The 57,077-nt window shown below is 49.6% G+C and overlaps 4 protein-coding genes and 1 pseudogene across 13 annotated transcripts in view; 2 read left to right on the top strand and 3 right to left on the bottom strand.

Moving 5' to 3' along the window:
- TFE3 (transcription factor binding to IGHM enhancer 3) overlaps nt 1-5,093 on the bottom strand; it is a 15,531-nt gene extending 10,438 nt beyond the window's left edge. The window contains exons 1-5 of one of the 3 annotated variants that reach the window (XM_067724116.1): nt 4,756-5,093; nt 2,367-2,480; nt 1,089-1,392; nt 180-425; nt 1-101 (exon numbers count right to left, since the gene is read on the bottom strand). The exon at nt 1-101 is cut by the window's left edge and continues 4 nt beyond it. In XM_067724116.1, the coding sequence (XP_067580217.1) occupies nt 1-101; nt 180-425; nt 1,089-1,392; nt 2,367-2,480; nt 4,756-4,871 (881 nt within the window). In that variant the 5' untranslated portion in view covers nt 4,872-5,093. Of the gene's footprint in view, nt 426-1,088; nt 1,393-2,366; nt 2,481-4,755 lie in introns of all 3 variants that reach the window. The other 2 variants (XM_067724114.1, XM_067724113.1) reach the window with 2 other exon arrangements.
- A 15,707-nt stretch (nt 5,094-20,800) lies between these two features.
- On the top strand, nt 20,801-31,202 carry CCDC120 (coiled-coil domain containing 120). The gene is made up of 10 exons (XM_067724021.1): nt 20,801-21,535; nt 24,325-24,415; nt 24,558-24,691; nt 25,357-25,497; nt 25,852-26,155; nt 26,502-26,564; nt 26,865-27,039; nt 27,171-27,269; nt 28,605-29,519; nt 30,020-31,202. The coding sequence occupies exons 1-10, from the start codon at nt 21,353-21,355 to the stop codon at nt 30,132-30,134; spliced, it is 2,220 nt and encodes a 739-aa protein (XP_067580122.1). The 5' UTR covers nt 20,801-21,352; the 3' UTR covers nt 30,135-31,202.
- Nucleotides 31,203-31,611: 409 nt separating this feature from the next.
- PRAF2 (PRA1 domain family member 2) lies at nt 31,612-34,764 on the bottom strand. The gene is made up of 3 exons (XM_067724031.1): nt 34,266-34,764; nt 32,899-33,116; nt 31,612-32,466 (listed from the first exon to the last, which is right to left on the bottom strand). Exons 1-3 carry the CDS (start codon nt 34,442-34,444, stop codon nt 32,327-32,329), a joined length of 537 nt encoding a protein of 178 aa, XP_067580132.1. The 5' UTR covers nt 34,445-34,764; the 3' UTR covers nt 31,612-32,326.
- Nucleotides 34,765-34,916: 152 nt separating this feature from the next.
- On the bottom strand, nt 34,917-40,170 carry WDR45 (WD repeat domain 45). 8 transcript variants are annotated; one of them, XM_067724022.1, is made up of 11 exons: nt 40,038-40,170; nt 38,522-38,593; nt 38,319-38,393; nt 38,125-38,229; nt 37,154-37,262; nt 36,936-37,030; nt 36,359-36,438; nt 36,038-36,246; nt 35,859-35,960; nt 35,630-35,775; nt 34,917-35,383 (listed from the first exon to the last, which is right to left on the bottom strand). In XM_067724022.1, exons 2-11 carry the CDS (start codon nt 38,574-38,576, stop codon nt 35,274-35,276), a joined length of 1,086 nt encoding a protein of 361 aa, XP_067580123.1. In that variant the 5' UTR covers nt 38,577-38,593; nt 40,038-40,170; the 3' UTR covers nt 34,917-35,273. The 8 variants fall into 8 exon arrangements, with proteins under 8 accessions (XP_067580123.1, XP_067580127.1, XP_067580125.1 ...); XM_067724026.1 differs by having other exon boundaries at nt 37,154-37,259; XM_067724024.1 differs by having other exon boundaries at nt 38,522-38,714; nt 40,038-40,169.
- A 13,577-nt stretch (nt 40,171-53,747) lies between these two features.
- Nucleotides 53,748-54,165, top strand: LOC137217636 (cytochrome c oxidase subunit NDUFA4 pseudogene; annotated as a pseudogene).
- The last annotated feature ends 2,912 nt before the right edge of the window (nt 54,166-57,077 follow it).

The following is a 57,077-nucleotide window of genomic DNA, read 5'->3' as shown; positions in this document are numbered from 1 at the left end:
CTGGGGAGCTGCAGCCCCGTGGTGCCTCCAGGCAGATAGCTGAGCATCTCATCGTTGTAACTGGACTCCAGGCTGATGATCTCATCGATGACATCATCAATCTGGGAGAAGAAATATGGAAGAGCCTTAGAAGAAGCTGGGGCAGGGGGAGCATGGGAGGGTCGTCTGCAGCCACTCACCTCCTTCTCTGAGCTAGACCCGATGGTAAGCAGTGCCATGGGGCTGTTGGGAGCACTGCCAGTGGGGCCAGTAGCATGGGCAGCCTCAGGGGCGGGAAGTGGCTGGGCACTAGCAGCCCCCGGTGGTGGGGTGAGGGCCTGGGACGCCAGCTTGGGCCCAAGTGTGGTGGACAGGTACTGCTTCACCTGCTGCCGGCGCGCCTGCTGCAGGTGGTAGCGCGTCGGGTTCTCCAGATGGGTCTGTACCTGTGGAATGTGGGGGAGACAGGATGGGAGGGAACAAGGTAGAACAGGGCTCAGAGGGGTGACTCTGAGCACCAGCTTGCCCCACAGAAGTCATCTGTTCCTAGGCTCAAGATGGCAAACCAGGCCCAGAATCTGAGAACCCTCTCCCACCCCCAAATACTGATTAAAGTCTCCCCTAGGACCCAAACTCCCTTTCTCAGAGATCCTTCACAGCCCTCAAGATCTACCCATGGGTGGCAGAATCCTTCACAGTTTCTGGAGCACCCTGTCACAGTCCCCAAGAGGCCCCCCGCAAAGCTGGTGACCCCACCTAACAGACATGGGAACTATACATGGCTTCCCAAGACACTCCAATGACCAAAGAATTCCTAATGCATAACCATATGTGAAGTGCTTCCTACAAAGCCACTTCACAGACTCCAGGGCCCACTCAGGGCACTCATGAGCCTCCATGATCCACCAAGACATCCTATGGCCCCCAAGAACCCCTCACAACTCCACAAGAACGCCTTGGAAACCCTAAACACAATGGGATACTAGCACAGCCCCCTTTTAACAGTACCTGAGACCTTCCTTAGAGCCCCTAGGACCTCGTCCCAAAGCCACCAGGACCAATCCTCAGTCACCAGGAGCCCCTCCCAGGGCCTCTGGATGTCACCTTACCTTGAGCACCTCCCTGGGCACCTGAGCAGGGGGAGGACGACCCAATGTGTGGCCCCCAGCAGAGACGCCGACCACAGAGATGGCAGGAGAGGCAGGTGCAGGACTAGGGAAGGGAGAGGCTGCAGCCTGTTCCCGACGCTCACGCCTCTCCTGCTCCTGGGCCTGGGCCCGCATTAGCTGCTGCCGCAGCAAGACCCGCGATGAAGAAGATGACGACATGGCAGGGGTCCTGGAGCCCCCTGCAGAAGATGATGCAGAGAGTGTAGCTGGGGTGGCTGGTGTGGCCTGCAGTGATATTGGGAGGCTGTGGAACGGGAAATACGGGGCCACAGGTAAGCTAAAAGTCTCGGCCCAAGCCTAAGGAGTCACAGTGCGATGGAGCAGACATTCGAACCTGGCCTGTTCTCTGCCTTCAGAAGCCACAATGTGGAGGGGAGATAAAGGAACCAGACCTGGTCACGACCCTCAGGGGTCACAGTCTGGTGGGGGAACTTTAGCCTGCAGTCCTTATGGTGAAGCCTGGATTTGGGCCTGTTCGTATATCAAGCGGAGATACCATTGTTCAGCTCTGCGAGCTATTTACAGGAGAGCAGAAGGAAACAGAATTGAGGTTGTGGGAGTAGATACAAACACAGAGGGCTCATTAAGCTCAATTTGGGGCTGGAGATGCTCCCTGAGCTCCTGGGGGTGGGCATCAATCTATATGGGCAACCGCAGGTCCTTCTTCCTCCCCTGCCTGGGCCTCTGGTCCCAGGAGCTAGTCAGTCTCGAAAATCTCAGAGATTTCACAATCCTCCCTTCCTGCCCCTCTTCCAGGTCCCCTCCCCTCTCTTAGAGCCCAGGCCCATGACTCAGCACATTTAGACTTTCAAGCTTGGGGGAAAGAAGAGACCAGCAGGGGTTCTTCAAGGGCTGGGAGTGGGTGAATTTGTTGAGTTGGGGGGGGGGTGACCAGGGGTTATGGGAATGGCTCCGCCTACTTGGGGGCTGGGCTTGAGCAGGCCACGCCCTGTGTCTGGGAACTCCAGGCACGCTGCAATTTTTATCTATGAATGGATGTGCAGGTGGGGGAGGAAGCAGGGGAGATTTTGTCTGAGATACTAGAATCCTAGCTTGGCCTCCTGCTTTCCACATGCTCTTTCTGGCTCTTAATTTTACTATCTGGAAAATTCAGGCTGGTGAGAGAATGGGTTGGGCTGGCACTGAGGGCCTCTGCCCATCAAGAGGGGATGGAGGGGCCTGAGGAATTGGGAGGGGAGTCAGAGAGAAGAGACATACCTTGAGCGTAGAGATAGGGGCTGGCTTTTGAGCTCGTAGAAGCTGTCAGGATCAAGGACGTTTTCTAATTCGATGTCAGCAACAATCCCGGATTCCGGAAGCAAAGAGTTCAGGCTGAGGGTGGGGGGAAGGCAGGGTGATGGTCAGTGATTGTATGGAGACGTCATTCCCCTGAGAGAGACAGAGACAGAGACAGAAGAGAAAAGAAGAGAAGAGAAGCATACACCAGGAGAGAGGAGAATAGAGTGTATCCCTCACATTCAGCCACTTTGCTGAAACCACCACCATGAATTCCCATGTCTTCTCCCCTCTCCACTCTCTTTTGCTCCGTGTTACCCATAGTTCCTTAAGATTAAAAATAATAAGCTTGAACCCCAGATCCTCGATCTAACAATCACCTGGGTGTACAACCTGGGTTTCAGGAGAATAGAAACGAAGAGTTGAGGAATGACAATTCACTTTGTGGGATTCCTGACTTTGCATTCAGAGTTCTCCCAGCCCCCACACCCCCCATTGTTTTCCTGGCTGCTGAATGTGAGACCACATAGGTCCACAGGCATACTGCACGGTAGGGGCTTCCCTTGGCAGAACAGTCCATTGTAACACAAACTGAATGCATCACAAAGAGAACTGGGGTAGCTGATTCACTTTACTGAAGGATCCACTACTTCCCAAAAAAGCTCCCGGCCACCAACCCTGCCCCAGCCAGAGTTTGTGGGATGTGAACACGCATCCAAAAACAAGATGGAAATAACAAAGGCTCCCCTCAGTCCAACAATCTGGATTGACAAGAGGGAGAATTTGGGTGGATGATCTGCTTTATAGGAACATTCTTTTCTTGGTCAGAGGAGCTTGCCCAGCACTCTCCAGTTTTTTCGACAGATCAAAACACAAACACACCTCCAATACCAACACCCACTGACACACAAACTAAGAAGCCATGTACACCAGTCCCTTTCAACTATCGCCACTACTGTGATGATCTAGGTTGCTATAAAGGCATCAGGAGATGGTAAATTCATATATTCAAAGGCTCCTGCTCAACCCTCCATGCTGGCTGCAAGACCCTAGTGTGTAGGGGACATTAACATGCAGGCAGATAGATATGCATCCTTGAATTTAGTCAAAGATTTATAATCCTGAGATTGTCGTTGACTTGCCCCTCCCCAAGAATCTGTCTTCCTCCCTTTCCTCACTCACAGACGGGGCCCTAAAACCACCCCAGGAAGTCGGGAAGAGGAAGCTGGGGAGCCGCTGAGCTCAGCACAATCCCAGGCAGAAAGTAGGCGAAGCCCCCTCCCATGCTCACACTTCCATTGCACAGAAGTTGGAAGAGGTGGGCACTGAAATGAGCAGGGTATGGACAGAGAAGGCTGGGGCTTCCAGGCCCACTGATGGAAGTGAGGCTAAGAGGTCAGAGAGGACCCACCCAGGCAGGGATGGTGCAATTGGTGCTCATTCCAGCTCTAGGGTCAGATTCAAGATTGCCTCCAGGGCCTGAGAGACAGACTGGGAAGGTGAGATAAAAAAAAAAAAAACCTCTGTGTCTGTGTGTGTGTAGGGGGTGAAAAGAGCTGGCTGAGAGGCTAGGGCAGGTGGCAACAAGAACAAGACCCTCCTGTGGGTTCCCAAATAAGGTCTGAGGCCTTCTCTGGGCTAAGAGGTAGCACCATCTCCATTGCCTGTCTGTCTGACTAGTTTCCCATTCAAGCCCCTATGGGGTGTGGGAAGAGGGCTTTTCCACTACCCAGCTGGATGGGTGGGCAGGCGAAGGGATTATTCTGATCAAGTCTTGATGAATGTTGCTTTTCTTGTTCACTCACACACACTCACAAGGCTGGTCCCACGCAGTATATCCGAGATACCCCCAAATCCCTCCAGAGTCATTTTATCCCCAAACACAGCCTCCAGCAACCAGCCACTGGGAGTCACCAAGCTCCCAAGACAGCACCTCTATCTCCCAGGACGTCTTCTCTGAGGGAAAAAGTCCCTTAAAAATCAGTGCCTCACCTACAGAGTGCCCCCTCAAATTCATTCCCCTCATATCTGACTCAAAGACCCCAAATTCAGCCTCTAGTCAGAGTCTCAGTCCCTGAAGTTCAGCTACCCTAGACTAGTTTTTGGACACAACAGAATCAGCCCCTCGAGACCGAGTCAAGGGCCCCCGCCAAATCTGAACTAGGCCTCCCTTACTGCACTTCCACGACTCCTTTAAGCCTCAGTCCAAGCAAGCCACCGCCAGATTCCTTAGGTGCCCCCCCAAGTCAGGCGCTCAGACGTCCTCCAAGACTAGGCCGGGGCCTCCAATCACAGTCCTGGGCCCCCGCTGCCCCCAGATAAGGCCCCCGGGAACCCCAGTTAGCACTACCGGTCCCAGGCGGTCCCGCACCTGAGCAGCTGGGCCGAGTCGGCCGGCCTGCGCTCCTCCAACAGCACGAACACGGCTCGAGGGCCCTCCGCGCTGGCCTCTACGCCGTCCCGAGCTGGCTCGGCCGCATGAGACATGACGCCCGGCCCCGGGCGAGCCCTGCCAGGCCGGTCGGGCCTCGGCCCGGTCCCCCTAACAAAATAAGAGTCCCCCTCCCCCGCTCGCCACCGCCTCCTCCGCTAAGCCATGGATCGAGCTCTGCGCGGGCGGGCGGGCGGCGTCGGGGAGATGGGATGGGCTGTGAGTCATCTCCCGCCCAGAACGGACCAAACCACCCCCCCAACCTAACCCCGGACGACCGCCCTCCTCCCCCTCGTCCTCTTCCCCCTCCTCCCTGGGCTGGGGAAACTCCACAGGAAGTGACCGCACTGAGGATAGACAGCTCGCTGGGCCACGCCCTCCGGGTGAGGCGGCCAATCGTTGAGGGGTGGCTCAAGGGCCCGCCCTAAGCTACGCCTCCGAAGCCGAGAGAGAACTAGATTCCGCAGGCCCTTATTCCGAGAAGGGGGCACCGAGGCCACGCCCTCAGAGACTGAGGCAAATCAATGAGAGGTAATTAGATTGAACCACGCCTCCTCTTCTCAAATTATCCCTCCGCAAGATATTAAGCCGCTCCTTGGGTTCTCTGCGCCTGCGTACTGATGGCCAGTCTGCGCGCGGAGGGTCTCCAGGACACGCTTCTAGCTTCGGAAACGCGCCCTCTATAGGCCAATATTCATAGTATCCACTCTCTAAACCGCGCTCCAACTTTGATCTAGCGGTGCCTCCTCAGCCAAAGCCATGGCCTTGAGGCCTAGGCAGCTACATTCCCGGAAGGTGCGCGCCAGAAACCCCACCCTTTTGGTACCTACAGTCCAGCCGCCCAGCTGGTTTTCCTGGAAGCGGTCCGCCTACTCTATGTCATTTAGAGCGGTTGTTGTACTAGGTCGTTGCGCTGCACTGTAGGTGCTTAGTGAATCCTTGGCAGATGGATGAATGAGTGGAAGGATGGAAATTAGATCTGGCCCCTTCTGTGGTTGACTTCTGGAATTATAAAGACCAAGGTTTGAATATGGGCAAGGGACTTACCCTCTCTGAGCCTCAGCTTTACTGGTCTGTCAAATGGGGGTCATAATACCTGTTTGACAGGGTTGTTACGAGGATTGGAGGTTATTTTTGAATAGTGCTAGCAGGTTGTTTGACATACAATAATCTCTCCAAAAATTGATTCACTCATTTGTGCACTGATTTAACATTTATTGAGCTCCTCTGTGTGCTAGATACATGCAAGCCGGCTTGCACACAGCAGAGGGTCCCACCCATACGTTCAGATGCACAGTCAGCTCACAAAATACCCAGACCTACAACCTTCCCTTTATCCCTCCCAACATCCCGAGATCATGCCCATCAGTTGGACCACTGGGAACTTCGCTGAGCGCCCATTTGCCTTGCACCTTCCTGTATTGGCACCCTTATTTCCCAAGTTGGCTTGGTAAACACGCACATCCCCACACGCTCACACACAAACATTACCCACATAATAAAGACAATTCTTCCCAAAATTAATCTTTAAAAAAACAATACATTACCAATAAAATTTGCAAAATGAAACTTGTAGACCTGATGTTAAAATTCCTACGGTGCCTTAAATACACAAGAATATCTAATTTTATAAAAGAAAAAGAAAGAGGAGGGCGTCATCTTACCAGATTCAAAATATCTGACAAAGCTCTAGTTATTAAAACATTGTGGGACTTCCCTGGAGATCCAGTGGTTAGGACTCCACGCTTCCACTGCAGGGGGAGCGGGTGGATCCCTGGTCGGGGAACTAAGATCCCGTGTGCTGAGCAGCCAAAAATAATAAAATAAAATAAAATAAGCACAGGGAAATACAAACATAAAAAGAAACATCATGATATGGGAGTAGGAATAGAAAACTAGATCAATGGTACAGAAAAAAAAATCCAAAAATCGACCTAGGTATTGTGGGAATTCATAAATGACAAAAGTGATATTTCAAGTCACTGGGAGAGAGATGAACTATTTACTAAAGTAGTTTGGGGAGAAATGACTGTCTTTTGGGGGGAGGGATTAGATCCCTAATTTACTCAATTCAGAAAAGTTAATTCCAGATTGGCTAAAGACCTAACCATTAAAAAAGAACCTATAAAAAATATCAGAACAGGGCTTCCCTGGTGGCGCAGTGGTTGAGAGTCCGCCTGCTGATGCAGGGGACACGGGTTCGTGCCCCGGTCCGGGAAGATCTCACATGCCGCGGAGCGGCTGGGCCCGTGAGCCATCGCCGCTGAGCCTGCACGTCCAGAGCCTGTGCTCCGCAACGGGAGAGACCACAACAGTGAGAGGCCCGCGTACCTCAAAAAAAAAAAAATATATATATATATATATATATATCAGAACAAAATATGTTTGGAGACTATGTTTAAGTCTTTGGCAAAAAAGTAGGCCTTCTTAAACAGGATACAAAAAGCAAAAGCTATAAAGAAAAGTAACAATAAGCAACATTTACCGGTCATTCTTGGCATTTTATCTGTATTCATTCATTTTAATCCTCAAAACAGACCTCTGAGGAGGGTTCCATTTATTTTCCCAACCTACAGATTAGGAAACCAAGGTACAGCAAAGTTAAGTCACTTGCCCTAGGTCACACCAGTTTATAAAACCTGGGATTGGAACCCAGGCACACTTTTTAAAAAAAATTTTTTTTGTATTTTTCTTAGTTTGAATGAGGCTGCCATCTTCTTCTTCTTCTTCTTTTTTTTGTGGTACACGGGCCTCTCACTGTTGTGGCCTCTCCCGTTGCAGAGCACAGGCTCCGGACACGCAAGCCCAGCGGCCATGGCTCACGGGCCCAGCCGCTCCGCGGCATGTGGGATCTTCCCTGACCGGGGCACGAACCCGCCTCCCCTGCATCGGCAGGCAGACTCTCAACAACGGCGCCACCAGGGAAGCCCGAGGCTGCCATCTTTTTTTTCCATTTATTTATTTATTTTATTTATTTATTTTTGGCTGCATTGGGTCTTCATTGCTGCGTGCTCTCTGTCTCTGTCTCTGTCTCTCTCTGGAAGCTGGGGTTTCATTGCAACGCAACTGAGGAGCGGGGTGAATGGGAGATATGTAGGGAGAAGAGAGGGCAGTTGGATGGTGAAATTGGGGATGTTTATAGAGAGATATGAGGGGTGATTGAGGGTGGTTTGGGGTGAGGTTGGGGTCTATTACAGGACAGTTGGCACACAACTAAAGGACCACCACGTCTTCAAGAGGAATGGGGCTGTTAGAGGACCGTTTAAGAGTGCAGGTGGCAGCTTTTGGAGGGTAAATTGGGAATACTCTCTGGGGGGTTGGAAGATGGTTTGAGATGCAGTTGGAGGGACTATGGAAGGTTAGTGTGTAGTCTTTTGTAGTTTAAGGAGTTGTTAATAGAACTGTTAACTGTCATAGGATAGTGTGGTAGCCTAATGCCCCCCTCAAAAGATATCCATGTCCTAATCCCTGGAACCTGTAAATGTTACCTTATACGTCAAAAAAAAATGGTTTACACATGTGATTAAATTAAGGATTTTCAGATAGAGAGATTATCCTGGATTATCTGAATGGAACCTAATTGTAACCCCTAATTGTAAGCCCTTATAAGAAGAAAGAAGAGAGACAGATTTGACAAACCATAAAGGAGAAGGCATTGTGACCACAGAAGCAGAGATTGTAGTGATATGGCCACAAGCCAAGGAATGCCAGCAGCCGCCAGAAGCTGGAAGAGGCAACAGATTCTCCCCTAGAGCCTCCAGGGAGAGTATGGCCCTGCTGACTCCTTGATTTTGCCCAGTGGAATTGATTTTGGACTTCTGGCCCCCAGAACCATGAAAGAATAGATTTCTTTTTTTTTTTTTTAATTTTTGGCCGTGCCACGCAGCATGTGGGATCTTAGTTCCCCGGCCAGGGATCAAATGCACTCCCCCTGCATTGAAAGTGTGGAGTCTTAACCACTGGACCGCCAGGGAAGTCCCATAGATTTCTTATATTTTTAATCCACCAAATTTGTGGTAATTAGTTACAGCAGCCACAGGAAACTAATATAGATTTTGGTACCTGGATATGTGATGCTGCTGTGTCTTAGTCTGCTTGGGCTGTCATAACAGAATACCACAGACTGTAGTATTAAACAACAGAAATTTATTTTCTCACAGTTCTGGAGGCTAGAAGTCCAAGATCAAGGTGCCATCTGAGTTGATTTCTGATGAGAACCGTCTTCCTGACTTGCAGATGACTGATATTTGCTGTGTCCTCACGTGGTCTTTCCTTTGTGCATGTGCACTCCTGGTGTCTCTTCCTCTTCTCATAATGACACCATTCCTATTGGATAAGGGCTCCACCCTTATGACCCCATTCAACCTTAATCATCTGCTTAAAAACCCTATTTCCAAATACAATCATTTGGGGGGTTAGGGCTTCAACAAATGAATTGGGGGGGTTGAACACAATTAATTCCATAACGCGTTGCAACAAATACCTAAAAGAATTGAAGTGGCTTTGGAATTGGATAGTGGGTAGAGGCTGGAAGAATTTTGAGGCACATGATAGAAAAAGCCTAGATTGCCTTGAATAGACTGCTAGGAAAAATATGAATGTTAAAAGCACTGCTGGTGAAGGCTCAGAAGGAAATGAGGAGCACAGTAGAGAAAGCATACATTGTCTCAGAGAATACGTATATCATCATAAACAGAATATTGGTAGAAATATTAATGTTACAGGTGCTGCTGTTAACAGGGCTCAAGGAAATGAACATGTTATTGGAAACTGGAGAAAAGAAAATCCTTATTATATAAGGCAGAAAACTTAGCTGAATTGTGTCCTACAGTTGTGTGGAAAGCAGAACTTGTAAGTGATGGACTTGAATATTTAGCTGAGGAGATTTCCAACGAAAATGTTGAGGTACTGCCTGGTTTCTTCTTGCTGCTTATAGTAAAATGTGAAAGGAAAGAGATAAATTGAGGGAAGAACTGTTAAGCAAAATGGAGCCAGGATTTGATAATTTGGAAAATTCTCAGGCTGTCCAGATTGTAAAAGACATAAAATTTAGGAGATTCACTGTCAGGAAAGTATGCTCTGGAGAGAAAGCCAAGGGTGTGGCTGGACAGCCTTTTGCTAGTACTAAAGAGATTTTGTGTGTGACTCATGGATCCTCTCAACCATCTCAGTAGAAGTCAGGAATAGAGATGGGATTATCCATGAAAAATTTGAGGAGGACCCTCTTGTCTAATGATGTGAATCCTTGTGCCTTCCATGGGAGATCCAAAAGATTTTTCAGAATGTTATACTGATGGAAACACTGCCTGATTGGCTTGAAAAAAAAAAGAGATAGGATGAAATTAAGGAAGGATTTTGGACTCCCAAAATTTTACTGGAAGGATACAGGCTAAAACTACTCAGCAGCAAACATGTGCTACCCTTCAAGGGAAAGAAAGAATGACTCTGAGGACACAGCCTTGAGCCCAGAGGTAGAGCATCAAGCCACAGAGGATTTATTATTCCCAGGCCTTGAAACTGAATGAAACTTGCCCTGCTGGATTTCACCATTTCCTGGGACCAGTGACACTTTTTTTCCTGCCGTTTTCTCCCTTTTGGAATAGGAATGTCTATGACTCTCATCATATGCCTGTCCCACCACTGTGTTTTGGGAACAGATAACTTGTTTTCTAGTTCCACAAGTCCAGACCTGGAGAGTAATTTTACCTCAGGGTGGATCATACCCAGAGGCTCACTCGTGCCTGATTTAGATTATTTAGATGATGAGATTTGAAACTTCTGAGCTGATGATATTAAAGTCAGATTTTGAACTTGAGTTGATGCTGTAATGGGTTGAAATTTTGGAGTATTGGGATAAGGTACATGTGTTTTTCACATAGAGTGGATGTGCATCTTTGGAGGCCAAATGGTGTACTGTTGTAGGCTGAATGATGCCACCACCAAAGATATGCACATCCTGATTCCTGGAACCTTTGAATGTAACTTAGATGGAAGAAAGAGAAGAAAAGAAAAAGAAAAGGGACTTTGCAGTTTGTAGATGTGATTAAGGTAAGAATTTTGAGATGGGGAGATTATCTTGGATTATCCAGGTGACTCTAATCGTAACCATAGTGTCCTCGTAAGAGGGAGGCGGAGGCAGATTTGACAGAAAAGAAGGCAATGTGACAATCAAGCAGAGATTGAAGTGATGTGGCCACAAGCCAAAGAATGCTGATAGCCACCAAAAGAGGAAGAGGCAACAAGCAGATTCTCTCCTAGAGCCTCTGAAGGGAGCATGGCCTGGCTGACACCTTGATTTTGGTCTTTTGGCCCCCAGAACTGAGAGAATAAATTTCTTATGTTGTTTTAAAATTTTTCTTATGTTTTAAACCACCAAATTTGTGGTAATTCATCACAGCAGCCACAGGAAGCTAATATAGATGGCTTAGGGGTAGATTTGGGGTTGTTGGAGGGACTTAGGGGTATGCTTGGAGGTGATTGAGGGCAGTTTGAGGGTATAATTGGGGCATTTGAAAGTGTTTGGGTGCAGTTGGAGCCATCAAAGGGAAGACCGACGTGGGGTTGTGGGAGTCACCAGAGGGTGGTTTGGAGGTATGGTTCTTGAAGGGTGGTTTGGGTGGTACGATTGGAGAAAACTGGAAGATGTTTTGTGGATATAGTTGCCCTTAGAATCCATGGGGAGATTGGTTCCAGGACACCCCCATGTGTGAATACCAAAATCCAAGGATGTGCAAGTCCCTTATATAAAATAGCATACTACAGTTAGTTCTCCCTATCCCTGGATGTGGGACCAGTGGATATGGAGGCCAACTGTAATTTAAGACAGCTATAGCTGTCATTGAAGAGTGGTTTGGAGGTATAGTTTGGGGCTGTAGCTGTGGGACCAAGGGAAGGTAGTTAAGGGGTATTTAGAGGCAGAGTTGGGGGCTCTCGGAAGGGAAATTGGGGGGGCGAGGTTTGTAATTGTTGGAGAGTAGCTTGGGATTAGAGTTGGGTATCACTGAAAGGGCACTTTGGGGATATTCTTGGGATTTAGAGGGCAGTTTGAGGGTAAAGTAGGGTCAGTTGGAAGGTTTGGGGATGAGGGTGAGGACCTGGTTGGGTAGTTTAGTGAGGAAGTTTGAGGAACAATAGTGTGGTTTGGGGATATAGTTGAAGGTTGGTGGGTACAGTCTGGGATGCAGTTTAGCGGCCTGTTTTGAGGTCTGGATGTCAGAGGGATTTTATGCGTTATAGTTGAGGAGCTATTAGTGGGTGATTGGGGGGCAGTGAAAGATCATTGGAATACTATTCTCAGCAATAAAAGGAACAAACTGCTGATACATGCTACAACATGACTGAACCTCAAAAACATTATGCTAAGTGAAAGAAGCCAAACACCAAAAATCCACATATTGGATTTAAAAGGCAAATCTATAGAGACAGAAAGTAGATTAGCAGTTGCCTGGGAGTGGGAATGGGAACAGAGATTTTTTGTTTCTTTTTTTAACATCTTTATTGGGGTATAATTGCTTTACAATGGTGTGTTAGTTTCTGCTTTATAACAAAGTGAATCAGTTATACATTTACATATGTTCCCATATGTCTTCCCTCTTGCGTCTCCCTCCCTCCCACCCTCCCTATCCCACCCCTCCAGGCTGTCACAAAGCACCGAGCCAATATCCCTGTGCCATGTGGCTGCTTCCCACTAGCTATCTACCTTACTACGTTTGTTAGTGTGTATATGTCCATGACTCTCTCTCGCCCTGTCACAGCTCACCCTTCCCCCGCCCCATATCCTCAAGTCCGTTCTCCAGTAGGTCTGCGTCTTTATTCCCGTCTTACCCCTAGGTTCTTCATGACATTTTTTTTTCTTAAATTCCATATATATGTGTTAGCATACGGTATTTGTCTTTTTCTTTCTGACTTACTTCACTCTGTATGACAGACTCTAGGTCTATCCACCTCATTACAAATAGCTCAATTTCGTTTCTTTTTATGGCTGAGTAATATTCCATTGTATATATGTGCCACATCTTCTTTATCCATTCATCCGATGATGGGTACCTAGGTTGTTTCCATCTCCGGGCTATTGTAAATAGAGCTGCAATGAACATTTTGGTACATGACTCTTTTTGAATTTTGGTTTTCTCAGGGTATATGCCCAGTAGTGGGATTGCTGGGTCATATGGTAGTTCTCTTTGTAGTTTTTTAAGGAACCTCCATACTGTTCTCCATAGTGGCTGAACCAATTCACATTCCCACCAGCAGTGCAAGAGTGTTCCCTTTTCTCCACACCCTCTCCAGCATTTATTGTTTCTAGATTTTTTGATGATGGCCATTCTGACCGGTGTGAGATGATATCTCATTGTAGTTTTGATTTGCATTTCTCTAATGATTAATGATGTTGAGCATTCTTTCATGTGTTTGTTGGCAGTCTGTATATCTTCTTTGGAGAAATGTCTATTTAGGTCTTCTGCCCATTTTTGGATTGGGTTGTTTGTTTTTTTGTTATTGAGCTGCATGAGCTGCTTATAAATTTTGGAGATTAATCCTTTGTCAGTTGCTTCATTTGCAAATATTTTCTCCCATTCGGAGGGTTGTCTTTTGGTCTTGTTTATGGTTTCATTTGCTGTGCAAAAGCTTTGAAGTTTCATTAGGTCCCATTTGTTTATTTTTGTTTTTATTTCCATTACTCTAGGAGGTGGGTCAGAAAGGATCTTGCTGTGATTTATGTCATAGAGTGTTCTGCCTATGTTTTCCTCTAAGAGTTTGGTAGTTTCTGGCCTTACATTTAGGTCTTTAATCCATTTTGAGCTTATTTTTGTGTATGGTGTTAGGGAGTGATCTAATCTCATACTTTTACATGTACCTGTCCAGTTTTCCCAGCACCACTTATTGAAGAGGCTGTCCTTTCTCCACTGTACATTCCTGCCACCTTTATCAAAGATAAGGTGTCCATATGTGCGTGGGTTTATCTCTGGGCTTTCTATCCTGTTCCATTGATCTGTCTTTCTGTTTTTGTGCTAGTACCATACTGTCTTGATTACTGTAGCTTTGTAGTATAGTCTGAAGTCAGGGAGCCTGATTCCTCCAGCTCCTTTTTTCGTTCTCAAGATTGCTTTGGCTATTCGCGTTCTTTTGTGTTTCCATACAAATTGCGAAATTTTTTGTTCTAGTTCTGTGAAAAATGCCAGTGGTAGTTTGATAGGGATTGCATTGAATCTATAGATTGCTTTGGATAGTAGAGTCATTTTCACAGTGTTGATTCTTCCAATCCAAGAACATGGTATATCTCTCCATCTATTTGTATCATCTTTAATTTCTTTCATCAGTGTCATAATTTTCTGCATACAGGTCTTTTGTCTCCTTAGGTAGTTTTATTCCTAGATATTTTATTCTTTTTGTTGCAATGGTAAATGGGAGTGTTTTCTTGATTTCACTTTCAGATTTTTCATCCTTAGTGTATAGGAATGCCAGAGATTTCTGTGCATTAATTTTGTATCCTGCTACTTTACCAAATTCATTGATTAGCTCTAGTAGTTTTCTGGTAGCATCTTTAGGATTCTCTATGTATAGTATCATGTCATCTGCAAACAGTGACAGCTTTACTTCTTCTTTTCCGATTTGGATTCCTTTTATTTCCTTTTCTTCTCTGATTGCTGTGGCTAAAACTTCCAAAACTATGTTGAATAACAGTGGCGAGAGTGGGCAACCTTGTCTTGTTCCTGATCTTAGTGGAAATGCTTTCAGTTTTTCACCATTGAGGATGATGTTGGCTATGGGCTTGTCATATATGGCCTTTATTATGTTGAGGAAAGGGGAACAGAGATTAAATGTATTTGGTGCCGCAACTAAGACCCGATGCAACCAAATTAATTAATTAATTAATTTAAAAAGGTATTTGGGGGCTTCCCTGGTGGCGCAGTGTTTGAGAGTCTGCCTGCCGATGCAGGGGACGCAGGTTCGTGCCCCGGTCCGGGAGGATCCCACATGCCGTGGAGCGGCTGGGCCCGTGAGCCATGGCTGCTGAGTCTGCGCGTCCGGAGCCTGTGCTCCGCAACGGGAGAGACCACAACAGTGAGAGGCCCGCGTACCACCAAAAACAACAACAAGGACAACAAAAACAAACAAACAAACAAACCAAAAACAAAAACAAAAAACAACAACAAAAAAGGTATTTGGGCATGAAGGATCTTATAGGGATAATGAAAATGCTCTAAAACTGGATTGTGGTGATGCTGCACACTTTGGTAACTTTACTAAAATAATTGAATTGAATTGCATGCTTAAAATGAGTGACATTTATGATACGCAAATTATACCTCAGTTAAGTTGTTTTAAGAAAAGATCATTGTCACAACAACGTGAATGTACTTAATGTCACTGAACTGTACACTTAAAAATGGTTAAAACGGTAAATTTTATGTTATAGATATTTTACCACAATAAAGAAAAATGTAATAACTGCAAAAAAAAAGATTGTTGGAGGATGCTTTGTAATATATTAGAGTCACTGAAGAATGAATTAGGGTGTGGATAAGAGTCATTGGAGGGCTTGAGGGACACATTTGGGGTCACTGGAGTATGATTTGGAGGTTCAGTTGGGTAACTACAGAAAGTTAGTGGTTATGGAGGTTTGTTGAGGACTGTTGGAGAGTCCCTCAACTTCGGGGTCGGAGTTTGGATCAGTGGAATGTGGTTTGGAGGTGGAGAGGGTGTTGGAGGGTAGTTTGAAGTGCGGCTGGGGGATCCACCTTGAGTAGTTGGGAGTACATGGGAGTTTTGCCAGGAGTGGGGTTGGTCAGTGGAAGGTTTGGTGGTGGTGGTGGTGGTGGGAGTTCATGGATCATGGTTTGGAGTTAGAGCACGTGACTGTTGGAATTGATCTGGCGTGCAGGTGGGGGCCACTCCAAAGGTAGTTGAGAATGTTTGGGGTGGTGTTGAGGGCTCTTTAGTGCCATTTGGGGATCAATAGAGTATGGTTAGGACGGTACATGGAGAGTGGTTTAGGGTCATGGAGGGTGTTTTGGGTGCATATTGGGGGTAGAGGGAGGGTGATTTGGAAGTGATCGTCGGAGGTTAACAGTTTCAGGGCTGATTGTAGATGGTTTGGGGGAACAACTTGGGGGTATTGGAGGGTAGCTTATTTGTACAGCTTGGGTGTCCAAGGAAGGCAGATTGGGGGTACTGCTTTGGGATCAATGGACAATAGTTTGGGGATACAATTTGGGAGATGATGGAGTGTGGTTTGGAGAGCATTTGGGGCACCGGAGGGTAGTTGGGGGAATTTAGAAGTGTGGTGGTGGCTGATAGAAGGCAGTCTGTGGGTAATTCTTGGGTGCTCATTGCGGGGTGAATTGGGGTGAGGGGCGCTAGTCTGATTACTGAGGGGGCGTGGCCTCGGTAGGGGACAGCTCCACGGCCCTCGAGAAAGCGTGTGCGCAAGCGCTCCGAACTGGTTCTCTCTTGGCGCTCCCAGGGCAGGGAAAAAAAAAAAAAAGAAAAGAAAAGAAAAAAAAAAACAAAAAAAGAAGACCCGAACTGGCGCCTGCGCACTTGGTCTCCGCCGCTGCTGTGGTCTCGCGCCCCGCCCCCTGTCTCTCCCCCCGCCACCCCGCCCCTCCAGGCTCGCGCTCAGCGGCGGAGGTGGCGGTGCCGCTGGGAGCGGACAGACCTGAGTTGAAGGTGGGGGGCCGGGGTCCACTGCCCTCGGCCGAGCGGCTGCTACCCTCCCACCCTCCCCGCGCCCCCCGTCTGGCCCCCAGGGTTAATAGTCGCACGGCCGAACGCGGCCCACAGGCAGGGCGCGGAAGGGTAGTAGGCACGAGCCCGGGAACGAGCTGGGGGCAGCGAGGGAGGGGCGCTCCCACCACTCTTTCAGGCCTGCACCGACCCCGCCTACGCCGCGGGGCGAGGACCCTCGGTGAGTAACGCCCGCTTGGGGTTGGAAGGGAGGAGACGGCGGGGTGAAGGCCCGGAAACGCTGACCTGCGATGTACCTGCTCGTGCACCCCCGACCTCTGACCCCGTGGTCTCCCCCTCGACCCCTGTCTTACCTGGCTACATCTTTTTTTAACCTCGAACCCCGGCCAGTCTTGGCCCCAGGAGCTCTGGTCTGACCCCTGACCTAACCATATTTTGGCCTGGTGTGATCCTCAACCCCTGTTTTGTACCTCTAAATCCAGTCCTGACCCCAAACCCCATCCAGTTATGTTCTCAGCATCCTTGACCTGACCCCAGATCCTTGCCTGACCCTGTTCCATCTCTGAAGCTCATCGTGCCTTGTCTTGATCTCCCCAGTTTCTGTCCTGATGCTTGACCTGCCTATTCTCTTGTCCAGTCCCTGAACGCCTTCCAGTCATGTCCTGTACCCCTAACCCCAGTCTGATCCAGGTCTGTCCCAATTCCTGACCTCTGACTTATGTACTTTCTCCCCACCCAGTACTATCCCCCGGGTCCCCCTCCTGTCTCCTGAACTCCATCCTGGCCCACCACCTTTAGACTGTCCCTCTTGCCTCCTGCCATGTCCCTGCCCCCAAACCTATGCTGTTTTCCCTTGTCTTCTCTTGGCCCATCACTGTCCTCATTCCTATTCTCATTCTGTCGTGGTCTTTTCCTGTTCCTTACCTCCACCCTGAACCTGCTCTTTTCCCTATCCTCTTCCTTGAACCGCTGTCTTGGCCTGTCCCCCATCATGTCTTCTGACTACCGTTTTATACTGATCCTGATCCCTGCCCTCCTCTTTTGTCCCCTACTATCCCCTACTTTTTCTCTGGCCTTTGTCCATCCTAGCCCCTGGCCAGTGTCCTGGATTCTTCTCTGTCTTATCTTTTGACCTCCATCCTACAACTCTGATTCTGTTTTGTCCCTTATACCCCTTCCTGTCCTGAGTCTTCATTCTGCCCCAACCCCAGGCCCCTGTTTTGCCCCTTCCCATGCCCCTCCACGCTGTTCAGATCTCCCTCCTTTGTAACACCCACTTTCCATCTCCTCTGAGCCCAGAAGGACAGGGGTTCCATTATACCCTGGCCATGAACTTGGAGGTTCCACTGTACCTATTATCTCTGAAATTCATCCCAAATGCTTCTTTTAGCATGAGCAAGAGCAAGCAGCCTTGTGGGCCCCGTGAGGCTGAGGGAGTTTTCACATGTGATTTCCCCCACCCAGTGATCTCACACAGAGCTTGCATTTCTCTCCCTGCCCCAGGAGGGCATGGAACTCTTCCTGTGCCCCCTACCCTCTCCAAGTGTGAAAGAACACCCTAAATTATTCAATGACTCTCTGGGAGTCTTTGAGGTCTGGGTCATGTTTCCAGCCTTGCTAGGTTGGGGGCTGCCCCATGTAGGGGTGGGGGACTCAGGGGTATGTGTGAGTCTTCTAGATCACGTTACCCCCGTCTCCTGGTCTTGATCCCAGGTGCAGTGATCCCTGCTTTTCTGGCCTGGAAAAAAGTCCATCCTAGGCCAGAGGCTTCAGGGCTTGGTAGGGGTAGGATGGGGGCAGGAGTTTATCCTCCTCCTGTCAGCAGTAAGCAGTACAAATCTTGATGCTGAGTCCATTCTACCTCTGTGGGCAGGTCTGTGTGTATTGGGGGGGCTCTGTTAGAATCAGGCTCATCCAGTAGTGACAATAACAACAACAAGAAAAATAAGAAGTTCTCTTACTGTCTGAATCACCTTGATTTTGAGGACAGACAGGGAGAATTTGAATAGTGAGGAAGTAACATGTCATTCAATTATGTTTTATTACCGTATTTCTCATAGAGAATAGTGAGAGTTTGAATAATGAAATATCAGACCTGTTTCATTTATCCAAAACAGGTATCCAAACCTATTAATAACAGCACATACATCCGTCACTGTCCCAGTATATTTGGTACACAAGTTCTGAGAGGGAGAGTTTGGATAGTTCAGACAGTGAAAGATATTAAGTTATCTGAAGTTATTTTGTTTTTGCATTTTGCAGAGTGAGAAATGTAGGGAGAATTCAGATAACGAGGGGTAATGGCTCTAACTCAGAAATGTATTCAAATCTATTCATTTTCCTGTGCTCCAGTGGCAAGAGTTGGGATAGTAAGGGTACCGCATTATATAAATGTATTTGGTTCCTCTATTTTGCCTGGTGAGTAAGGAAAGCTCAGAGAGTGAGGGATACCAGTCCTATCTCAAAAATGTATCCGAATCCATTCAGTTCCTGTATTTGGATAGTGAGAGTTCAGACAATTTTTCTGAATATATTTGGTTCCTGCATTTTTGATGTTGAGGAGGGAGAGGTTGGATAATGAGGGAAAACAGCTCTGTTTCAAATATGTCTGGTTTGGCAAGTAAGGAGGGTTCTATATCTGGGCGGCAAGTGGGGAGGGTTTCGAGGCTGAGGGATACCAGCTGTGTCTCAAAGTGTGTGTATGTGTGTGTGTGTGTGTGTGTGTGTGTTTGATTCCTGAGTTCGGACTGGGAGGAATACTTGTAATTATGTATGACATATTACATATACATATTGAGCACTTACCGTGGGCCAGGCACTGTCCTAAGCAATCTTTGAATGTCTTAGCTCCTGTCATGCTCCCAACCCCCCTGTGAGTTTTATACTGCTGTCAGCACCCCTATTTTACAGATGAAGACATTGAGGCACAGAGAAGTTGAGTGACTTGTCCAAGCAGTCACACAGCCGGGAAGTGGCAGAGCTGGGTTGAATCTCAGACCCACCACTTGCTAGCCCTATGGGAGGCCACAGGAGGCTCAGGTCCCCGCTGGGGTGGGGCTTAGAGGTGGTTGTCTTCCAGACTGTTAAAAGCTGTGGACCAGGGCAATGATGTGTGTGGTGACTCCGCCTTGCCTGGCCCAAGAGACCCAGTTACCTGCTCTTCCCTCCTTACTCTCGCCCCAGCCCACCTCTGCCTGAGTTTATTATTGTAGTTATTAACAGTTGTTAATGATGTGGTATGAGTTTTCTTGCACTTTGAAATGTCTTCTAAAGTTACTTTGGCCTCCATTGGCTCTGTTAGCACCGTTTCCAAATGCAGAAATCTAAGCCTTGAGACTCAGTCTGCATTGCTGGCCAGATACACTTGTCCCTCTCGGCTCTGATTTTTTTTTTGGCCGTGCCACACGGCTTGTAGGATCTTAGTCCCCCGACCAGGGATCGAACCCGTACCCCCTGCAGTGGAAGTGCAGAGTTCTAACCACTGGACCACCAGGGAATTCAGCTCTGATTTTATAAACATCCCCCTTCCCAGCCTCCTTGGTGTCCCATAAGAGGTGGGAGAGGCCATGGCTGAGAGGACACTCCCCACCAACACCCAGCTGCCCACCTTGTGGCTGCTGCCTCCATCAGCCCCAGGCAGTGAAGGGAGGGAGAAGGGGGGTGATGAAAGGGGCCTTTGGGTCCCGTGCCGGAAATCTCACACCCAGAAAGAAAGGTGGGCAGGGTGGCGGGAAGCCTCAGTAACACGTACACTGGGGTACACTGGGCATTGCTGATACAGAGCAAGTTCCTCTCCAGGCTTGGCCCACCTGCCAATTGGAGAGGGAGCTTTCCTCACTCTGCTCTATCACATCTTGGCGTGGGCTGCTGTCGGGGCCTGGGTTGGGCTTGGGCCCTGAGGTCACAGAGCAGATGGTCCCAAATGGAGCTCAAGATGTGTGGTGTGTGCCAGGGCAGGCCCGAAGCCCAGGTGGTGGTGTGGGGGAAACAGTACATCGCAGAGACTTAGAGCCCTCCATTTCCTTGACTCCTGACCAGAAATGCCCCAGGAGGTTGGGGGAGGAACTGGGGAGACCCAGCCTGGATGTGAAGAAGCATGAGCCCCGTTTCCCACTCATCCTCCCGTGCAGGAGTTGCCTCTGTCAACTTGCAACCCAGGACCCAGCCCCCTGAGTTCTGATTCTACCTGCTCTCATGACTCTGTGATCAGAATCGGGCCTCTTCACTTCTGCGAGCCCCAGATTTCATCTCTCCAAGTTGGCTATGAGGAGCTGGGTCTGTGCCATCCTCCCAGGTTTGTAGGGGTCAGGAGGGGTTAAACCACCAGTGTGTTTCTTCCATTTGCTAGGATGATTTCTTCTGAAGCTGCAGAAGGTGGTAGGGTCTTGAGACATGGTCTCTCCTTAGAAAAGTGGACCTTGTCTGTCCCAACTTGGGAAACTATTACCCCAGTGAGGGTGGGAATTGCCCTAAGACCTTCTCCCACCCCTGCCTTGCCCTGGGAGGAAAGGGTAGGGGTGTCAGGAACGTGGAGTGCTGCCAAGAGACGCACACCCGAGGTACCCCAAGTCCTCTCCTGTGCTTACAACTCCCCAGACCTCCATCCCTTGGCTCCCAGGTAGTACCCTAGGGTGGACAGGGTCTGATCTGGGTACTTGGACAGCACCAGAGGCAGTCGCCACTCCCACGACCTTTAGCCCTTCTTCCTCAGTCCTCTGTTAGGTGTATGGGGTGAGGGGGGAGGTCCAGGCTCTCTTCTTGGCCGTGCTGGACACCCTGAGGGGACTTGGCTCCAAGACAGCTCCTAAGGGTGGCCGGAGCCCTGGTGTCAGGCAGGCAAGGGTTAAAAGGTATGGGCCGGCCCAGTCCCTGGCCAGGTAGGCTGGGCCATTGCCTAGTGGGAGGCGGCCTAGGCATCCGCCACTGCGCTCACCCACTTATTGCCACTACCAGCCGGAGCAGGGCCTGGTCGATACAACTATTTTTTTTTGAGGTACCTGAGACCACTCCACAGCACCTCTCTGCTCTGGCATTGGTGAGCACCTGGGAACAATGGGCCCAGGGGCGAGGGGTGGGGGGGAGAAGGGTACAGGGTGTGCTGAAGTTCCCTGCGGGAGAGAGCCAGGTCTATGTGAGAGGCACAGCGAGGAAGGAGGGCCTGGCTAGAGGGGCGAAGCCTAAAATGTCCAATTTCCTTTCCTGGCATGAAGCTAATTCCTTGCCGGAAGTGGACGAGGGGAAGGGATGGGGGAGAAGAGAAGCCAGCGTCCCCCTTCTCTACTCCCCGCTACTTCCTCTCCCCCTTCCTCCCCTGCAGGGGTAGCCTCTGCCCTCCTTCAACCTGGGGCCTAGCCCTCTAGGAAAGCCCAGACTAGGCTGTTGAGAAACTACTTCCCAGCACCTGCCTGGTCCTCCACACTGTTCCCCTAGAGTGAGGGCAGTGGGGGAGGACCTCTGGGGCGGTGTGGGGAACAGTCCCAGACATTGGGAGTTTGTATTTGCTCCGAAGGTGGTGGGATGTGGAAATGGGGGTCCCACTGAGGTGTTGGGGTGCCATCCAGGTGAGGTGTCTTGCTTGTAAACAGTCATTACAGCCAGGAATTTCTTTCTCGGCTGTGGTGTCAGAAGGGCAGACCTGAAAAACCTGCTGGGCCCGCCTCTGGGTGTGGGGGGTGCCCTCTGCAGCTATCTTGCTGCAGCCCATCCTGGGACGGGACAGGGACACAGGGTCACCAGTGGGGAGACCCAGGGGCTGGTGTGGGGGTGTGTTGGGGAGGGGACTGCTGGGATTCCCCCTTCTCACCATCTTTGGGTGGGAACCAGGCAGTCCCAGGACCCCAGGCCAATATGCAGAGGGTAGGTGAGCAGAGGCAGAGGCTTGGGAGTGGGTGTGAGCATGTTGGGGGTGTGGAGCGTGGACCCTGCCCGATGACCCCATGACTCAGGCCCTAGCTATGTCCCCGAGGTCAGGCTGACAGGGTGGAGTCGGTGTTCCTGCCTGTACCCCATGTGGACTTCCAGGATGCCACGAGCTCCCAGGGAAAGAAGGCTCGAGACATCCCAGTATGGGATGTGGGACCAATCCTGGTGAACGGGCCCACTGGGGAGGAGTTGAGGTTCCTGTTGAGGTGGAGGAAGGTTTAGAGTTCCTCAAACCCAAATGGGGGCTGGGGAAGAAGGAACCCCAGGAGCTGAGGGGCAGAGGAGGCTAAGCTGGGACCTCAAGGAAAGCCTGCCATGCCGCCAATGTCAGACCTTGGAGGGGGGTGGTGAGGGCATGTGAGCACCTCTGCAGGGCACATGCTGCTGCCTGGATGTGCAAAAAGGCTTTAGGGACTGACCCCGCCCCTGATGTTGAGGACAAGGAGCCCCTGCTTTGTGGGAGGGGCACAGACCCCATGGGGTGGGTGGGAGCACTGCTGATAAGCTGGTGGCACCCTATTAGCAGCTTGGCCACACCCCCAATGCATAGATGGGGAAGGGGCTTGAACCCATCCCTCCGTGGCTGCCTGGGTCTTCACACCTGGCCACCATGTCATGACAAAGTGCGAGGCAGGTGGGGATGGGACCTCTCTGGCCTCATGAGGTCCTCCCAATCGCCTGCCACCGAGGTCAGGCCAGGTGGTGGGAGGTGATGTCACCTGGCTGCCCAGCTGGGGACTGAGCAGGCTGTGGGACAGAGGGAGCAAACTCCAGAGGAAGGGATGAGGGCAGGGCTGGCAGCCAGCCAAGGCCGGCTCCATGATCATCCAGGGTGTCTGGAGGCAGAGGAGGAGGCAGGAGGCAGTCAGCTTGTTATCTGCAGCTGTGGGCTCTGCCACTCCCAGTCCCAGCAGGCTGACTTCCCTGTGCCGGGTGCAGGACAGGCTGGCATGTGGGGAGGGGCTGGAGGGGTCCTGAGGCCAAGTGAATGCTCTCCCTGCCGCACCAGGGCCGCGGGATAGAGTTGGGACAAGTAGCGACCCACAGACCACAGTCATTCTTTTATTCACCCAGCAGACTCTCATTGAGCACTTGATGTGTGCACAGAAGTGTTCTGAGTGCCAGAGATACTGATACATTTTCTGTCCTCCTAAATATACAAGGGAGGCACAGTCTTGTTTGACAGCAGTTGTGAGGGGACAAAATGTGGGGGCCCACCTCTGGAAGTGACACTGAAGCCCCAGAATGTAAGAGAGAACCAGGGGCTGGAGTGGCGAGAGGTGAAAAGTGCACTCCGGACAGCAGTGGCAGCCTGCACAAAGGCCTGGAGGCCTGGTGGGCTGGGAGCTTATGAGGGATTGGTGGGGTTCAGCACCTCTAGTGAGGGGGAGTGTTGGACCGGAGGGGTGGGCCTGGCTGCATCTGTAGCCAAGGGCAGGTTATTTCATCTCTTTGTGTCTTACTCTCCTCATCTCTAAAATGGGGGTAATAATAATCACGGAACGGCCATCACAGGGTGGTTGTGAAGATTAAATGTGGCATAGAACGTAACTGTTCCAGGCACCCAGGTGCTTAATAAATGCCTACTGTTCTTGTAGTTGGTTGAATCTGTACCATTAATTCTCCCTTCCCAGGCAAGACTCCTGACTGTGGCCCATGGGCCTCTGAGGAGGCATTGTAAGTCCGCCCAGCTCCCCACTTGCTGTGCTCCCACTCAATGGGAAGGGAACAAAGGTACCAGGGCCTTGACATTGACACAGATTATGAGAGGGCAGGCCAAGCAGTTGGGCGGGGTCAGGGTACCCCTTATTCCCAGCTGGGGTGTGGGAACCTGGGTAGAGGGGGCAGTTGGCGGTGCACACCGGATGTGCTTCCTCAGTGGCTCCCGTGCATCACTGCTAGGCCTTGTCCAGCCATCAGCCACAGCCTCTTGACAACACCAGGATGGAAGTCAAAGGTCAGCTGATCAGCTCTCCCACCTTCAGTGCCTCAGGTTAGTATCTGGTTCCCCCTCCTGCTGCCTCCTCCCCTGCTCTGAGTCACCACCTGCCCACTGGGGAAGGGTTGGTCCCTGGCCCCACAGCTGCTGCAGGCTGCCCTGATTGCCCCCCGATCTTTGCTCCCTCTGTGTCCAGCTGCCCTGTTTGGAGAGGCTGCCCCCCAGGTGAAGTCAGAGCGTCTGAGGGGGCTGCTCGACCGTCAGCGGACCCTGCAGGAGGCCCTGAGCCTGAAACTTCAGGAGCTACGAAAAGTGTGTCTCCAGGAGGCGGTGAGGGCCGTACCCTAAGGGTGTCAGTGGGGGGTGAGGAGCAGGCACGAGGTAGGCAGACTGCGGTGGTGATGGCTGAGCCACTTGTCCGAGGTATAGATTCCCCAAAGCTCAGCTTGCATGTCTGAGAATCAATAAAATATGGTGATATTTTGCCACCATCCCCTATCAACAGTTTGAAATCCAAAAAACCTCAGAAACAAAACAAAACAAGTTATTTCCAAAACTTGGCAGTGAAACCTGACCTGAACTGACATGGGGTGATTTATAGTTTCGATTTACCCCCCTTGCTGTGAACGTCCACACCGTTTGCCAGAAATAATAATGCAGTTCAGAGCATGCAGCCCAGGCCCTGAATGGAATGTCATATAATATGCAGTGTACAGATGGTGTCACCTTTATAAAAACTATGAAATTCTGTATTCCAAAGCAGGTCTCCCTGCCTCCCGTGCCCACTGCCCTGGGGACTTGGGCCATTGAGGGGCTGAGAGTCTCTGCTGCACACCCACCTGGTGGAGAATTGGGAGGAGGAAGAGAAATAACAGGCATGGGTGCTGAGCAGGGCTGGGCTCCTAGTAGGACTTCTGTACCTTCGGGGGTCGTTACTGCTTTGCCACATCCCCCCAACTAACCCTTGGTAGTCTCTGACCCCTGCCCCCGCCCAGGAGCTGACTGGCCAGCTGCCCCCCGAGTGCCCACTGGAGCCTGGTGAACGGCCCCAGTTGGTCCGCCGGCGGCCGCCTGCAGCCCGCGCCTACCCTCCACCGCACCCCAATCCAGCACACCACTCCTTGTGCCCTGCCAAGGTGAGCAGATGGGCGTGCAGAGCAACATGGGGGTGGGACAGGAGCCCGGAGGAAGCCGAGAGCGGGTTGCAGCCAGGAGAAGGAGAGGCTAAGGTGAGGAGGGAAGGAGCTTGAGGGAGGTGGGTTCCAGGTCTGAGAGAGGATGCTGGTCCCTGTCAGGATAGGCCTCTCACCCCCAGGAAGATGAAGAGGCCCAGCCCTAATCCACACAGGCCCTGCCCCCAGGGGGAGAATAGGCCACCCCCAGGAGGGGCAGGCCCCGCCTGCAGCGTAGCTGGGCTCTGCCGCCACTTGGTCCTGGTGCTTGGCCATTTCCCTTTCCAACATTTGGTCCTGTCCCACCCTCTCGGGTAGGCCCCGCAGGAGCTGGCGCTCGAGGCCCTGGAGCGCGAAGTGTCAGTGCAGCAGCAGATTGCGGCAGCTGCCCACCGCCTGGCCTTGGCCCCTGAGCTCAGCGCCGAGCAGCGCCGACGTCGGCGCCAGGTCCAGGCAGATGCTTTGCGGAGGCTGCATGAGCTGGAGGAGCAGCTCGGGGACGTCCGGGCCCACCTGGGTCTCCCGGGGATCCCGCCGCCCCAGCCCCTGCCGCTATCCAGTGGGGCAGTTGTCGTTGCCCAGGGAGTCTGCCTGGGCACGCGCCTCGCTCAGCTCAGCCAAGGTGAGCCAGGCCCTGTCACCACACCGATGAAAGCGGGAAGGTGGGCATTGGCTAAGGGACATGGTAGAGGTGGAGTGGGTGAGCAGCCAGTGAAAAGTGGGAGGTAGGTAGAACTTAAGGGACCCTACGAGCAAGACGAATTGTGTAAACTGGCTCCTGGGCAAGGGTGGGGCCATTGGGAATAGGCATCAGGAAAGTGAGGGACCAAGCCTCTGGTGGTCTTGGATTTAGGTAAAGGTGGATGCTTGGGAAGTGTACGGGATGGGGAGGAGACGGCCCAGTGGTGTAAGGGGATGGCGCCCAGACCTTGCATTGATAGGCCGGGGTCTCCCCTTCTTATCTGTAGAGGACGTAGTCCTGCACTCGGAGAGCAGCTCCCTCTCAGAGTCTGGGGCCAGCCATGATAATGGTGAGGACCCCTGTCTCCCAAATCCGCCCATTTTTTGATGCTTAGCCCCCACCCTCCCTCTTCAGCTCCTCTTTAGCCATGACCCATCCTCCAATGGAGCCCCCATTTTCTTTGCTTCAGTCCCCCCACCCCACCCCATCAGCCCCGGTTCCTGCCTCATCCCTTAGCTCTTCCTCAGCCTGTCCTACCTGCTTAGCCCTCTGCCCCTCCCTACCTCCCTAGCCCCTGCCCTTTGCTTTGCCCACAACCCTTCAGGCACCCTCCCATTGGATTCTCCCCCACTTTCTCCCTTCCACTCAGAGGAGCCCCGTGGCTGCTTCCCTCTGGCTGAGCGCCCTTCACCACCGAAGGCCTGGGACCAGCTGCGGGCAGTATCTGGGGGCAGCCCTGAGCGGCGAACCCCGTGGAAACCACCCCCGTCAGATCTCTATGGGGATCTGAAGAGCCGGCGGAACTCCGTGGCCAGCCCCACCAGGTGAGGGTGAGCCCCTCCCCTCCTTCCCCAGGAGCCAGGAGTGGGAGCTGAGCCTGGGCTGGCAGGAGGGCCTGCTGCTAGGTACAGTCTCTAACCTGGACCCCCACCTATGCCTGCTCGTCTCTGTCTAGCCCCACACGCTCGCTGCCCAGGAGTGCCTCCAGTTTTGAGGGGCGAAGTGTGCCTGCCACCCCTGTCCTCACCCGGGGCGCTGGCCCCCAGCTCTGCAAGTAAGTGGACTCTGAGGGTGAGATTGAAGACCAGAGGAGGGAACCGGTAGTTCTAACTGGGCGTGTTGGGGAGAGCATTATCAAAGGGTGTGGGACATGAAAGACTGGGCTTTGAATCTATCAGTTTTATTCTGATCTTCTATGTAGGTTGTATGAAAATGCAAGAATTTTATTTTTGTTTCAGACCTTTTTTTCATAATGCACCCTATTGCATGATAAAGAAATATAGGTAAAATATCTTTTGGAATATGCCATATGTGTATAATCACATTATAAATAAAAATTTTTTAATTGACCAAAAAAAAAAAAAAGAGAGAAGAAAAGAAAGGCTGGGTTTTGAAAGGTGAATAGGAGTTGTCTTGGTGGAGAAGGGGGTGGGGATCTGGGGCAGAAGCACCAAAGTTTGAGAATGAGCTTTTCTGTACATTTTGGGCAAGTCATTTCCCTTCTCTGAATCTTTGTCTCCTCATTTGTGAAATGGGGATAATAATATCTGCCTGTGGAAGATACTGTAGGCATAAATGAGTTCTGGTTAACATGTACCACGTACCTACCATCTGCTAGGAATCAGTGCTTTACTTGGTATCAAACTCATTTAATTGTCACAACATCCCTGTGAGGTAGGTGCTATTATTATTCCCATTTTAGAGATGACGAAACTGAGACACAGAGAGGTTAAGTAACTTGCTAGTAAACTGAAGACCTGGTATTTGAACCCAGGCAAGTTTGACTCAAGAGTCCATACTTTTAACCATGGTACTCTACTACTTCTTAAACAAATACGCACTTACTAAGTGCCTACTTTTTCCGGGCTGTGAACAAAACAAAGTCCCCATTCTTGTGACACTTGCATTCTATGAATAGTGGCTGTTGGGATGATAGTTTTGGGTGGTTCATACACATGATGGGACAGAGGATTCAGGAAGGGTCTTGAATTCCTGGCCTAAGGTTTAGGACCTCATGTTAGAGGAGGCGGGGAGCCCTGAGAAGCACCTTAGCAGGGAATGAGGGGTCAGATGTGTTAGGAAGAGCCCTCCGCCCTCCCCTGCTAGTATTTCCTCTTGAGCCCTACACACACTTACATCTCCCTCGGAGCTAACAGTCCCAGGCAGCCCCGTACATTGTTAACCCCTCGGCTCCCCAGTCCGTGGCAGAACCTCTGCTGCTCTTTACAGGCCACTACCTCTCACCTTTATACACACAGCTGCTAATCCTGGGCCCATTTTGGAGGTGTGGAAGTGAAGGCTCAGAGAGAGGCAGGATAGGGAGGGCACTCATCCCATCTCCCTGATATTTCTGACCCTTCTCCCATCACCCCCACCTCTGCGCCCCCAGACCTGAAGGCCTCCATTCTCGCCAGTGGTCCGGCAGCCAGGACTCCCAGATGGGCTTCCCCCGGGCGGACCCTGTCTCCGACCGTGCCTCCCTCTTCGCAGCTCGCACCCGCCGCAGCAATAGCTCCGAGGCCCTGCTGGTGGACCGGGCAGCTAGTGGGGGAGCTGGCTCCCCGCCTGCACCTCTGGTTCCCCCTGCCACTGGTCCCCCAGCCTGCAAGAGCAGTGAGGTGCTATATGAGCGCCCCCAACCAACTCCTGCCTTCTCCTCCCGCACGGCTGGCCCCCCAGACCCTCCCCGGGCTGCCCGGCCCAGCTCAGCCGCCCCTGCCTCCCGCGGGGTCCCCCGGCTCCCGCCTGTGTGTGGGGACTTCCTCTTGGACTACTCCCTGGACCGGGGCCTGCCCCGCGGTGGCGGCGGGACAGGCTGGGGGGAGCTGCTGCCCACAGCTGAGGTCCCAGGACCCCTCTCTCGCCGGGATGGGCTCCTCACCATGCTCCCAGGCCCACCACCTGTGTATGCAGCTGACGGCAGCAGCCCCCTCCTCCGCAGCAAGGACCCCCACAGCCGTGCCACCCGCACCAAGCCCTGTGGCCTGCCCCTGGAGGCCGCTGAGGGCCCAGAGGTGCATCCCAACCCTCTGCTGTGGATGCCCCCACCCGCCCGTATCCCCCCAGCTGGTGAGCGCAGCGGCCACAAGAACCTTGCCCTGGAGGGGCTGCGGGACTGGTACATCCGGAACTCGGGACTGGCCACAGGGCCCCAGCGCCGGCCTGGGCTCCCCCACATGGGCCCGCAGCACCCGCCCTTCCTCCACGCCCGCTGCTATGAGGTGGGCCAGGCGCTGTATGGGGCCCCCAGCCAGGCGCCACTCCCGCACTCAAGGAGTTTCACGGCGCCCCCTGTCTCCGGCAGGTATGGGGGGTGCTTTTACTGATGGGTAGGGGTCTCTTGAGGCAGATGGCAAAGGTGTCCAGGCCAGGGAGCCAGCTAGTCATGGTAGCTAATGACATGGACCATGAGAGAAGTAGGTGCAGCCTTGGCCCGGGGTCACTGGGCCCTGCCTGACTCGCATTAGTCCGTGGGGTCTCGGTGGAGGGGTATCTTGGGTCCTGGTAGCAGCAGTTCTTCACCAAGCTAATACAAGAATTTTAATATTTGAACAACCAGTGCATGTCAGCTGAAAATGAGCCTTGAAACTAGGGTGCTGGGAGGAAGGGACGTCCTGTGCCCCTTGCCTTTTTCTTCCTCTTTTCACCACGCCCCACGCTTGCGAGCCTAAAGGTGCTGTCCTGTGCCTGCCTCCACCTCTTTAACGAGCCTCTTTTCCTCTCTCTTTCTGTGTCTTGTCCGTCTTTTCCTCTCTCCTCTGTCTTCCCACCCTGTCCTCCGGATTCCTGCTACCCCTTCTAAAGATACTACGCGGACTTCCTGTACCCCCCGGAGCTGAGCGCTCGTTTAAGTGACCTGACGCTAGAGGGGGAGCAGTCCTCCGATTCTGACCCCCAGACCCCGGGGACACTGGTCTGACCCCTTCTCATATGCCCCTTGTTGGCCTGGGAATGACTTTAGTCTGGGGAGCACACAGCTGACCTCACTGAGCCCTGGGGTGTGGCTGCTCTCGGTCCTGGGGGGCACCAATGTGATCTTCCAAGGCCCCTGGCTCCCCGTGGGCCCACGAAGGTGTCTGACACCCTGTGTCTCCTCTCACACTGTGCTGGGGACTGGGGGCCCTCCGCCAGCTTAAAAGAGAGGAGAGGGGATGATGTAATGGGAACTCCAAGCCCCTTCCTCCATTTCTGTTTACAGTTGTGATCTAGGTATTCACTGTCTTCCCTCAACACTAGACGTTTTATAAAAAAGGAAACTGTGATCTCGTCCTGGTTGGGTTCATTCCTGTCCCCATGACCAGCCTGTTCCATTCAGAAGCCCCCTCCACAAAACAAACCATATAGGGTCTCAGGGCCCACTTTGGGGCAGCCAGGAGACTCTGGTGTGAACAGAACTCCCTGCCACCCCCCACTGGGGCAGTTTTTCTTGGGGAGGTGCCCACATTTGGAAGGAATGAAGTCTCTGCCCACATTTGGAAGGAATGAAGTCTGGGTGGGGGGCTTGTGTTCATTTTCTCTCCCCCAGGGTGCCTGAAGGCGCCCCAGTCCCTGTCTACCTGTCTGTGCCCGCTGCCTCTGCCCACAGAGTGAGACGACCCAGCCTTTGGCGGCAGCCTCCTCTGCCCCGACTATCCCCAATCAGGAGGCCCCGCAGGAGGACCAAAGGGCAGAACCACTGGGTGTGTTGTGTCCTGGGATGTAGCGGTGGTGGAACCTGGCGTCTGGTAGATGCCAATGAAATCCTCAAGTGACGTCTCGCCACGGGTTATGTCACACCTTCCTTGGCTTTCCTTCCATCCACCACTTTTTAAACAAATCCACACAAGCTGTGTTTTCTATGATACCTGTCTGTGGCTTTCTGGAGCTGGGGGTTCCCCTACCCCCTTTACCTAGTGTTAAACTTTTCTTTTTGTACTAATGGATCTGGGCCCAAGACACTACCCACACTGGAAGGGGATTTCTATAATAAATGTGTAAACTGAACCCATGCATTGCTTCCCTGTCTGCCTTGCCTTGGGGGCCCACATGTTTAGCTAAGACTAGGTAATGTATTTTTACAAGAAAAAAATATATAGCATCATGGAAACAGCCTGTGATAATGTCATCTGCTTTGGTTTTACTTGCTTTGTGATGTGGGGCAACTTCTTTGCCTGTCCGTGCTCAGATTCCTAGCCAAGAGCTCTTAGTAATACAAATGCGGGCAGCAAACACTCCGTGCCCTTAACTCCCTTGTGTGTTAATGCCACCCTAGAGGTAATAGGTTCAAGAAAGGAACTGAGAGCTCCTCCTTCAGCCCACATATTTGACAGGGACCCAGTCAGAAAGTCTCTGGTAGAATTGAAAAGCAGGTCACTTCTGGCCATTGAAACACACAGACTTTACCCAGGAGGTCCAAATGGGCTTGAGCAATGCAACAGCCTTTATTGTTGTAGCAACACTGATATATATGCCCCATTCCTGGTCAGGGCTACCCCCACCCCACCCCACCCCATCCCACCCCTTGGTCCTTGTCACTGTGGAACTTTGTGGGGGGTGGGCTGGGGAGTGGCAGAATCCCTAAGCAGAGCTGGAGGGAGGCAAGTGGGACTGGTGAGTGTTGGGGTCACCTGGGACCAAGAGTTCAACTGGGTCAGGATACCTGAATCCTCCACCCAGATGGGGGCTGAGAACACTTGGATCCTGGGTTCAAAGCTGGGGTGGGGTCTGGAAAAGCCTTGGTCCAGGGTTCAAGATCTGAGAATGCCTTGGTCCCAGTCCCCAGCTTTGGGGCTGAGCGTGGGAGATAGGTGGGTCCCAGATTGGGGTTGAGGGGGAGTGTCTCTGGGCCCAGAGTTTGAGGTTGGCCACGGATGCTCTGGTCTCTAAGCCCCAGTTTTGGGCTGGACGTGGGTGTCTCTGGTTCCCAAGTTCAGGGCTGGGAAGACTCTGGTTTCCTAAACTGGGGGGCTGGGTATGAGGGAATATCCCAGTTTGGGACCTGGGGGAAGGGTTGCAGTTGTCCTGTTTTTTGAACTGGGCAGGGGCTCCTATTTTAAGGACTGGGAAAGGGCTCTGGGTCTGGGCCAGGGTGGGGATGGCATTCTCCATGTCCTAGGTACAGATCCCAGGGCCCTAGGATCCAGCCTCCTGTTCTTGTCCCAGCGCCTCCAGCAGCAACCCCATTGGCGTCCGCTTGAGACCAATGCTCTCGATCTGGTTCTCAATCTTGTTCTTGAGGTTGCGCAGGCGCAGTGACGCGTGCACCAGGATCACTGTGGGCAATACCGAGAGGAGCGGGGTCAGTGGGTGGGACATCAGCCTTTAGCTAATGGGGGCCCAGAGAAGGGAACTGGAGCACAGGCAGACCAATGGCGTGGTCGGTAGCCAGGACGCCTCTGAACCCTGCTAGTGTGGCGGAGTAATGAGCTTCGCAACAGGGGCGTGGCCAGGGAGGGTGCCCAGTAATGGGGACGTGGCCGGTGGAAGGCACTTCATACTAGCAGTGACGCCCAGAAGGGCGGTTGTAAGAGAGGCGTTCCCAGGGAGGGGAGCAAAGCCAGGGAAGGCGCTTTGTAAAGGAGGTGTGGCCTTGCCCGCCGGGTGTCCCAGCCCCCTCTCAGCCCAGGAACCAGGGTAGGGCGGGCCTGGCGCCGTTTGCGAGCGGTGGCCGTCTTCCCGGCCATCTCAGGGTAGTGGAGACTCACGAAGCACGGGCCCGGCGATGCTGAGCAGGAAGGTGCAAGCGCCGCCCGCGGCCCAGAGAACGAGGAGGCCGACGGCAAGCACTGCGGCCAGGCAGGCGGCTGGGTGGCTGCGACGGCAGCGGCGCACGGCTGCTCGAGTCTCAGCCGCCCACACCAGCATGCCAAGGGCCACCGCCACTACCAGCGCGCTTAGGAGGGTGTGCAGCGGGCGCACGTACCTGCGGGGACAATGGAACTAAGCTAGCCGGGCAGGCGGGGAGAGGGCCGCCTGGCCCCCGTGCCTCTCAGACCACCGTCCACCAGAGTCCGTGCCCCAAGAGCTTTGGTTCCCACCCCACCCCCACCCCCCGCCCCCGCTCCGGACCCTCCAGCCCGGCAAATACTCCCGTCAGCCCTGTCTCCAACAGGTCCACCCTTCAGGGATTCCAACTCCCAGGAGCCCTGGGCTCCCCTGTGGACCCTCATTTATTTCTTCTCAATCCTACAGTCCCATCTTCCTTAGATCTCCTGCTTCAGGCCCTCCCATTCCGCTAGGCCCCAGGGCTCACAGCCTTTCCCTTCTCTTTCCTTCCGACCTTACCCCTGCAGAACCCACTCCAGCCGGCCCCCCCATCCCAACGTGCCCCAAAACCCACTCTTTGCAAAGGCCCAGCCCTTGCAAATTCCTCTTCCAGTCCTTCTGTTTCCATACATTTCCCTCTCCCCAGGCCCAGAGTCCCTTCCAGACTTCCCTTCAAATTCCCCCTCCAGATTCCCATTTCCTATAGATTCCTCCCTCCATCATTACTAGAACCCCTTCCAGGCTTTCAGTGCCACTTAACTTCCAGTCCTGCCCAAGTCCCTCTTCCAGGTTCTCCATCCCTCCCTGGTCTCAGGCCTTCCATCCCCAGGTCCTCCCTCTAGACTCAAGTTCCCCAACAGGTACCTGCTCCTGGAGCATTCCAATTATAGCCAGGCCCCTCTCCAAGCCCAGATCCTCCACAAGTCCACCCTTCAACTTGACCACGTCCTGTCCCTGTCGTAAGTCCTCAAAGGCCATATTAATCTGGCCCCATCACCCCTCAGGCACAGTCGTGTCCCACTTTCGGGCCCTCCTAATCTTCAGGTCCACACTTCCCCCTACCCCCGCAGGACCCACTCCAGCCGGCCCACCCCCCCATCCCAACCTGCCCCTAAACCCACCCTTTGCAAACCTTTCAGATTCCTCTTCCAGGCCTTCTATCTCCCAGTTTCCCCTTCAGTTTCACACTCTACTGAATTCGCCCTTCAAGGTCTTGCAGCCCCCTCAAAATCCTGCGGGTCCACCCTCCATGCCCAGCGGGCGCCCCCGGCCAACCTCCGCCTCCCTCCCTCCCTCCCTCCCTCACCCGGCCAGAGCGAGACCGAGGCCGAAGCAGATAAGGTAGTTGGTTTGATAGTAGAGAAGGTTGTTGATGACGCGGTGGCACCATCGCTGCGGGTCGCGTGGATCCGGGGCCGCCAGACGCGCCGACCCCAGAACGAAGTCGTCCAGGGCGCGTAGCGGTGGCAGCCGCACCTCCGACATCCTGCCGGTCGATGTAGCTGGACCAGTCAGAGGAGCGGCCGGACTACAACACCCGTCCTACACCGCGCCACCGTGGGGCACACCGGGAAACGGAGTCTGGGCCCTGCAACCACTACCCTGACGACCTAGTGGACTGAGCAGGCGCAGCAGCACACGTGACCGAAAATACCAACAACACGCCGGAACTGTAAGGTAGCAGGGGCCGCTGGGAAATTAAGTCTCCGCCGCGGGGCGAGGCATTCCCGTCCACCCCCAGGCGGGGGCGCCACAGGGACGGTTCTGGGCGGTGCTGGCGTCTCTGGCACACAGTGGCCAGACATTAGAGGACATGTAGAGACTGTCAGAAGGACCCGAGCAGGATCCCACTTCCTTCCTGTCAGGGTCCAAGAGGTTCACACCTTTCCAGGAAACTCCTGCAGGGCTTTTTCAGCCTCATCTCCTCCAGGCCCCACTCCCGAGGTCCAGCCATAAATACTATTAAGGGCCTTTTATTCATATTCATCATATCAGAGATCGTCTCTTTCTAGGAAGTCTTTTAAAAATCCCCACAGGTTGGATTAGGGCACCCACTCTGGGTCCCTAGCAGTCTTCTCCAGGCTGGGAGCCCCAGGGGGGCCGCTGTCTCTCTGAGTCCCTGGCCTGGCTCTGCGGGCACACAGTCATCAAGAAGTGCTTGGGGCGACTGAGCTGTTTAGGCATTGCTCTTAAGAGTGAAAAGTGGGCACCTGCTCCATTAATGTTTGCTGGCTGGTGGCTTCCACAGCACTCCCACCCCCGCACAGGCTTTGCAGTCTGCCACTGCAGGTCCCTAGCACAACCCACAGGGTCCTTAAAAGTCATCGTCATCACAGATGTCAAGGTACACATCGAAAGCCTCTCTGTTGCAGTTTCCATCGGGAGTGAAGACATATTTGTGGAAGGTCCCATCTACACAGATGGCTGGAGGAGGGGGGAGGATTGGAAAAGGTTAGATGCTGCCAAAGCCACACACTCCAGTCCTCTCAGGTGTCCCGTGGCTCAGGGTCTATCTCCAGGTCTTTGCCACGTGCCATCTCCCTTAGCGATGGTGGAAGTGAACCAACCGTTTGGCTCCCTCAGGCCTCCCATGCCCTAAAATTCTTTCAGGTCCAATTTGTAGGCCTTCGCCCATGCAGTACCCCCCAGTCAAGGGCTATTCCCACTCACCAATGACAGAGTTGACATTCTTGGAAGTGTTGCGACCAAAAGCACAGATGCAGGCTGACTCAGCAGGCACGGTGAAGCTCGCCAGGCTCCACTGAGAGTCCACATACTGCCCAATCATAGGCCCCACCTTGCCCACGCGAGCCAGCCTGCAGGCAACACTGGCTAAGCCCAGGTGTGATATATGGGCAGGGGGATGGGGGTGAGGCAGGGTGGGGCAGGAGGCACTCACGCAGAGCGGCGGTTGAGGCGGGTATCCTTGAGAGCAAAGATGTGGACTGTGCCCTTATCACTGGATGCACACAGGAAGGAAGAATCATGGCTGAAGTTGATGCTGAAAGACAGACCAGCGATGACGCCCATGTCATGTGGTGTGAGGTCAGGAGCCCACCAGGCATACCCTGTGCTCACCAGTAGAGGGTGGCGGGGTCAGTGCCTCGGCGCAGCTCCACCAGCTTCTCCTTGGACTGCGTGTCAAAAAGGCGAATAAGGGTGCCCTTCTGAGAGGCCGAGGCCACTACCGTGCCTGGCTGGTTCAGAGACACGCAGGCCACGTCGCTCTGATGTGCATTGATGGTAAACGGAGCAGATGAGGTGCCGGGCTTTGTGCTTGCCAGGTCCTATGGTAGAAGGAGCAGTTTGGGCTTGGGGTAGGTGGTAAGGAGGTAAGTTGCCAAGAGTCCACAGGGAGAGCCAGCCCACCTACCCACCCCTGCCCACTGGACAGCTCACCACAAGTTGCAGGCTCCCGCACTTGTGTCCTGGGAACACTAGCAGTTGTTTCTCCAGGCTGGGGCAGAGGTCACAGAGCCCTAGGGTGGGGTGGGGGGCTGGTAAAGAGGACGTTGGGGCCAGGCAGGGTCTCAGGATGGACAGAGCTGGATAAGGGCTGGACTTCAACCTTCCATGATACATGCTACCCACAGAACCCACAGGGGGCTTGTCCTCAGGTGTGCTCCCCACCATCAAGGCAGATTCCCTGCCTCCCTATGCAGCTGTGGCAGCCCCAGGAGGCCCAGGAATCCCTGGCATACCCATTAATGTCCTTAATGAGCCTTTCTGCTCTGCCATCTGAGGCAGCCAGGGGTGAGGCGGGGCTGAGAGTAGAGAGAAAGAACTGGCTAAGGATGGGAAAATGGATAGAATGGGAGTATGGGCATCTCAGCCCATTGGAGCATCTCTATGCAAAGACTCTCTCCCTGCCTCTCTTTCCCAGTTACTCGTTGTGTGCCCCTTTCTATCTCTCTTCTGCCCTTCTGCCCCATCCACTGCCTCCTGCCACTACACCTGCATCTCTGGGTCCTCTCACCCTTGGGGTTGTCCCGGGTGTCAAACTCAAACAGCTTTCGGGGATTGTCAGGGAAGGAGTACACATAGATGCGGTTCTTCAGCACGATCACGATTCTGTGGGCATCACACAACACAGGATGGTCGTGAGGGGAGGGCAGGGTGCCCATGCAGGACTAACCCTCTAGCCTGCTGTGGGGACCTCCGACCTCCCCCACCCCCAGCCCACCTCAGGCTCACTTGTCATGGCGCATGCGCACAGCCAGCACTGGCTTGGTGAAGGTGAACTCCAGCACCAGCTTGTCCTTGGAGTCCTTGCCCTCCCGGGCATCGTCCCAGATCAGCACTGCTGGGCAGGTGGGTTGTCGGGGCCAAGGTTTAGGGTGAGGGGCAGCCCTGGTGACACAAGACCTACCCCTACTCCCCATGGGACCTCAACCCACTTGCTTAACCTTTTGCTAACACGCAATATGACCTCACACAGCATGAGCACTTGTAGATGTGATTCCTGAGAAGACAGGTTCTAGAACCATTATACTCATTTACAGATGAGGAAGCTGAGGCTCAAAGGGGTTTTCTATCTAGCCAAGGACCTCACAACCCATCAGCAACCAAGCAGGGACTCACATCCAGGCCTGTAACTTCTCATCAGTAACTATTTCTGCCTCCAGGGTCCCAGCTCATACCCCCCAGAAGATTTCTGTGAGGAATCCTAGGGCATCTTTTGCCATGTCTCAGTGGGATCAACAAAAGCCCTTAAAATAAGATGGTGCTTGAGACTCAAAGCAAGAGGGCACCAGGGAGACAGCCCCAAGATTTTAAAACCTATTAGTTGTGTCACCTTGGATAAATCACTTAACCTCTTTGGGCCTCAGTTTCTTCATCTGCAAAAATGGGGATGATGATACTTCCTACCACACAGAGTCATGTGAGGATTAAATGAGTTAATACATGTAAAGTGGTAACAACAGCACCAGGCTCACAGCAAGTGCTCCATAGGTAAGGACATGGCATACAGGAGGCATTCAACAAGTGTCTGTTAAATGAAGACAAAACACCAAGCTTCTCAAGTGATAAGATCCAGGACTTGTAAGATGTAGGCCTCACTGTGTGACTCTGAGTTACTCTGACATCTTCATTTGCCAGAGCCTCCGGGAGGCCAGGATTCCGGGGAATCTGGGCCAAGGGTGGGACCGGATGAGGACACTTACCTGAGATCTCTGAGAACTTGGGGCTGCTACCACCGCCCACCAGGGCCAGCAGGTTGGAGCGGTGCAGCATTTCCACCAGGCCCATGCTGCCCACCTGCTCATGGTCTGGACAAGGACCAGGGTGTCAGTAGGGGTGGGTGCCAATGCCCAGCCCAGCCCTTCTGCCCATTGCCCCTCCCCCACCGACAGCTCACCCAGATGCCCCTTCTCCATCAATGGCTCCACGTTGTAGATGCGCACACCTGTCTCCATAGCGCAGCAAAAGCAGCCTGGGGACGGGAGGAATCCGGGCTGCCTCAAAGGATGTCCAGGTGGGAAGCTAGGGGTTTAACACCCACCTCTGGCCATTCTCTCCCTCCCTCCCTCCCAAAAGGGCACAGGCACAATCCTCTCTCACTTTGATCTTGGTTGAAACGCAGACTGGTCACTCCTCGAAGTGGCTGCTGAGTCATGGTCCAGGATTGCTTCCCTGGACACAAATGGGGGTAGGGTTGGGAAGAGTCCTGGGGTCTGTTCTCTGAATCCTAGAACTCCTGTCCCCAACTGATTTCTTCTTCCTCCTCCCACTCTGCTACCTAACACCAGCAGGACTGCAAAGAAGACAAAATCAGGGGGAGAATCATAGGGTTTCCACTCTAAGCTCCCAAGACCCCAAAGAGCATGGACAGGAACATTCGCATCTTCTTACACTTGGTTGACTCCAGCTCTCTCGGCCTACCCTGACCTGGACATCCCCACCTCCTCCTTACTCCCTCCCTGACTGACTGCTTATCAAGAGATAATGGGGTAGGGGGTATCCCAGTGATATCTCCTCTCTACCCTCAGCCAATCCTGGCCCCAGTGCCCAACATGGCCTGGAACCACCCCCTACCCACTTCTCATCTTTACACCTGGACCCAGCACCTAAGTCTGCCTGTCAATAAATGGGGAAAGGGGGCTCAAACATCCACCTCTTCCTGCATCTCCCTGACCTGGCCCTGAGACCTGCTACAGTTGGTCCACCGCTCACAGGAACTCCCCCGCCACGTTCTTCTACTCCAACCTATTCTACCACTCCAGAGCTCTCTCACACCTTCCTTCCCCACAGGCTTCCTGAAATCCCTTCAGGATCCCATTCCCACCTCCACACAACCCCTTCTCATGACATGCTAACTTCTGTCCAACCATGGACAACCTGGACCTTCCCCCAGACCCCTGTATGCCCTAAAGACCCTACTTCAGGATTCCCTTATCACTCCAAATCCCCCACCCCTGGGACATACACTTCCATATGTTCTGCTGTCCCTGACTCTGACATGGGTTGGCTTGGACGTACCCCCAAGAATTGCATCCCCCTAAGGTTCCTCCTCCAGACCCCCTATCGTCTCCCCAAGACCCTGCTCCAGGGCACCCCAACCCTTCAAAACCCTTGCCCAGGACACACACTTCCGAAAACCCCTACCTGGGACAACTCAATCCCCCCCACAAGACACCTGCCCTAGACCCCCCCTAATATTCTTGTCCCAGAGTCCCCATACTCCCTTCAAACCCCCATCTCCCCAAAACCTTTGCCCAGGCACACCCCTTCCCACTCTCCAAACGTCCTCCCTTCCCCCCTGTACCACCTCCACCGGACCGCCTCGCCCCCAAAGACCCATTCTTTAGACAGCCCCACCTTGCAAGATCCCTTTTTTGGGACCCCCATTCCAAAGACACTTGCCACCCAGGAACCCTGCCCAGGGATGCCTCACACATCGCTACCACCACTGATGTCCAAGACCACCCTCATACTCCATCCAGTGCCAGCACCTACTCAAGATCCCTGTCCTAGATACATCCCCATCCACCAAGACCCTTGCTCAAAAGACCCCTCCGTCCCCCAGATCGCAACCAATTCTTGCACCATGCCCCAGCTCCCTGCCGCCTGCACTGACCTGACCTCTGCGCGTCCCCTGCTCTCGGTGCCGCCCACGGCCCGGCGTTCTGACCTCCCGGGCCTTAAAGCCCCACTCCCTTGTTTACATCAGGCCTTACTTCCGGGGGAGGGAGTCTGTGACCGGAAATGACTCACCCTCGCTGGAAAGCGCGGCTGCAGTCTTCCTAAACCAGCTTCTGGGTCTTTGGAGCAAAGAGAGGGAGCGCGGCGTTCCCCCAGGAGAGCGCGGGGAGCAGAGGACGCTCCGCCACGGCATGACTGTCTGAAGGAACCGAAGACGGGTGGGAGAGAGAGAGCCTTCCCCTCGCTGAGCGGAAAAGGGCGAGAATTCCGTAACTGGGTCCTGCTCGGAGAGCTAGCGGCGTTACCTTCTGGGCTAACAAGACTCGGACCTCCGAGGTCCAAGAGGGGCCGCCCCTGTTAGCTATTTGTAGTTCTCCCAGACTTCTAGGGAGGCGACCGGGGAGCCTCGAGGCGGGGGTGAGCCTGGAGACCTTCAAAGCTGAGTCTATCCCCATAGCCAGGGGAAGCCAGGATGGGATTCCCCACCCCACCCATGCTTCGTTTTATTTACAAAGTGAAAAAGTATTTTTGATGGCAAGAGGTTATAAGTGTTCAGTGTGGGAGGAAAAAAGACCCCAATTATGTACATACTGGAAATATTTTTGTATTCAACTTATAAATTTTGAGATGTGGACTCAACGTGTAGTTTTGAGAAATAATACAGAGAAATCCCATGTGCTTTAACACTTACCCCTGAAGGTAACATGTTGTATAGTAAAATACTACACTCAGAATGTTCACACAGTTGTGATACTAAGTATCACACAGTTGTGACACTGAGTATCACACAGTTGTGATATTGACACAATCCACCCATCCTTTACTTTTTTTCAAATATTGTTTTGATGCTTTAAAAAATTATTAATATATAATGGGCATCTGTTTTATTCATCCTTTTTAATTGATTCATGATATTCCGTGGAATAAATGTATAACTGTTCAGCTGTTCCCCTACTGATGGCCTTCTAGGTTGTTTGATGTACTGTGTTGTCAACATCCACAGACATATTTACTTGTGAATTTTGGCCCCATGTACTACCCTAGGCGTGACTCCATTGCTGTGCTCCTCAGCAAAGCCAATCTTCTGGCTTTCTTCGGTCTCTACTTCCTCACATCCCAGAGCACATTTAGCTTTTTTTTTCTTGGCCACGGCATGGGATCTTAGTTACTCGACCCGGGATTGAACCTGGACCCTCGGCAGTGAGAGGGCCAAGTCCTAACCACTGGACCACCAGGGAATTCCCAGAGCATATTTAACTTAATTCAGTTTGGCTTTTGTCACTTCCATGTCTCTGAACTGCTTTTAACCAGATCACTGATGAGTAACAATCTTCCCAAACCAGCAGTCACTTCTCTACACCTTCCTGTAACCACCCAGCATATTCCACAGTTTCTTGCTCTCACTCTCTTTGTTTTCTCCTATATCTCTGGCTACTCCTCCATCTTTATCCAATTTCCAAATACTGTGGTATCCTTGGGTATGATCCTGGCCGCCTTACTTTTGTAGTCAGTATTCTCTCCCTAGGTGACTTCATGTTGTCTCATAGCCTTAATTATTGCAAATATTTGGAAGATCCACTAATTTAGGCCTCTAGCCTAGACCTCTTTCCTGAACACCAGACTCATATGCTATGGCCTGTTTGACATGTTCACGTGGATGTCTCATAAGGCATCTCACATTTAACGCATCCAAACAGATCTCTTGAATTTCCCTGGCTCAACCAACCTCCTGTCTCCCTCATCTCAGCCAATGGCACCATAACACCCAGTCTGTCACTTGAGCCAAACAGCAGATATATCATGGTTGATTCTCCTTATTTGTCATTGGCAAATTCTGTTGGTCCCACTGTCCAAGTGGTATCACAAATACAACCCCTGGCTCATGCACTTTTAGTCAAGATGGAGTAACAGGGACCAAATTTGTCCTCTCACATGAAACAACCAACCACTGCCCCCTCCAAAAGGAAGAATACATGAAACAATGGTTTTTAAGACATACACATCAGACAGTGAAGGACAGTGATCCCTGAGAAATGGGAAAGAAGATGAGCCCCAAACTGCTCCAAGTTACCACTTGGAGAGTTTTTTTGTTTTTTTTTTTCATTTTAACATCCTTATTGGTGTATAATTGCTTTACAATGGTATGTTAGTTTCAGCTTCACAATAAAATGAATCAGTTATATATATACATATGTTCCCATATCTCTTCCCGCTTGCGTCTCCCTCCCTCCCACCCTCCCTATCGCACCCCTCCAGGCGGTCACAAATCACCGAGCTGATCTCCCTGTGCTATGGGGCTGCTTCCCACTAGCTATCTACCTTTCGTTTGGTAGTGTATATATGTCCATGCCTCTCTCTCGCTTTGTCACAGTTTACCCTTCCCCCTCCCCATATCCTCAAGCCCATTCTCTAGTAAGTCTGTGTCTTTATCCCTGTCTTACCCCTAGGTTCTTCATGACATTTTTTTTCTCAAATTCCATACATATGTGTTAGCATACGGTATTTGTCTCTCTCTTTCTGACTTACTTCACTCTGTATGACAGACTCTAGGTCTATCCACCTCATTACAAATAGCTCAATGTCGTTTCTTTTTATGGCTGAGTAATATTCCATTGTATATATGTGCCACATCTTCTTTATCCATTCATCCGATGATGGACACTTAGGTTGTTTCCATCTCCAGGCTACTGTAAATAGAGCTGCAATGAACATTTTGGTACATGACTCTTTTTGAATTATGGTTTTCTCAGGGTATATGCCCAGTAGTGGGATTGCTGGGTCATATGGTAGTTCTCTTTGTAGTTTTTTAAGGAACCTCCATACTGTTCTCCACAGTGGCTGTATCAATTTACATTCCCACCAACAGTGTAAGAGGGTTCCCTTTTCTGCACACCCTCTCCAGCATTTATTGTTTCTAGATTTTTTGATGATGGCCATTCTGACTGGTGTGAGATATCTCATTGTAGTTTTGATTTGCATTTCTCTAATGATTAGTGATGTTGAGCATTCTTTCATGTGTTTGTTGGCAGTCTGTATATCTTCTTTGGAGAAATGTCTATTTAGGTCTTCTGCCCATTTTTGGATTGGGTTGTTTGTTTGTTATTAAGCTGCATAAGCTGCTTATAAATTTTGGAGATTAATCCTTTGTCAGTTGCTTCATTTGCAAATATTTTCTCCCATTCGGAGGGTTGTCTTTTGGTCTTGTTTATGGTTTCCTTTGCTGCGCAAAAGCTTTTAAGTTTCATTAGGTCCCATTTGTTTATTTTTGTTTTTATTTCCATTTCTCTAGGAGGTGGGTCAAAAAAGGACCTTGCTGTGATTTATGTCATAGAGTGTCCTGCCTATGTTTTCCTCTAAGAGTTTGGTAATTTCTGGCCTTACATTTAGGTCTTTAATCCATTTTGAGCTTATTTTTGTGTACGGTGTTAGGGAGTGATCTAATCTCATACTTTTACATGTACCTGTCCAATTTTCCCAGCACCACTTATTGAAGAGGCTTTCCTTTCTCCACTGTACATTCCTGCCACCTTTATCAAAGATAAGGTGACCATATGTGCGTGGGTTTATCTCTGGGCTTTCTATCCTGTTCCATTGATCTATATTTCTGTTTTTGTGCCAGTACCATACTGTCTTGATTACTGTAGCTTTGTAGTATAGTCTGAAGTCAGGAAGCCTGATTCCTCCAGCTTCGTTTTTCGTTCTCAAGACTGCTTTGGCTATTCGGGGTCTTTTGTGTTTCCGTACAAATTGTGAAATTTTTTGTTCTAGTTCTGTGAAAAATGCCAGTGGTAGTTTGATAGGGATTGCACTGAATCTGTAGATTGCTTTGGGTAGTAGAGTCATTTTCACAATGTTGATTCTCCCAATCCAAGAACATGGTACATCTCTCCATCTATTTGTATCATCTTTAATTTCTTTCATCAGTGTCTTATAATTTTCTGCATACAGGTCTTTTGTCTCCTTAGGTAGGTTTATTCCTAGATATTTTATTCTTTTTGTTGCAATGGTAAATGGGAGTGTTTTCTTGATTTCACTTTCAGATTTTTCATCCTTAGTGTATAGGAATGCCAGAGATTTCTGTGCATTAATTTTGTATCCTGCTACTTTACCAAATTCATTGATTAGCTCTAGTAGTTTTCTGGTAGCATCTTTAGGATTCTCTATGTAGAGTATCATGTCATCTGCAAACAGTGACAGCTTTACTTCTTCTTTTCCAATTTGGATTCCTTTTCTTCTCTGATTGCTGTGGCTAAAACTTCCAAAACTATGTTGAATAAGAGTGGTGAGAGTGGGCAACCTTGTCTTGTTCCTGACCTTAGTGGAAATGCTTTCAGTTTTTCACCATTGAGGACGATGTTGGCTGTGGGTTTGTCATATATGGCCTTTATTATGTTGAGGAAAGATCCCTCTATGCCTACTTTCTGCAGGGTTTTTATCATAAATGGGTGTTGAATTTTGTCAAAAGCTTTCTCTGCATCTATTGAGATGATCATATGGTTTTTCTTCTTCAATTTGTTAATATGGTGTATCACGTTGATTGATTTGCGTATATTGAAGAATCCTTGCATTCCTGGAGTAAACCCCACTTGATCATGGTGTATGATCCGTTTAATGTGCTGTTGGATTCTGTTTGCTAGTATTTTGTTGAGGATTTTTGCATCTCTGTTCATCAGTGATATTGGCCTGTAGTTTTCTTTCTTTGTGACATCCTTGTCTGGTTTTGGTATCAGGGTGATGGTGGCCTCGTAGAATGAGTTGGGGAGTGTTCCTCCCTCTGCTATATTTTGGAAGAGTTTGAGAAGGATAGGTGATAGCTCTTCTCTAAATGTTTGATAGAATTTGCCTGTGAAGCCATCTGGTCCTGGGCTTTTGCTTGTTGGAAGATTTTTAATCACAGTTTCAATTTCAGTGCTTGTGATTGGTCTGTTCATATTTTCTATTTCTTCCTGATTCAGTCTTGGCAGGTTGTGCCTTTTTAAGAATTTGTCCATTTCTTCCAGATTGTATATTTTATTGGCATAGAGTTGCTTGTAGTAATCTCTCATGATCTTTTGTATTTCTGCAGTGTCAGTTGTTACTTCTCCTTTTTCATTTCTAATTCTATTGATTTCAGTCTTCTCCCTTTTTTTCTTGATGAGTCTGGCTAATGGTTTATCAATTTTGTTAATCCTTTCAAAGAACCAGCTTTTAGTTTTATTGATCTTTGCTATCGTTTCCTTCATTTCTTTTTCATTTATTTCTGATCTGATTTTTATGATTTCTTTCCTTCTGCTAACTTTGGGTTTTTTTGTTCTTCTTTCTCTAATTGCTTTAGGTGCAAGGTTAGGTTGTTTATTCGAGATGTTTCCTGTTTCTTAAGGTAGGATTGTATTGCTATAAACTTCCCTCTTAGAACTGCTTTTGCTGCATCCCATAGATTTTGAGTCGTCGTGTCTCTGTTGTCATTTGTTTCTAGGTATTTTTTGATTTCCTCTTTGATTTCTTCAGTGATCACTTCATTATTAAGTAGTGTATTGTTTAGCCTCCATGTGTTTGTATTTTTTACAGATCTTTTCCTGTAATTGATATCTAGTCTCATAGCGTTGTGGTCAGAAAAGATACTTGATACAATTTCAATTTTCTTAAATTTACCAAGGCTTGATTTGTGACCCAAGATATGATCTATCCTGGAGAATGTTCCATGAGCACTTGAGAAAAATGTGTATTCTGTTGTTTTTGGATGGAATGTCCTATAAATATCAATTAAGTCCATCTTGTTTAATGTATCATTTAAAGCTTGTGTTTCCTTATTTATTTTCATTTTGGATGATCTGTCCATTGGTGAAAGTGGGGTGGTAAAGTCCCCTACTATGAATGTGTTACTGTCGATTTCCCCTTTTATGGCTGTTAGTATTTGCCTTATGTATTGAGGTGCTTCTATGTTGGGTGCATAAATATTTACAATTGTTATATCTTCTTCTTGGATCGATCCCTTGATCATTATGTAGTGTCCTTCTTTGTCTCTTGTAATAGTCTTTATTTTAAAGTCTATTTTGTCTGATATGAGAATTGCTACTCCAGCTTTCTTTTGGTTTCCATTTGCATGAAATACCTTTTTCCATCCCCTTACTTTCAGTCTGTATGTGTCTGTAGGTCTGAAGTGGGTCTCTTGTAGACAGCAAATATATGGGTCTTGTTTTTGTATCCATTTAGCCAATCTGTGTCTTTTGGTGGGAGCATTTAGTCCATTTACATTTAAGGTAATTATCGATATGTATGTTCCCATTCCCATTTTCTTAATTGTTTTGGGTTCGTTATTGTAGGTGTTTTCCTTCTCTTGTGTTTCTTGCCTAGAGAAGTTCCTTTAGCAGTTGTTGTAGAGCTGGTTTGGTGGTGCTGAACTCTCTCAGCTTTTGCTTGTCTGTAAAGGTTTTAATTTCTCCACCAAATCTGAATGAGATCCTTGCTGGGTAGAGTAATCTTGGTTGCAGGTTTTTCTCCTTCATCACTTTAAATATGTCCTGCCAGTCCCTTCTGGCTTGCAGATTTTCTGCTGAAAGATCAGCTGTTAACCTTATGGGGATTCCCTTGTGTGTTATTTGTTGTTTCTCCCTTGCTGCTTTTAATATGTTTTCTTTGTATTTAATTTTTGACACTTTGATTAATATGTGTCTTGGCGTATTTCTCCTTGGATTTATCCTGTATGGGACTCTCTGTGCTTCCTGGACTTGATTAACTATTTCCTTTCCCATATTAGGGAAGTTTTCAACTATAATCTCTTCAAATATTTTCTCAGTCCCTTTCTTTTTCTCTTCTTCTTCTGGAACCCCTATAATTCGAATGTTGGTGCGTTTAATGTTGTCCCAGAGGTCTCTGAGACTGTCCTCAGTTCTTTTCATTCTTTTTTCTTTATTCTGCTCTGCATTAGTTATTTCCACTATTTTATCTTCCAGGTCACTTATCCGTTCTTCTGCCTCAGTTATTCTGCTATTGATCCCATCTAGAGTATTTTTCATTTCATTTATTGTGTTGTTCATCTTTGTTTGTTTCATCTTTAGTTCTTCTAGGTCCTTGTTAAATGTTTCTTGCATTTTGTCTATTCTTTTCCAAGATTTTGGATCATCTTTACTATCATTATTCTGAATTCTTTTTCAGGTAGACTGCCTATTTCCTCTTCATTTGTTAGGTCTGGTGGGTTTTTATCTTGCTCCTTCATCTGCTGTGTGTTTTTCTGTCTTTTCATTTTGCTTATCTTACTGTGTTTGGGGTCTCCTTTTTGCAGGCTGAAGGTTCGCAGTTCCTGTTGTTTTTAGTGTCTGTCCCCAGTGGCTAAGGTTGGTTCAGTGGGTTGTGTAGGCTTCCTGGTGGAGGATACTAGTGCCTGTGTTCTGGTGGATGAGGCTGGATTTTGTCTTTCTGGTGGGCAGGTCCACGTTTGGTGGTGTGTTTTGGGGTGTCTGTAGACTTATTATGATTTTGGGCAGCCTCTCTGCTAATGGGTGGGGTTGTGTTCCTGTCTTGCTAGTTGTTTGGCATAGGATGTCCAGCACTGTAGCTTGCTGGTCATTGAGTGAAGCTGGGTGCTGGCGTTGAGATGGAGATCTCTGGGAGACTTTCGCCGTTTGCTATTATGTGCAGCTGGGAGGCCTCTTGTGGACCAGTGTCCTGAAGTTGGCTCTCCCACCTCAGAGGCACAGCACTAACTCCTGGCTGCAGCACCAAGAACCTTTCATCCACACGGCTCCTTAATTTGGGATGATTCGTTGTCTATTCAGGTATTCCACAGATGCAGGGTACATCAAGTTGATTGTGGAGCTTTAATCCGCTGCTTCTGAGGCTGCTGGGAGAGATTTCCCTTTCTCTTCTTTGTTCTCACAGCTCCCAGGGGCTCAGCTTTGGATTTGGCCCCGCCTATGCGTGTAGGTCGTCGGAGGGCGTCTGTTCTTTGCTCAGACAGGACGGGGTTAAAGGAGCCGCTGATTCGGAGGCTCTGGCTCACTCAGGCCGGGGGTAGGGAGGGTCACGGAGTGCAGGGCGAGCGTGCGGCAGCAGAGGCCGGAGTGACGTTGCGCCAGCCTGAGGCGCACCGTGCGTTCTCCCGGGGAAGTTGTCCCTGGATCCCGGGACCCTGGCAGTGGCGGGCTGCACAGGCTTCCCGGAAGGGGGTGTGGATAGTGACCTGTGTTCGCACACAGGCTTCTTGGTGGCGGCAGCAGCGGCCTTAGCATCTCATGTCTGTCTCTGGGGTCCGCGCTTTTAGCCGCGGCTCGCGCCCGTCTCTGGGGTCCGCGCTTTTAGCCGCGGATCGCGCCTGTCTCTGGAGTTCCTTTAAGCAGCGTTCTTAATCTCCTCTCCTCGTGCACCAGGAAGTAAAGAGGGAGGAAAAAGTCTCTTGCCTCTTCGGCAGGTGCAGACTTTTCCCCGGACTCCCTCCCGGCTAGCCGTGGTGCACTAACGCCCTGCAGGCTGTGTTCATGCCGCCAACCCCAGTCCTCTCCTGGCGCTCCGACTGAAGCCCGAGCCTCAGCTCCCAGCCCCACCCGCCCCGGCGGGTGAGCAGACAAGTCTCTCGGCTAGTGAGTGGCGGTCGGCCCTGATCCTCTGTGCTGGAATCTCTCCGCTTTGCCCTCTGCACCCCGGTTGCTTGGCTCCGAAGCTCCCCCCCTCTGCCACCCGCAGTCTCCGCCCACGAAGGGGATTCCTAGTGTGTGGACACTTTTCCTCCTTCACAGCTCCCTCCCGCTGGTGCAGGACCCGTCCCTATCCTTTTGTCTCTGTTTATTTTTTCCTTTTGCCCTACCCAGGTACGTGGGGGGTTTCTTGCCTTTTGGGAGGTCTGAGGTCTTCTGCCAGCCTTCAGTAGGTGTTCTGTAGGAGTTTTTCCACGTGTAGATGTATTTCTGGTGTATCTGTGGGGAGGACTTGGAGAGTTTTCATGCTGTGGCACAGAAAGTGTAGAAGGTAGAGCCTGGTGGCCTCCCTAAATTAAAATAATCCAGAGAGACAAGGACAGTTAGAGTTCGAAGGACAGAATATCAGGAGAGAGCTTCACAGAGAGAGAACCAAAGAGATCTGCAAAGAGTCCCCCTTGAATATTCAGCAGAGTACTGATAAGTGCATGCATATGAAGAAACTACCCAAGTCCAGGGAAAGAACCATCCAACTGGATTAGAACTAGGCCTGGCACATGGGTCAATTGGAAGAACATAATTCACAGGGCATAGAATACACAGGAAGGTTGTGGGGAATAATTAGCCCTGGACTAAGTACCAGTGCAGACCCAATTAACAAATCATAGAAGGAAGACCCTGAAAGATCAAATTGTTTCCAAGTAACTTAACTATCTCAGTACAAAGATCAGGAAGATTTATAGGAATACTAATAATAAAACCCTAGCACCTAAGGTAAAATTCACAATGTCTGTTATCCAAACAAAGATGATTAGGCATAAAAAGAAGCAAGAGGTACATACCACAATATGGAATAACCTTGAAAAACGTATGTCAAGTGAAAGGAGCCAGTCACAAAGGACCGCATATTGTATGATCCCATTTATAGACAATGTCCAGAATAGGCAAGTCCATAGAGACAAAGTAGATTAGTAGGTCTGGTGGGGTGGGGGAGGAAGGTAACTGGGGAAAAAAAGGCAATGACTGCTAAGGGGTATGGGATTGCTTTTTGGGGTGTTGAAAATGTTCTGAAACTGAGTGTGGTAATGGTTGCAGAACTCTGTAAGTATACTAAAAATAAACATTTAACTGTACACTTTATTTTTTTAATGAATTTATTTTATTTTGGGCTGCATTGGGTCTTTGTTGATGTGCGCGGGTTTTCTCTAGCTGCAGCGAGTGAGGGCTGCATTTCGTCGTGGTGCGTGGGCTTCTCATTGCGGTGGCTTCTCTTGTTGTGGAGCATGGGCTCTAGGTGCGTGGGCTTCAGTAGTTGTGGCACGTGGGCTCAGTAGTTGTGGCACGTGGGCTCTAGAGCTTGGACTCAGTAGTTGTGGCACACGGGCTTAGTTGCTCCATGGCACGTGGGATCTTCCTGGACCAGGGATCGAACCCATGTCCCCTGCATTGGCAGGCAGATTCTTAACCACTGCGCCACGAGGGAAGTCCTAACTGTACACTTTAAATGGTGTATTGTGTGGCATGTGAACTATATCTCAATAAAAGAGTGTTGGTTTTTTTTAAGCAGGAAAACATGAACCATAATGATCAATCAATGGAAACTAACACAGAATGGACACAGATGTTAGAATTAGGGGACAATGATGCTAAAAAAGTTATTAAAGCTACACTGCATATGTTAAAAAAGTTGAGCAGAGACATGGAATATATATAAGTACCCACAATGAAATCCTAAAGATGAAAAATACACCAGATGGAATTAATGACTAGACATTGCAGAAGAAAAACATCAGTAGTTTAAATCATAGCAGTAGAAACTAAGAAAATGGAACAGAGGAAAAAAGAATCCCCAAAAAATGAAAATAGAAAAAAGCATAAATGAGCTGTGGGACAATTTCATGTGGCCTAATATGCAGGAAATAGAATCCCCAAAGGAGAGGAAGGGGGACAGAAAAAGTACGTGAAGAAGTAAAGTTCTGAACTTTCCAAAATTAATGAAAGATATAAACTCACAGATCCAAGAAGTTCAATGAACATCAGCAAAAGGTAGATGAAAAATACTACACAAAGGCACATTGTGGGAATTCCCTGGCCATCAAGTGGTTAGGACTCTGTGCTCTCACTGCCGAGGGCCCGGGTTGGGGAACTAAAATCCCACAAGCCACGTGCTGTGGCCTAAAAACAAACAAACAAAGGCACATTGTTATAAAACTGCTCCAAACCAATGACACAGAGAAAATCTTTTTTGTTTATTTTTTCTTCCAATTTTATTGAGATATAATCAACTTACAGCACTGTATAAGTTTGAAGTGTACAGCGTAATGACTTGACTTACATACACCATGAAATGATTATCACAATAAGTTTAGTGAACATCCATCATCCCATATAGATACAAAATTAAGGAAATAGAAAAAAAGTTTTTCCTTGTGATCCTCTTAGGATTTACTCTCTTTTATATATAACATACAGCAAAACGGCAGGAAGTTGGTTATTTACTTAATGCTGTATATCAATAGGACAGTCACCAGAGAATGAAGAATGATGCACATGCCTGTCATACAAAGTTGTCATGAGGAAGGGTGTCAGGATTGAAAAGGACCAAGATCTAATGACTGAGTAACCTGTGGAAGAAATCCAAACTTGGATGAACGTTTAGGCGTTCCAGATTTGTGGGAATGAGTTGTAAGTATCTATGTCTCAGTAAAAATCTTTCTCAAAACATAAATCTTGAAGTTAAGCATGGCTCTGCTCAGACCCGGTTGGGTCAACTTTAGTATTAGAATTGCTCCTTGGAACATTTCAACTTCTTTTGTGGATGTGGCTCAATGAATTAATTTTCTCTAATGCATCCTGGAAAATGGTTTGTTTGTAGATTGAGAAATTGGTTAAGTTTTGCTCTGATGTCTTGAAAAGTAGCATACTAATCTCCTTCATTTAACAACTAATTATTGAACATTCATTCATTCATTTATCCAAAATATATTGAGTGCCTCCAACACACCAGGCACACTGTACTAAATTTGGGGGATCAAACAGTAAACAGAGCAATGTCCTTGGAGGAGAAAGGTGATGAATGAATCAATATACATATATTTATATTTATATATAAATTAGAGATAAGATGGATTAGGAGACAGGAAGGGTTGAGGTAAGAGTAGGAAGTTGTATATTATTTGGATGATCAAAGAAACTTCTGTGATAAGGTGACATTGGAGCAGAAACCTGAAGGGAGTGAGGGAATGAACCCTGTGGAAATTTGGGGGAAGAGCATTCTCAGCAGAAGGAACAAGGATATCAGTGCAGCTTGAGCAGATGAGTCACAGAGGGGTGGAGTGGGAGCAGAATATGCAGGGCCTTGTAGGCCATTAAAATGCTTTGGCTAATTGTGAACATGTGGTTTCCCAAACCTGAGTAACTTTCTCACATCCCTCTGTTGTTCCCTACTATCCCTTGGCCACATCTTCTGGATAACTTGTACCAATTCCTGAAGGCTTAGTTTTTGCATTATACTTTCTTGAGAGTCTTTACTAATATAAAAGTTGGATTAAAAATTCCTCCCCCATGGTGCTCTGCACCCCCCACAATGTTACAAGGTACAGAGTTGACTTGCTATGCTTGAGACTTCTCCAAGGGCAGATGTTATATATCCCCAGTGCCCCTCATCAAACATAATACTTAGTAGATGCTCAAGAAAATGTTGTTGAACCAAATAAATGTACAATTCATAAAAAAATGCTTTGGCTACTATTCTGAGTGGGATAGGGAGCCATTTGGAGGGTTTGGAGCACAGGAGAGAGACACGACCAGACTTGCCTTTTCAAAATAGCACTGGCTTCTGTGTGTGGACTAAGGCAGGGAGTAGGAGAAGGTAAAGCAAGGAGGGCAGTTAGGAGGCTATTTCAGTAAATCAGACAATGGTTTTTGGTGGTTTGGACACTGGGAAGTGGAGGAGATAAGATGTATTCTGGAATTATTTTGAAGGTAGAGCTGCAGGGATATGTTGATGGGTTAGATATAGGGTGTGTGGATGATAGGACTTAAGAATGACTCTGAAGGTTTTAGTTAAGCTGAGAGTCAGCTGGAGGAACAGATTAAGAGGGGGAATTGGGAGTTTTGTATTATTTTTGTGAACTCTGAAATGCTTATGAAATATCATATAGAGATGTTGGGTAGGTGATTGGATATAACTGAAGGTCAGGAGTGAGGTACAGGCTGGAGATAACAAATTTAGGAGGCATCGGTATATCAAAGTCATTTAAAGTCAGGAGACAGAGGAGATCACCTAGGGAGTGAAAGTGGGTGGGGGGAGGTTAGAAGCCTAAGCCCTGAAGCATTTCCAAGGTACAAAGATCAGGGGAAAGAGGAGGAACTGGCAAAAGATTGAGTAGGAGCAGCCAGTGAGACAGGAACAGAACCAAGAAAGGATTTCTGGAAGTCAAGAGAAAAGGCATTTCAAGAAGGAAGTCAAATGGTGCTGACAGGGAGGATTCCCTGGTGGCGCAGTGGTTAAAAACCTGCCTGCCAATGCAGGGGACATGGGTTCGAGCCCTGGTCCAGGAAGATTCCACAGGCCGCGGAGCAACTAAGCCCGTGTGACGTAACTATGGAGCCTGTGCTCTAGACCCCGCGAGCCACGACTACTGAAGCCCGCGTGCCTAGAGCCCGTGCTCCTCAACAAGAGAAGCCACCGCAATGAGAAGCCTGCGCACCACAACGAAGAGCAGCCTCCACTCGCTGCAACGAAGACCCAACGCAGCCAAAAATAAATAAATAAATTTAAAAAGTTGCTGAGAGGGAAGATGAGGAGTATTCATGATATACAGGCACTGGGTGTACAAAGATGAACCAGAATGCCAGGCACATAGTAGGTGTCCATGTACTTTTAATTGTAACAAAGTATACATAACATAAAATTTACCACCTTAACCATTTTTGAATGTACAGTTCAGGAATGTTAAGAATATTCACATTGTTGTGAAACAGATCTCCAGAACTTTTTCATCTTGCAAAACTGAAACTCTGCTCGGCGCAGAGACTGTTTAGTCCTGGGTCTTGCAAGTTTATTGTTCTCTCCGTCTGGACTCGAGGCTTCTGTCACAACCATGCTCCGCCTAATCATCGGTCAGGCCAAGAAGCATCTTAGCTTGATCCCCCTCTTCATATTTATTGAAGCGGGAGGTACTGGAGCAACACTGTATGTCTTGCGCCAGGCATTGTTCAATCCAGATGTCAGTTGGGACAGAAAGAGTAACCCAGCACCCTGGAAAAAACTGGGTCCCAATGATCAGTACAAGTTCTACTCAGTGAATGTAGATTACAGCAAATTGAAGAAAGAAGGTCCAGACTTCTAAATGAAATGTTTCATTATAAAGCTGCTTAGAATGAAGGTCTTCCAGAAGCCATCTGCACAATTTTCCACTTAACCAGGAAACATTTCCCCTCTAAATGCACGAAATCAGGGACTTCCCTCGTGGTCCAGAGGTTAAGACTTGGCACTTCCACTGCAGGGGGCGCCGGTTCGATCCCTGGTTGGGGAACTAAGATCCCACGTGCTGCGTGGTACGGCCAAAAAGTAAAAAATAAATAAATAAACGCACGAAATCATGTTGGTGTATTGTGTTGGGGTTTACACTGCTTAATAAATAGTCTGAAACTTGAAAAAAAACCCTGAAACTCTAGACCCATTAAACATCTCCCCATTTCCCCCTCCCCCAGCCCCTGGCAACCACCTTTCTACTTTACGTTTCTATGAATTTGACTCCTTTATTGGCTATATTGGGTCTTAGTTGAGGCACGCGGGATCTTTCGTTGCAGCGCACGGGCTTCTCTCTAGTTATGGCACATGGGCTTCAGAGCATGTGGGCTCTGTAGTTGCAGCACGCGGGCTCTCTAGTTGTGGTGCACAGGCTTAGTTGCCCCGTGGCATGTGGGATCTTAGTTCCCTGACCAGGGATTGAACCGGTGTCCCCTGCATTGCAAGACCAATTCTTAACCACTGGACCACCAGCGAAGTCCCAATTTGACTCCTTTAGATATATCATATAAGTGGAATCATACAGTATTTGTTTTCTTATGACTGGCTTATTTCACTTAGCATAACATCCTCAAGGTTCATCCGTGTTGAAGCATGTGTCAGAATTTCCTTCCCTTTAAAGGCTGAATAATATTCTATTGTATGAATATACCACGTTTTGCTTATCAATTCATTTATCGATGGACACTTGGATTGCTTCCACCTTTTGGCTATTGGGAATAATGCTGCTATGAACATGGGTGTGCAAAGTCTCTTTGATACTGTGCTTTCAATTAATTTGGATATTTGTCCAGAAGTGGAATTGCTGGATCATATGGTAATCGTTTTTTTAATTTTGGGGGGAACTGTTTTCCGTAGCAGCTGCACCATTTTATATTCCTACCAGTAGTGTGCAAAGGTTCTAATTTTCTCCACATCCCAACCAACACTTCTTTTCTTTCTTTTTTTTTTATAGTAACCATTCTAATGGGTGTGAGGCCCATAAAATTGTCATTCTTGACCTGTATAGCAGTTCCCTGGAAACCTTCACTTATAGGGCTTGTCTTTATTTGACCTGATTCAGAGCTCTCTCAGGTCAAATAGCCTTTTAAAAAATAACTGGTGAAAACTGTTTAACATCACAGTTGCCCGAGGTGGTGATAACAGCTGGAGAAAACAAGTTGACCAAAAATCATGAAAAACTGGGAATAAGATATCCAGAGGGACCTTGAAAAGCTCTAAGCTTTCAACTCTGGGTGATTTTTTTTTTTTAATCGGAGTATAGTTGATTTACAGTGTTGTGTTAGTTTCAGGTGTACAGCAGAGTGAATCAGTTATACATATACATATATCCACTCTTTTTAAGATTCTTTTCCCATATAGGCCATTACAGAGTACTGAGTAGAGTTCCCTGTGCTATACAGTAGGTCTTTTTTAAAATTTATTTTTGGCTGCGTTGGGTCTTCATTGCTGCGCGTGGGCTTTCTCTAGTTGCGGGGAGCAGGGGCTACTCTTTGTTGCAGTGCACAGGCTTCTCATTGCGATGGCTTCTCTTGTTGCAGAGCACAGGCTCTAGGTGCGTGGGCTTCAGTATTTGTGGCTCGTGGGCTCAGTAGTTGTGGCGTGCGGGCTCTAGAGCACAGGCTCAGTAGTTGTTGTGCACCGGCTTAGTTGCTCCGTGTCATGTGGGATCTTCCCGGACCAGGGCTCAAACCCGTGTCCCCTGCATTGGCAGGCAGATTCTCAACCACTGCGCCACCAGGGAAGCCCTACAGTAGGTCCTTATTTGTTATGTATTTTATATATAGTAGTGTGTGTATGTTAATCCCAATCTCCTAATTTATCATTTCCCCCCACGTTTTCCCTTTGGTCACCATAAGTTTGATTTCAAGATCTGTGAGTCTGTTTCTGTTTTGTAAATAAATTCATTTGTATAATTTTAAATTAGATTCCACATATAAGCAATATTGTATATTTGTCTTTCTCTGTCTGACTTACTTCGCTTAGTATGATAATCTCTAGGTCCATCCATGTTGCTGCAGATGGCATTATTTCCACCTCTGGGTGATCTTGAAGCTCTGTGGAGAACTCTGCTAAGGCAGAGTTGTAAACTACCTTGCTGGAGTGTTCAAGCATGCTCCAACACACACAGAGAAACCCTAGGCAAAGGTTGAAGACTTACTGGTTCAAAGGATTTGAAGAAATCTCTCTCTAACCATTAGCTGACCACTAAGTTAATGAAGCAGAGACTTTGGTGACCACACATATCAAAGAATACAGACTATAAAACTAGTTCAGAAAAGTCACTAAACAGACAGCAGCAACAATAAAGCCTGGGGTGGAGAGAATCTGAATTCCAGAGCTGCTGCATTATTTAAAATATCCAGATTTTAAAATTGCAATGAAAATAGAAAGTATGAACCATACACAGGGCAAAAAAAAGCACTAAATAGAAACTATCCCTAAGGAAGCCCAAACATTGGATGTACTAGACAAAGATTTTAGGGTTTTTCTGAAGTATAGTTGATTTACAATGTTGTGTTAGTTTCTGGTGTACAGTATAAGTGATTAAGAATATACATATTCTCTCTCTCTTTTTTTTTTCTGGCCATGCCTCGTGGCATGCAGGATCTTAGCTCCCTGACCAGGTGTCAAACCCGTACCCCCTGCAGTGGAAGCACAGAGTCCCAACCACTGGACCACCAGGGAATTCCTGAATATATATATATATATATATATATATATATCTGCTAATCCCAAACTCCTAATTTATCCCTCCCCCATCCCCTTTCCTCTGTGTTAACCATAAATTTGTTTTCTATGTCTGTGAGTCTGTTACTGTTTTGTAAAT

Source organism: Pseudorca crassidens, chromosome X (assembly GCF_039906515.1).
Source record: "Pseudorca crassidens isolate mPseCra1 chromosome X, mPseCra1.hap1, whole genome shotgun sequence".
Taxonomy (NCBI): Eukaryota; Metazoa; Chordata; class Mammalia; order Artiodactyla; family Delphinidae; genus Pseudorca; species Pseudorca crassidens.
This window is presented reverse-complemented; position numbering and strand designations above follow the sequence as displayed.

Bases quoted from the DNA above. Each gene is read 5' to 3' on its own strand.
- CCDC120 (XM_067724021.1), top strand. From the start codon at position 21,353: ATGGGCCGGCCCAGTCCCTGGCCAGGTAGGCTGGGCCATTGCCTAGTG. The intron at 24,416-24,557 runs GTTAGTATCTGG...CTCTGTGTCCAG, and splicing joins TCCCACCTTCAGTGCCTCAG to CTGCCCTGTTTGGAGAGGCT. The intron at 26,565-26,864 runs GTGAGGACCCCT...CCTTCCACTCAG, and splicing joins TGGGGCCAGCCATGATAATG to AGGAGCCCCGTGGCTGCTTC.
- PRAF2 (XM_067724031.1), bottom strand. From the start codon at position 34,444: ATGTCGGAGGTGCGGCTGCCACCGCTACGCGCCCTGGACGACTTCGTT. The intron at 33,117-34,265 runs GTGAGGGAGGGA...TTGTCCCCGCAG, and splicing joins CTCGGTCTCGCTCTGGCCGG to GTACGTGCGCCCGCTGCACA. The intron at 32,467-32,898 runs GTGAGTCTCCAC...TATTGCCCACAG, and splicing joins CATCGCCGGGCCCGTGCTTC to TGATCCTGGTGCACGCGTCA.
- WDR45 (XM_067724022.1), bottom strand. From the start codon at position 38,576: ATGACTCAGCAGCCACTTCGAGGAGTGACCAGTCTGCGTTTCAACCAA. The intron at 36,439-36,935 runs GTGAGAGGACCC...ACCCCACCCTAG, and splicing joins CACCCGGGACAACCCCAAGG to GGCTCTGTGACCTCTGCCCC. The intron at 35,384-35,629 runs GTGAGTGGGAAT...CCCCTCCTCCAG, and splicing joins GAATGTCAACTCTGTCATTG to CCATCTGTGTAGATGGGACC.